We start from the raw sequence: 72,089 nt of genomic DNA on the forward strand, positions 1-72,089 counted from the left end.
TGGATCTTTACACACTGAAGTACCCGAAGATCCGCATATCGATTGAATATTGAAGTTGAGGTCGGACTTTTGGCCACTAAATCCGCAACAAGTTTTATGGGTTTCTTGAAATTGGTATTTTGTTGGGTTGGATACGATTGTGAAGTATGCTTTCCATGAATCGGCGTATATGATTGTGACATCTGGGAATAGTTTCCTTAAGATTTCCAATTTGGTTTGTAGGATTCCGTTGTGGATCATTATGGCTCCGTTTACGATTGAGGAACACCCGGATTTGTCACGTTGGTTGATGGGACATGATGTCACGTCTACTGGGAGACAACCGACAGGTGGCAACCCTTGGACTACTATGTTCTTTGCTCCGGTTTTTATAAGTGTCTGGGTTGCAATATATATGTTAGTAATAATAACACTGATGAAGCCAAAAAGAAGTTCAATTATGATTTCATGGTTACCAATGTGTAGTGGCAATAGGTAAAATGAGTCTCTTTGTTTAATAGTTTTTCCCCAATTGAATAAACAGCTAAATTGATTGGACCGGACTAGACTTGATAAGTTTTGTTTTTGCTGACGAGTTTTATCATGTCTTTTGCATAGATAAAAGATTCATCCTCACATGTTTTTAGTTTTAGGTCAACAAGATAAAAAATTGCTACTTTTATCATATTGACCTTGACCAAAGGTGTCAAGACACCTTTTGCATTGATGAAATATCAAGTGCGAGTCCCGATCTTATTTTGTTTAATGTGTTTGGGTGGGACAAACTTTGCATTCAATGTCTATCAAAATGTAAGACATTATTTTCTGTCATGTTCAGTCTAGCATAACAAATAGATATATTTTGTCATTCATAACATATCTGTAATACGTACCCGCACAAGTTCAATCACGTATAGAGTTGACGACCGAGCTATCGAACGAAGTGAAATCGGAGATCCAACCGCACGTGAATAGTCATTGAGTCCAATATCCCCAACCCAAAACAAAGCCGTGTTCAATTTAACCTTACATGCTTTTTGATCCAATCCTTTACAAGCATGATCTACTTGAAACTTCTTGAACCAATCAAGTTGAGTCCAAATACCTAACGGTGTGCCTTTCCATAGAAACGCAGTTCGAACAATCTTAGCCAAAAGGTCAACCGCAAGAGTGGTGGCTCCAGCAACCGCAAAGTTAGCCCCGGAGGTGAAGTTAGCTGTGGTTGATTGGTAAGGAGGTACGACAGGTAAACCGAGGGAATCGGTGATAAAATCAAGAACTAATCGCCCATCACATAAGCGGTTTGAGGACTTGCCAAATGTGGTGATGCCATAGGGTGAGCTCAGGGACCCTGAGAATGATGCTTTGAGACCACCCAAGAATTGGGCATTTCCGGTGTCTGTGTAGGAGTCTCCAAAAGCATAAACGGCGGTGAAATGACCCTTGAAGATACCATGGAAAGGAGTTGGTTTTGGAGGTTCGTTTGGTTCTTGTGGTGGTGGTGGTGGTTCTTGTTTCTCCGGTTCTTGTGGAGGGGGTTCGATCGGCTCTTGTGGTGGTGGCGTTGGGTTTTGGATGGGCTCTTGCGGTGGTGGTTTTGGGTTTGGGGCCTTTGGTGGAGGTTTTTGTTTCTTTGGGATGGATGGAGGTGGAGGACAATTCGGGTTGGATGGAGGTGGGATGGATGGAGGTGGAGGACAATTCGGGTTGGATGGAGGTGGAGGACAATTCAGGTTGGATGGAGGTGGAGGACAATTCAGGTTGGATGGAGGCGGGTTGGATGGAGGTGGAGGACAGTTCGGTTCGTGTGGTGGTGGTGGAGGTTTATGTTTCTTTGGGTGAGATGGAGGTGTACAATTCGGGTTGTCAGGTTTTTCATGTGCAAATGTGGGACAAAGAAGTAAGGCTACAAGGAGAGCGAGAAGAGGGAGATATATAGATTTGATATTTGTCATTTTTGAGTTTTCAAGAATCAAATCTTGATTCCTTCAATTTGTTTTTAGATCATGAAATCTTAGTCGTTTTTATAGAATATGGTTCCTGACTTTTAGGAACAAGAAAGGTGAAAACTTGTTTGATGGTTATCGGCTGGACTTTTCATAAATAGGTGGTGGTTTGTATAAAATCTATTCGAATGCAATTATCCTATTTCTAAAACTTGTGTGATTCTCTTATTCTCAAAAAATATAGGGACATGCATTTTCCTTATTAAAACTCTTAACGGCACAAACATTTTGGGTTGTTAATAGGTGATCTCTTTTTAGACTTTATATACAACTTGTGTATGGGTATAGGGTTTTTCAAAATAAGTAATAAACGAAAGTTGAATCGTTCAATGATTATTATTTTTTTTCGAAATAGACAACCCATAATCAAATAATGTTGTGCATAGGCGGCTCCATGTCGTGTCACGACCTAGTATGAAATCCTATGTTTCGTATCACTTATGATTTATAAAAAACTAAAAAGGTTTATGTCTCTTTAAATAAATTACAAATAAACAACCTCAAGGTGTACAGAGTTGGTGGTTTTTCATTGGATGGGCAGGTATCGGTGATACTACCATTCATGTTTTTTTGGAAACGGAAAACAATTCAGCAGAAGTCTCACCACAATATTTCAATGGTGACTCTGATTTCGAGCTCATTTACAGCGTAAACTCAGCATTTTCAGGAAAAACTTCTTACACATTGGTCATAACTACAGAATACAAATTTAGCATGTTCTACAATCTGAACTTTTGACCTCAAACCCGGTGTAACAATCCAGCTAGGTTGGACAAACTTGCAACCCAATATTTTCATGTGTATATATTGCATCGATGTTCGACGGCTTGATGGTCTCTCCCAACCCAATATTTTCAAAATATATTTTTCCCCCACATTTATTACCTATATAACCTGCTAGCTCTCAATCAATTCAAAAACCACGCTAACCTTCTAAACACTCTACTTATATTCAAACTTTCTTCAAGGGAGATGATTTGTACACTAACAAATTTTCTCCATACACAACAATTGATGCTTCAAAATGTTGTACCGTACAACTCTATAAAGCATGAATTATTGTGTATAGCAAAAAACTGTTGTGTACAAATCACTTCCCTTTCTTCAATTCCACTCCAATTTTTTTTTCTTCAATTTCAAATGGATCCTGACCGTAGCAAATATATATATATATATATATATATATATATATATATATATATATATATATATATATATATATATATATATATATATATATATATATATATATATATATATATATATATATATATAACAAACCGAATACATACATTATAACTAAAGGGACTAAAAACAAAAATATAAAATAAAATGATATAAAGAATTTTAATTACACCGGATTAAATTTGGGTGCCTCCAGCTAGTCTTTTCAACAGCAATATATCAAAAAGTCAGCATTAAAAAACCTTTTTTTAGAACGAACAAATTGCAAAAAAGGATGTGTTTTATCATTTATGGACTCAAAACTTTGTTCACTATTATTATTATTATTATTATTATTATTATTATTATTATTATTATTATTATTATTATTATTATTATTATTATTGGTACTTGGATGCTGTAAGCCGACTTTTATCTAAAACTTGGATGTAATTTTTTTAATTACACGTATAGTTATATACAAGTTTTGAACTATACATTTTATTTCTTAAAATTATATTTTGTGCTTTTACTATGTTAATTAACTGAAATCTTTTTAGCTACTTTTAACATTCCGTGAATAGGTCTAGGGCTGTTTATTATTTGTTTAAAACCGAATTATTCAATTGGATTATTTGGTTAGATTATTCGGATTTTTGGATTAATTTTAAGTTAAACCGAATTATTATTTTTGGATTTCAGATTGGTTTTGGTTTATAAAATAAGAACCGAATAGTCCAAAAAAACTGAATAACAACTTATTATTTATTTTTAATATATATCTTTAATCATTTATAAATTTACTAAATTATTTTTTTAATTATTAGAAACTTTCAATCAAGATAGTACTTTAATATGTACTTTTTATCAAAAAAAAATTTGTCAATAAAATATTAAACTATAACTAATTTTTCTTAATAATTGTTTATAAATTATAATTCATAACTAAAAAGTTTTATTTAGTTACTTTTAAAATGTTAGCTAATATTTAAGTTATACATTATTTAAAATATCTTGCTTCTTAGAAACCGAATTGTAAAAACCGATCCAACTCTAATTTGGTTGGATCGGGCCGGATTTGAATTTAGTTTGGGTTATTTAGATTCATGTTTTGAAAACAAAATCTATTTGAATTCACTTGATTGAATCAGATTAAACCGATCCATCCAAACGAACACCCCTACGTATTACATGCTAAAAAATATAATAATAATAATAATAATAATAATAATAATAATAATAATAATAATAATAACAATAATAAATTTTAACTTGTTCCAACAATTTTCTTGATGTATAAGATAACATCGTCTTTAGTAACTTTTTACATTTTAATTATATAATTTGTTAAATTAATATATTTTCTATAATTAAAGGGAAATTGAGTATTTTAAACCCCTTTATAATGCTATTCTATCAAAAAATAACTATAAAACTTTTATTATGTAAAATAACCACTATGTCCGGAATGACCCATTCCATACCCGAATTTTGTATTCGGTAAATGGGTATAGGATCTGACCCGATAATGTGATTCTTCCTATAAATAGCATTTTTAACCTATTTCAGACTTCATTTCGAATATCATTATGGGCAACATTTTAGACACCAATCAATTGAGACAATGTCTTTTTCTAGCAATAAGAGTACCATTTTTGTAGGTGAATTGAGTAATCTAACCACTTTATAATGTTGCTTTATAAAAAATAAACAAAAACTTTTTATTTATGTAAAACAACCACTATGACCAGAATGATCAGTTATGGAGCCAAATTTCGTATTCAGTAATTGGGTGTAGGACCCGACCACGTAATATAGTCCCCCATATAAATAACATTTTCAGCCTATTTCGGACTTCATTTCGAACTCACTCATTTCGGACACCAATCACTTGAAACAATGTCTTCTTCAAACATTGAAGAGTACCATTTTTTATATGCAATTTCGATTTCTTTATAATTTTATGTCTTTAATTTAGGTTATATGTTAAAAACTAGATAACATATGTAATAATATAGATATTTTTGTTTTCCTTCGTTTTTTAGTGGTTTTAGGTTATTGTAGGATTACATGTGGTTATTTGTGTACACTAGATCAATAAAACTCAAAAAGTATTCTAATTCTGACTTGTCCAGAACACATCCAGAATGCGTAGAGCATGTCTGGAATGCGTAGAACACGTCCGAAATGTTGATCCGAATTTTGGTTCAGGAATCTGCTGATACAAAATGGTGTTCTGAAAAGTCCTATGGAACATATATTTAGTCTGGAACATACAACAAATGCCTAATTAATGATTATTTTGATTGTAGCATGCAGAACATAATAGCGGTTGTGACTACAACATGCAATCCAGAACTCGGTGGTGACCAAAGATCGGGTATTATCAGGCTTAGGACCTTTGAGGAAATGAGATTTGGACCTATTTGGATGAGGGTGATGTCAATTTAGATTATCCGGGGGTTCGATTTGTGTTTTGGAGCCAATGGGTATTTTGGTAAAGTGTCACCTCGGACTTTTATGGAAACTAGATTTTATTTGGGAAATTTTAAGGCGATTATGAGATAATAAAAGCATAGAGCTTCTCGCTACCTTTTCATGGATATAAGGATTGTCGAAATCGGATTTATTATGAAGAAATTATGGCCTTCGGAGGAGTTTAGGGTTTAGGGAAAACCCTAGTACGCAGGGCGTACACAGGGAGTACATAGGGTGTACTTGTACTAGGGGTGAGCATAATAACCGAAAAACCAAACCATAACCAAATTAATCGATATAACCGAACCATAATAACCGAACCGTTTTAAAAACCGTTGGTTCGGTTTTTAATTTTTGTTAACCGATAACAAATGGTTCGGTTATGGTTTTATAGGTTAACCGAACCATTATTAACCGAACCGTTAACTTTATATTTTAATGCATAAAAATTATAAATTATATATAAAATAATATAGTCAAACTTAATTAAGATCCATTAAATTTTCAAAATATAATTCATTAATCCTCACTTATCAGGAGATGAACATGCAATCAAACCATAAAAGGATGATCACGTAGATTATGCAGACACACACAATTTTCCAATCATGCATTGAATTATATTATTGATTAATGTTGTAATTCATAATCGGCTAATTCTATAATTTGTAAATATTATTCACAATAATTTAATCTTCACACTCATAATCCTAATCGGAGGCTTCTCACACCGTTAATCCCAATCAGATTGTTTTAACTTTATAGTTCTATTCGAATGATTTTTTTTTTTTTTTTAATTTATAATCAAAACTTGTAGGTAAGTTAAGTTTTTAGTTCTTCTTCACTTTATGATATATTAAGAATGTATTTTTTCTAAAAAATTGCTTTTTATTTATTGTTTTTAGTTAATCACATTGAATGTATATGAATGATTATTTTTTTTATACAGATAACACGTAATATAAATGTTTAACTATTTTAGGGATGAGCAAAAGGACCGAACCGGCCGGAACCGGGAACCGGCTTCGGCCAAAATCAAGAACCGAACCGGCCCGGCGGTTCTACCGGTTCCCGGTTCCTACCGGTTCTTGTCGTGTCTTCAAATGTTGAAACCGGTCTTCGAAAAATAGCATCATACGGTTCCGGTTTTTGCCGGTTCTACCGGTTCCGGTTATATCGGTTCCGGTTCCCGGTTCCAAAAATCCACAAAAACAATGTCCTGGTCCCGGCCCGAACGGTTCCATCGGGTTCCGGTTCCGGTGCCGGTTCCGGTTCCGGTACCGGTTCCGGCCGGTTCCCCGGTCCATATGCTCATCCCTAAACTATTTTATTTTATACTTTTTGATTTAATCGCATTGAAAATGTATGAATGTTTGGCTTTATTTTAATATTAATATCAATTATCAATATACAAAGTTATTAATGTCAAGTTTTTTTAAATTTGTTATACTTTTATTGAATGTGATTATGTGTTATCTCACTCTAAGTATAAAATGTACACATTTTATTCTATTATTATAAGCTATGTTACAAGCATTGGTGCAGAGGACTTTTTATATTCCTTTTTCATTTTTGTGCCACTATACTTTCGCCATTTATATTATTTTGAACATTATGGTTAACCATTATTAAACATTAACCAAAACCGTTAACCGACAAAAACCATTAACCATAACCAATATTAACCATACCCAATGGCTAACAAAAATACATTAACCAGTCATAATGGTTATGGTTCGGTTTTGACCAATAACCGAACCAAACCGCCCCATACACACCCCTAACTTGTACGAGGACCATTACGTGAGGCATACACTGGCGTACGCTGAGTGTAGTCAGCAGATTGATCGCGAAGCATCGACCTCGTACGCTAGGCATACGAGGAGTGCAGGAAACCCTAATTTAAGTGTGTTGTACCTTATTTAAGCACCTTAAGTCCTTAGGGTTGGCCTCTTTACTAGCCCCCAAACCTCCTAAAACCCTAAATTGACCCTTAAGCCTTCTTTGTGGTATTCTTGAGCTCTTAAGAAGATTTTGGTGGTTATTTTGCCCTTTGTGAAGGAAGTAAAAAATATTGAAGGTGCTTTGTTTGGTGAGAAGGTTATAGATCCAAAATCATCACCCTTGTTGCAAGCTTATTGGGGTATCAAGTTCAAACCTTGTCTTCTCCATGCTTAGATATCTTCATATCTTAGTTTTTATGCTTTTGGTCCCTTTTGGGTTGGTTGGAGGAGTTGGGACGTTTTAAGGACTTATTCTTTTACATCTAAGCTTATTATGGATTCTTTAAGCATAGAGATGCAAGCTTTATGGGATTTTTGGTCACATGCATGCATTAAGTCACTTATTCAGTCCTTTTGAGCTTTAAGAGCTTCATTTAACCATGCATGAACGTAAAGTTAGCAACTTTACATGATAATCCAGCCAAGAATATCATATCTACGTTTTTGAGCAATGTCTTAAAGGATTAAGGGTTAAATGCGGAAGGTGGCTGAATAGGAGGAATATGTTGGGTGCACAAGCCAATACATGCAACATAAAAGCCATAAAGCATGTAGGATTAGCGTAGAGCTGGGTATGTCCCCCGTACTCAGTCAGCGGATTTCGAACATTTTAGGCTTCGGTGTGGGACATTCTTTTGGGCTTTGATGCTAAGGGATTTGTGGGTCGTCTGAATGCAACTGTTTTGGACTAGGAATGTTGTTAGGCCTTAGGGAAAGGCCCATGTAAGGGTTTGGGCCCAATTTGGAAAATTGGGCCATGTATGGGACTTGATTGTTTATTTGGAATTTGGGCCTTTGGATTATTGGTTTAGGCCTAGGTTTGGGTCATGTTAAGTAAAGGGTACAAATGTATTTTACCCTAGTTTAGGTACTTAGTTTGGACCAGATCCGATTATTGATGGATGATTATTTTGGTGATTTGTAGCGCGGGGATTTTAGCGATCAGCAACCAGAGATTGGGCAGTGTATCACTTTACTTTTGTCGAAGGCACCAAGGCCGGAACTTTGGATTTTTATCCTGCTTTATCATATGATTATATGTTGTAGTGATTTGTTAGATCTGCATCCTGGTATATAGGATGATGCTATGCCTAGTGATCTGTTAGATATGTATGACTGTCTGTATATGCTAGCTAGGGTTTGATATGGTATATGTTGATATGTGATGGTATGTTGGGTGGAGGCTGTCCTGTTATGTGCTTACAGCCAAGAGACCTAGGGCATCCCAAATAGACTGTAGGCCGATGGGGCATACGAGTTAGGCCGAAGGCCCTGAGAAAGTTCCAGATAGGCTAAAGGCTCAGTGAGGCGTACCAATCATGTTGAAGGTTCTGTGAGCGTACCAAATAGACTGCAGACCGGTGGAGCGTTACAGTCAGACTAAAGGCTCCGTGTGCATGTTGCTTGTCGTTCTTATTATGACTATGTGTTGTGTTGGTAGTTTGGGGGAAACTCACTAAGTGTTAGCTTACATTTTTGGGTGATGTTTCATGTACTTATGAGGATCGTGGGAAGGCGAAGGCGTGACCGTACACATCCCCATGTTTTGGACTTATGATCTAGGGAAAACTCTGATTGAACATGTTTTGAAAGCTATGTTGTAAAAAATTTATGATTTTTGGGTCTTTTTAAAAGTTCAAATTTTTCATGATTTTATGGATGTTACAAGTGAAGGGTTTTGAGCATCCTAACAACCTTAAGGTGCACATACAACCCTAAACGCTTTGGATATATGTTTTCTCTAATTATACATATAAAATGATTTTCCAAAGCATTTCTCAAACTAGAATACAAACATGGGTACTTGTATAACAAAAATCTAGTTAGAACACATACATTTTCTTGTTGCTTGATTACTTGGACCTTTAAGAGCCTAGCACCCCAAATGTGATGCCTCAAATGCTTCACACAACACCACCAACAATGGAATGACTTAAGAAGGAATATCTTGCCCCAAATTCGGCTATAGCTCTCCAAGAACACTTAGGTGCCGATTTTGGTAGCGTAGGGGCTTCTTATATAGTGTAGCAAAACTAGGGTTACACCATGTAAACCCTAATGTGCATGACCTTCCATATTCCTTATGCTCTATGGGTTTAAACCTCCATGGATTGTCACATGGGTTTAGCCAAACATAAGGAATCATGGACCATTGGCCCACACCATAAGAATGAATGATTTACCAAATCAACCCCTTAAATTTAATTAGTCTCTTTTGATCACAAAATTAATTTCAAATTAATTCTTGATCGATACTAATTAAATAATATGATTTTATATTAATATATTAGAACTTATAATATATTAATAAATCATGAATATCCTCTTCTCAAAGGTCCATCCTTACAAATTGTTTCGGTGCCATGCAACCCAAATGGACCATGCTACTCTCGGGTCAAGTACATATTAGTTATAGTTATGGGATTATACACTAAATCCAATAGTCTCCCACTTGGATAAGTCTAATAACTATAACTGCAAGCACGACTTAAAACAACGACTAGCAATTGTAGTTCTTAAAAGCCTCTGTCGAACTGAGATGCTCTATTTTAGATAAGTGATCATATAATCCTCTGTTCTCAAGATATCAACCGGACAAATACATGGAACAATGTCATACTTATTGTCCAGTAGTTTGTTTCCCGATTTCCAATTTGTTTGACATAGAGCTTAATCGAACACATCAATTTAGTTCTGACCAGGCCTGACACATAGGTCAAAACAAAACCATCGAGGGGCCCAAGATATCGCTTTTAATCCGCCAATGACTAAAAGGAACAGATAAATTTCGACTCATATACTTGTACTAACTACTCATCAAATTGTACAAAACAACACGTTTTATTACATCAAGTTACTGAAGCGGTTTCGTACTATCAATGCACAACCAACTCATAGTCAACAAATCACATCTCTTGGTTTGAAGATTTATATGATATTACCATCTCACGATCACTCGAGATAAATTCCATGAAGTGATACAAGTGAGTGTCGGTTTAATCCAATACTCAGACCTTATGAGCACTCATGAATGTTGCAGCAAACTTTGCTATGTCTAATACAATTAAGACAAATCTACAAGCCAAATTCATGACAATATTGCTTCAATACCTACTTCCAACGTATGATCGATTGTGGATAGTTTGAATAATATAATTATTCTGGAAGTCAAAACATGCAAAGTGACACAATAGTAAATGATTGACATAAGACAGTACCATACTAGTAACTAAAAAAACACCTTTTATTTAAGCATCAAATGTCAATTACATTTCAACTATTACAAGTTTCGAAAGCTATCTAATCATTAAAACTAATATCATCCTTTAGTCTAGTGCGCCTCGCATGCAGTAAATGCTTAACCCTACTCAGTCCCTTCGTGAGGGGATCTGCTGGGTTCTCATCCGATGATACCCTCTTTTCCACGAGGAGTCCTTCTTCTATTCAATGTCTTGTGAAGTGATATTTTCTATCGATGTGTATGGATCTACCATGATCCCTTGATTCCTTGGCTAAGGCAACCGCACTTTCACTATCATAGAAAATCTCCATAGGTACCTTTATAGCTGGCACAACTCCAAGGTCTCTGATGAAGTTCTTCAGCCATATCGCCTCCTTCGCTGCCTCGCTAGCCGCTATGTACTCTGATTCTCAAGTTGAATAAGCTACTATCTCCTGTTTGGAACTTTTCCAAGGTATTGCTCCTCCATTAAGGGTAATGACCTAGCCCGACTAAGAGCGGAAAGTATCCGTGTCGGTCTGGAAGTTAGCGTCACTATACCCCACCACCCTCAAGTCATCACTCCCACCGAGGGTAAGGACCCATTCCTTAGTCCTCCGCAAGTAATTAAGAATGTTCTTTACTTCAGTCCAGTGAGCCTTGCCCGGATTCCCTTGATATCTTTTGACCATGCTCAAAGCAAAGGCCACATCAAGGCGAGTACAAGTCATAGCATACATGATCAATCCAGCCGCAGAAGCATATGGTATTCGACTCATCTCAACTATCTCAGCCTCTGTACTCATACTCTGAGTTTACTCAGTTTGGCATTGCTCTGGATCGGTACGTCCCCTTTCTTGGAATTCTGCAAGCTGAATCTTTTCAACACCTTATCCCAGTAGGTACTTTGACTGAGTCCAATTAGTCTCTTACTCCTGTCTCTTAATATCCTTATACCCAGAACATAGGCAGCCTCTCCCAGGTCCTTCATAGCGAAACACTTCCCGAGCCAGGACTTAACCTCCTACAGGGTCGGGATGTCATTTCCTATGAGAAGTATGTCATCCATTGTAACGCCCCGTTCCTGGTACGTATTTAATCCATTTTATATCATTTTTATAAGAGTGACTCGACGAATAGCAACCCTAACTCGTCGAGTAGATGCCAGGATTGGTCACGGGTTTTAAGTGATCTACTCGTCGAGTCCGCGCTTGACTCGACGAGTAAGCTAATCTGGGGGAAACCTAAATATTTAGTGTTTGCACCCTATTTAAGCAACATTATGGGTCTCAAGTCCAAACTCCATCACCTCCAGAGCATTAATCCTGAAACCCTATTCCTCCATAAGTGAACTTGATCTTTCTTGGTGATTTTGAGAGTTATTGGTGTATTTTGAAGATAGTGAAAGAGTTGGAAGGAAGGAGGTTCAAGGGAGGAAGAGTAGATCCAAGAACAACATCAGCTTCTCTTCACTTTCTTGTAATCAAGCTCCATACTTGACTTGTAGTTTTATAGATCTTCTTATTGTCATTTTTATGGAGTTTTGGGTCCAACAAGCATGATCCTTGAGACTTGGACATCCCAAGTCGATTCATCCTCAGATCTGGAACCTTGGAGGGTCCTCATGGCATAAAGGTGCCATCTTTATGTCCATGAGAACCCCAAGTATGAAATAAACCTCATTTGTGGCCTTTTGAGCATAAAAGTCCCATGCATGAATGCAAAGTTCATGACTTTACGTATCATAATGATCTTTGGAGCCTAGATCTACCTTCTGGATGAGTTTTGCACATCAGAAATCGAGTTATAAGACTTGGACATGCATAGACTCGACGAGTCATCCTTGGGACTCAGCGAGTCATGGGTCAGTTTTTAAAACAATTGTGACTCAGAGGAACACAGTTGAGTTCAGAAGGGATTTTGACGAGTCCAGGGAAGGGACTCAACAAAATGAACATAGCCATGGATCTGGGAACCATGGGGCTCGGCGAGTGCAGGAACGCACACGACGAGTCCAAGGCCATCTCCCAACTTTTGAAGATGGACTCGACAATTTTTTCATACAACTTGGCGAGTCACAGACTAGACACGTCATAAGACGAAGATAAACTCGATGAGTTCAAGAGGAACTCAGCGAGTCAAATGAAGATTGTCCCGATGTTATGGTTGAAGGTAAACTCATCGACTTCTTGCTAAACTCGACGAGTAGAGTCAGGTTGGGGACAGATGGAAAAATAGGAACTCGGCGAGTTGGCGGGCCAACTCGGTGAGTCAGGTCAACTGGAACGTTGAATTTGACCAGAATATTGACCAAGGGTGAGATGGTCATTTCACCCTGAGATTTCATATCAGTTTTTGACTAAGTGTCATTGTGGGAATTATAGTCGGGGAGTCGCCGGAGCAGCAGCCAGATATTTCTCACTCAGGGTTTCAGCAGTTAGACACACGAGGTGAGTGTCCCTTCAGTAGGAACTGGTCTAAGGCACCAAGGCCGACCCGCAATATGAGTTATCAATAGCTGAGTTTACGCGGGGCCCATATGTTTTAGTTAGTTGAGTGTGGGCGGGCCCCGTATCTCCTAGTAGTTTAGTTGCAATATGATACATGATTGAATGATAGATTTAGTATACTTGTTTCTGTGTGATACTTGTATGTCGGTATAGTAGTTGAGTGTGGGCGGGTCCCGTATCTCAAGTAGCTGAGTGTGGGTGGGGCCCGTATCTCAAAGATAGCAGAGTGTGGGCGAGGCCCGTATCTCCTAGTTAGTAGAGTGTGGGCGGGGCCCTATCTCCTAGCTGTATGTTATATGTGTTTTGTATGTGGTAGTTTGGGGGAGATCATTAAGCTTCGTGCTTACGGTTTTCAGTTTTGGTTTCAGGTACTTCGACTAGCAAATGGAATGGCTCGGGATGATCGCATGGCACACTTTCCCAACTAAGGTTGATTAACCCTATCAAGTCAACACCGGTCAACTCTGGTCAAGGTTCAACGGTCAACCCCAACTCGCCAAGTCTCTATGGGGACCCGATTCCTCTGAGTCCCTTCCGACTCACCGAGTCACTCCCCCCAACTCGGTTACTCAACCCCTGGTTCGAAATCCCTGAACAACCCGCACCAACTCGTCGAGTCTGCCAATGGACTCGACGATTGCATCCTATGCACAACCCCAAACGACCTTCTGAGGTCAGATCTGTTCCACTAATTCATAGATCCAGTCCTTCCAAGCTTAATTATCACGTAAAGTTCATGTCTTGGCGCTCATATCACACCTAATGACTCATAAATGGTGTTTTGACCTCAAGCACAAAGATCCCAAACCAAAACCTCCATGGATTCATAAAAAGCTTGGACAAAGGGACACTCTGGACCTCCAAGGGTCCAGATCCAGAACCTAACTCACTTAAGGGACCATGGGAGCACTAGATCTAGCCACAAAAGGGCTCAATAAACCCTAAATCAACATGAACATCATCTCAACAGAAAATGATTCGAAAATAGTACCTCAAATGTGATGTTCTGGACCTCAGATCTTCAGGAAGTTAACCTTCTTGCTTCCTCTTGGCTAAAGCTTCCTTTACCTTGCTAGACAACACCTCCAAGGTTGATAATGGCTCGTTCTCTCACTCCAAACGCTTAAGTGCACTAAGGTTTTGCTCTGGGGCTGGTGAGCACAAATGATGGCCATAAGGCCCTTTAAATAGGCCCCAAACCCAAGAAATTAGGGTTTCATTAAACAGCGCGGACTCGCCGAGTCCACCAATGCGACTCGTCGAGTCCAGTCATTAATCCGGATGAGAAATCGCGTCTCTACTCGGCGAGTCTACGCACCAACTCGCCGAGTTCTTCCACAAAACTCAAAATAAAACGAATAAATATAATACCTGAAATTCCGAATGTTACAAGCAGAGGAGGCATGAGCAACTCCCGATGTGGTTACTAGTATGTATCTTCTTCATATTCTTATTGCCTTTTTATTTGATTATTACTTATGTTATGTATATGTGTATAGGGTCGTTCCTGGTGAATGATATTTCAATTATGGTACTTTTTGATTCGGGGGCTACCCGATCATTTGTGTCGCTTGCCCTTAGAAAGCGATGTAGTAGAGCTCCGGGGGAGTTGGATTATCCACTAGACGTAGAGATAGCAGATGACAGGACCATCAGGGTCGCGAGAGTTCATAGAGGATGTACACTGCGGTTATTCGATGAGCGATTCTTAGTCAATTTGGTTCCTATTCCCGTACTAGGGAATAAGGTTATAGTGGGTATGGATTGGCTGAGTTCCAATGGAGCAGTGATCGATTGTGAGCTACAGTTGGTGGGAGTTCGCACTCATAGTGGGGGAGAGTTAGTGATTCAGGGCGAGAGGCCACAACGCAGACCGACACCCTGTTCAGCAGCGAGAGCGAGGCGCTACTTTTAGTAAGGTTGCACGGGGTACGTCGCCTATGTTATGGGTCTCGGGATAAGGGTAAGGTGACGGCTGATGATGTACCGGTGGTACGAGAGTACCCGAATGTATTCCTGGAGGATTTTCCTGGGATACCTCCGGAGAGGCAGGTTGAGTTTCGGATTGACCTGGTTCCTAGTGCGGCTCTGAAAGCTAAGGCCCCGTATCGGTTCGCTCCTCCCGAGATGCAAGAGTTATCTATGCAGCTACAGGAGCTACTACACAAGGGATTTATTAGACCGAGCAGCTCACCTTGGGGAGACCCGATCCTGTTTGTGAAGAAGAAGGACAGGTTGCACCATATGGGTATAGATTACCGGGAGCTGAACAAAGTAACGGTAAAGAACCGTTACCCACTTCCGAGGACAGATGATTTGTTTGATCAACTGCAGGTAGCATCTTGGTTTTCCAAGATCGATCTACGGTCCGGATACCACCAGATGTGGTTCAGGGATGATGATGTGCAGAAGACCACTTTTAGGACCCGCTATGGTCATTATGAGTTTGTGGTGATGTCGTTTGGGCTCACCAATGCTTTAGCCATGTTCATGGACCTCATGAACCCCGTGTGTAGGCTGATGCTGGAGCGGTCTGTGATAGTATTCATTAATGACATCGTGGTCTATTCCAAGACAGAGGAGTAACACGAGGAACACCTTAGGGAGGTGTTAGAGACCTTGAGGAGGGAGAGACTTTTCGCTAGGTTCTCCAAAGTGTGAGTTTTGGTTGCGTGAGGTGCAGTTTCTGGGGCACCTCATCAACCAGAGGGGTATATTAGTTGATCCGGCCAAGATAGAGGTCGTGATGCAGTGGGAGGTCCCGAGGTCTCCATCCGAGATTCGGAGCTTCCTGGGCCTGGAAGGGTACTACAGGAGATTCATCCAAGACTTCCCCAAGATAGCAGTTCTGTTGAACTGACTGATCAAGAAGTCGGTAGTGTTTCGCTGGGGTCCTGAGCAGCAGACCGCCTTTGAGACGCTCAAGCATCGATTGTGCGAGGCGTCGATTCTTACCCTGCCAGAGGGAGTAGACGAATTCGTAGTTTACTGTGACGCTTCGATCATAGGTATGGGAGCAGTTTTGATGCATCAAGGGCATGTGATAGCATATGCCTCAAGACAGTTGAAGCCTCATGAGGCTAACTACCCGACGCATGATTTAGAGTTGGGGCAGTAGTGTTCACCCTTAGGATTTGGCGGCATTACCTTTATGGGTTCTAGTGTACGATCTACATGGACCACAAGACTTTAAGGTACCTTATGGATCAAATGAATCTAAACATGAGGCAGCGTCGGTGGTTAGATGTGGTAAAGGATTATAACTGTGAGATTCTTTATCACCCGGGCAAGGCCAACGTGGTGGCCGACGCCCTGAGTCGCAAGGCGGTAGCGGCTCCGATTCAAGATATCTGTCTGCGGATGACAGTGGTTACTCCATTGTTGGAGTGGATCCATGAGGCACAGGTTGAGGGCCTTAAGGAAGAGCGTCAGAAGTGCGAGCGGATTGCAGGCCGAGTGGCCTCGTTTGATTACGATAGCCGAGGGTTGTTGACCCTACCTGGGATGGTCTGGGTTTCATACTGGGGTGGAGTGAGGCAGATACTGATGGATGAGGCCCACAAGTCTAGGTTCTCCATCCATCGAGGGGTGATGAATATGTACCGGGATCTTCGCCCAAATTAATGGTGGCCCTGCATGAAGCGGGACATCGCCTGGTACGTGGAGAGGTGTCTGACCTGCAAAAAGGTCAAGGCGAAGCATTAGAGGCCGCATGGAAAGATGCAGCCATTGGATATTGCCATGTAGAAGTGGGAGGATATCACTATGGATTTTATTACTAAGCTTCCCAGGACCGCACGTGGGGTTGATTCGATATGGGTCATCGTGGATCAATTTAACAAGAGCGCTCATTTTATACTGATTCAGGAGAGCATCTCGGCCGAGAAGCGAGCCGAGATTTATGTGTGTGAGGTAGTGGCACGGCATGGAGTGCCTGTCTCAGTGGTGTCAGACCTAGATGTCCGATTTACTTACAGGTTTTGGAAGCGGTTTCATGACGAGTTGGGTACTCGTCTCCACTTCAGCACCGCTTTCCACCCTCAGACGGACGGGCAGAGCGAGAGGATGATTCAGACTCTCGAGGACATACTTCGGGCATGTGTGCTAGATTTTGGTGGTTGTTGGGATACATATCTTCCATTAGCGCAATTTTCGTATAACAACAGCTACCACTCCATTATAGATCGACCTCCCTTCGAGATGCTCTACCGGAGGAAGTGTAGGACCTAATTTGTTGGGGTGAAGTCGGTCAGCGAGTCATGGGGAAGTCCGGAGTAGGCTCCAGACTGCTTAGAGTTGGCAGAAGAGTTACGTTGACAAGTAGCGTTTGGACTTGGAGTTTCAGGTGGGAGATATGGTCCTCTTGAAAGTGACACCTTGGAAGGGTGTTATCAGATTTCGAAAGTGGGGCAAGTTGGGCCGTAGGTTCATTGGTTCGTTTAGGGTTTTGGCCCGGGTGGGTCGGGTTGCTTATCGGCTTGATCTTCCAACAGAGCTCAGCCCAATCCACAGCACATTCCATGTTTCGTAGTTACGAAAGTGCTTAGTGGATAAGTCAGAAGTGGTACCCCTTGTGGACATTCAGGTTGACGATACCCTGAACTATATTGAGAGACCAGTAATGATTTCGGATCGCAAGACGATGAAGGTGAGGAATAATAGGGTAGAGTTATTTAAGTCGCAGTGGCAGCACTGCAAGGGCTCGGAGTGGACGTGGGAGCCCGATGAGGAGATGAGAGAGCACCACCTAGAGTTGTTTTCAGAGACATAGACTTCGAGGACGAAGTCTAATTGAGTGGGGTAGAATTGTAACGCCCCATTCCTGATACATATTTAAGCCATTTTATGTCATTTTTATAATAGTGAATCGACGAGTAGCAACCCTAACTCGTCGAGTAGATGCCAGGATTGGTCATGGGTTTTAAGTGATCTACTCACCGAGTCCGCGCTTGACTCGACGAGTAGGCCAGTCTGGGGGAAACCCAAATATTTAGGGTTTGCACCCTATTTAAGCAACATTATGGGTCTCAAGTCCAGCCTCCATCACCCCCAGAGCATTAATCTTGAAACCCTAATCCTCCATAAGTGAACTTGATCTTTCATGGTGATTTTGAGAGTTATTGGTGTATTTTGAAGCTAGTGAAAGAGTTGAAAGCAAGGAGGTTCAAGGGAGAAAGTGTAGATCCAAGAACAACATCAGCTTCTCTTCACTTTCTTGTAATCAAGCTCCATACTTGACTTGTAGTTTTATAGATCTTCTTATTGTCATTTTTATGGAGTTTTGGGTCCAACAAGCTTGATCCTTGAGACTTGGAAGTCCCAAGTCGATTCATCCTCAGATCTGGAACCTTGGAGGGTCCTCATGGCATAAAGGTGCAATCTTTATGTCCATGAGAACCCAAAGTATGAAATAAACCTCATTTGTGGCCTTTTGAGCATAAAAGTCCCATGCATGAACGCAAAGTTCATAACTTTACGTATCATAATGATCTTTGGAACCTAGATCTACCTCCTGGATGAGTTTTTCACATCAAAAATCGAGTTATAATACTTGAACATGCATAGACTCGACGAGTCATCCTTGGGACTCGGCGAGTCATGGGTCAGTTTCTAAAACAGTTGCGACTCAGAGGAACACAATTGAGTTCAGAAGGGATTTAGACGAGTCCAGGGAAGGGACTCAACAAAATGGGCATAGCCATGGATCTGGGAACCATGGGGCTCGGCGAGTGCAGGAACTCACACGATGAGTCCAAGGTCATCTCCCAACTTTTGAAGATGGACTCGACGAGTTTTTCATACAACTTGGCGAGTCACAGACTAGACACGTCATAAGACGAAGATAAACTCGATGAGTTCAAGAGGAACTCAACGAGTCAGATGAAAATTGTCCCGATGTTATGGTTGAAGGTAAACTGGTCGACTTCTTGCTAAACTTGACGAGTAGAGTCGGGTTGGGGACAGATGGAAAAATAGGGACTCGGCGAGTTGGCGGGCCAACTCGGCGAGTCAGGTCAACTGGAACGTTGAATTTGACCAGAATATTGACCAAGGGTGAAATGGTCATTTCACCCTGAGATTTCTTATCAGTTTTTGACTAAGTAACATTGTGGGAATTATAGTCGGGGAGTCGTCGGAGCAGCAGCCAAATATTTCTTACTCAGGGTTTCAGCAGTCAGACACACGAGGTGAGTGTCCCTTCAGTAGGAACTGGTCTAAGGCGCCAAGGCCGACCCGCAGTATGAGTTATCAATTGCTGAGTTTGGGTGGGGCCCATATCTTTTAGTCAGTTGAGTGTGGGCGGGGCCCGTCTCTCCTAGTAGTTTGGTTGCAATATGATACATGATTGAATGATAGATTTAGTATACTTGTTTATGTGTGATACTTGTATGTCGGTATAGTAGTTGAGTGTGGGCGGGGCCCGTATCTCATAATAGTCGAGTGTTGGCGGGGCCTGTATCTCGAGTAGCTGAGTGTGTTGGGGCCCATATCTCAAAGATAGGAGAGTGTGGGTGAGGCCCGTATCTCCTAGTTAGCAGAGTGTGGGGGGGGGGGCATATCTCCTAGCTGTATGTTATATGTGTTTGGTATGTGGTAGTTTGGGGGAGATCATTAAGCTTCGTGCTTACGCTTTTCAGTTTTGGTTTCAGGTACTTCTACTAGAAAAGGGAAGGGCTCGGGATGATCGCATGGCACACACCACAGTCTTCATCCTGGGAGTATCACTATGATATTTTGTTAGGAGATTTATATATGAGACATATTTTATGATATGTTATGATTCACGACTCACGATTTTACCTATAATTTTCATATGATGAATACATTTATGGTTTTACTAATGTTTACTCGTTTCTCGAAAATCCAAATTCTTTGACTTTCTCATCGAAACAATGATTCCATCTGCGAGATGCTTGTTTCAGCCCATAAGTGGATTTCTCAAGCTTACATACTCTATTAGGGTACTTTTCATTCACAAAACCCTCTGGCTGACTCATGTTAACATCCTCAACCAACTTTCCATTAAGGAAAGAAGTTTTGACATCCATTTTCTATATTTCATAATCATGAAATGTAGTTATGGCTAGTATAACCCTAATAGACTTAATCTTCGCCACTGGTGAGAAGGTCTCATCATAGTCAACTCCCAGAGTTTGAGTAAAGCCCTTTGCAACTAGTCGCGCCTCATATGTGTGTACTTTCCCATCCATGTCGGTCTTCTTCTTAAAGATCCATTTGCACCTGACTATCTTACAACCTGATACATTGTCAACCAAGTTCCAAACTTGATTGTCATACATGGATTGAATCTCGTTGTCCATAGCCTCCTTCCATTTAGCAAACTCGGGACCTGTCATGGCTTCCTTATAGCTGTTAGGTTCATCCAAATTTATCAGTGTGCTATCATTGATAAATGCATCACCTTCTACAGTAATCTGGAAACCATAAAATTCAGGTGGAACTTTAACTCTACTGGAACGCCTTAGAGGTACAAACTCGTCAATCGGCTCAACATGAGTTTCCTCCTCAGGTTGATCGCTAGTGTTTGAGGTTCCTTCACCACTTGACTCTTGAAGTTATTCAAGGTCAATTTGCCTCCCACTAACTCCTTAGATTATGAGCTTTATCTCATGAAATACTCCTCTCCTCACAACGAAGACAACATTGTCACTCAGTCTGTAGAAGAGATAACCAAAGGATTTATGTGGGTAGCCGATGAAAATACACCTCTCACTTCAAGGTTCGAGCTTGTCGTGAGTCTCATGTCTCACGAAAGCCTCGCAACCCCAAACCTTGATGTGGTCTAATGTGGGAACCTTCCCAGTCCACATCTTTTGAGGCGTTTTGGAAACCTTCTTGGTTGGAACTAGATTAAGGATGTGGGCAATAGTCTTAAAGGCATACCCCCAGAATGAGATTAGTAACGAAGCTCGATTCATCATGGAACGAACCATGTCCAAAAAGGTTCGGTTGTGCCTCTCAACCACACCATTAAGCTGCGGTATCATAGGTGGCGTCAACTGTGAAACAATTCCACACTCCTTAAGATAGTCTAGGAACTCGATATGAAGATACTCACCACCCCGATCGAATCGGAGCATCTTTGTCTTCCTGCCCAGCTGATTCTCCATTTCTTGCTTAAACTCTTTGAATATCTCAAATGTTTTTGACTTATGCTTGATTAAGTAGACATAGCCATATCTACTGTAATCATCAGTAAAAGTCACATAGAAGCGGTTAGCATCCATTGTGGCGGTTCTGAAGGTCCCACACACATCGGTGTGTATAAGATCCAACAAACCCTCACTTCTTTAACAAGTACCATTGAACGGTGTTTTGGTCATCTTTCCAAGTAAGCAAGATCCGCAAGTGTCATCCGACTTAAAGTCAAATGACTCCAAGACTCCATCCTTTTGGAGTTGGCCTATGCGCTTCTTACTGACATGTCCAAGACGAGAATGCCACAGGCATGCTTTATCCAATTCATTGGAAAAATCAATATGCAACACATTATTTCCTAAGTTGTCTACAACATTCACAGTTTCATATACACCATTACAAGGTAATGCTTTAAAATTAAAAACACCATTATAATAAGCATTTATAACTCCAATTTCATTGTCAAATGAAAAAATATAGCCTTGTTTGTACAAATCATGAAAGGAAATAATATTTCTTGCCATATCATATGAGTAGCAAAAATTATTCAAATCCATTTCTAACCCACTACTAAGCAATAAAGAGTAAACTCCAATCTTGGTGATAGGTGAAACCTTCCTATTCCCCATGATCAAGTTAATCTTCCCGTGCTCCACATCCTTACTTCCTTTTAGGCCATACACATTAGAAAAAATGTGAAATCCACAACCTGTGTCAAGAACCAAGAGTTAGAATGTGATGAGTTTTTAGATAGAATAATATAAATACCTGCATGGGTTGGTTTAACCTTCCCATCCTTGACATATTGCAAGTATTTGGGGCAGCTTCACTTCCAGAGCCCTTTTTCGTGATAGTAGAAACACTCTGCTTCCTTAGGAATGGAAGAGGGAGCAGAAAAACCAGCCTTGGTCCCACTTGAAGAGGATACATCAAGAGACTTTCCCTTGAGGCTCTTTGAGGGAGCCTTCCTCTTCTTCCTTTTCCCTTGTCCAATTTCCAGAACAGGGGCAGTTGCGGTAGGAGTAGAAACAACCATTTTACCTTTGAGACCACTTTCAGCATTCCTCAAAATCCCTTGAAGTTTGCTAAGTGTGACCTCCTCCTTGTTCATATGATAGGTCATGCGGAACTGATCATAACATGGAAGTAAGGAGTGCAGAATGATATCTATAGCCAGATCCTTAGGGAAGTTCACATTTAACTTTAGCAACCGGTCTACAAACCTTTGCATTATCTGTAAGTAGGCCATGATGGGTTCACCATCCTTCATCTTGGTCGTTATCAAGGAAGAGATGATTTCATACCGCTCTTGACGAGCACTCTAATGGTATCTTTTCATCAGGTCCTAGTGCATCTCAAAAGGGTAGTAGCCCTCATAGGACTTTTGGAGTTTTAGTTGTCATGGTGGCCAACATGATACAATACACCTTGGTGGCATCCTTCTCATGTGCCCTAAACTCAACGATCTCTTATGGAGTAGCAGAAGACTCATCGATTTCCTTAACCTCCTTGTCAAGGACATATTCCTTGTCCTCATAGCGAGTGACCATACTGATGTTCCTAATCCAATCATTGAAGTTGGACCCATCAAAGATGACTCTCCCACAAAGGTTCATGAGAGAGAAGTAGCCAGTAGGGTTTGAGCCAGAAGCAGTGTTGGAAGACATCTGAATAAGAAGAAAGACAAAGTTTAGATTAGATAAAGAGTCTTTAATATAACACCCAAAATGAGATATTAGGGCTAGGACCCAACACAATTTCCTACAAATTATAAGAGGGATGCCGTAATCTAACTGGCAAAATATTTGAAGGTAGGTAAATGACGATTTACCAATTTCCACCATAAAAAACGAGATTGATTATTAAGTTTTAATTGAATTAAAACTCCTAGATCCTTTGAGATTCATTGAACAATTCAATAGCATGTTTAAATCTCAATTATGCCCTTCAGGTTTGTGACTGCGATACCGAGATAACAAACAAGGTGCGAATAACCATGCAAAACGTGCTTGGTACTCCCGATGTCATTTATCACTCAATCAATGTTCCGGTTAACCACACACGCTCCATTGGCCTTATGATAAACATCGAGCCGCCCTTTGCCACCCTTACTAGTCCAAGTTAATGTGTCGGTTAACCACACACGCTCCATTAACAACTTGGCAAGGTGCAAAGTGCAATTTTCATGGATTAGCATCAATTTCACATTTTCCTAAAGTAACTAAGATTGGGAATTCATAAAAGGTTTAGTTACTTTATAATTATCATTATACTTAATGAGAATTAATGTCATATCCTACCCATTCAACTAACGACCCTCCATCAGTCAAGGAAGCGGTGGGTGAGCGTGGACACCCATTAAACCACCATTTTATAGGCAGTGACCGTATACCCCCTTATAGACCGGCTTCGTGAATGAGGCCTACTAATGGTACGACTAACTTGTTCTTATATATATATATATATATATATATATATATATATATATATATATATATATATATATATATATATATATATATATATATATATATATATATATATAAGGGTTGAATTTTAAACTTTTAAAATTCTAGGGTTTGGAATTAAAAGTATCTTAAGTGTGACTTTACAAATTCCAAAACTTGAGGACAAGTTTTGACACTATTCAAAACTTTTCATATTCTTAACTTATGAGTTTAATGACTTTTATGAAAAAGACTTTTGGTTTTCCATAACCTGAGGACACGTTATGGAGCCCACTAAAACCATTTAGATCATGCAATTAAACTAACAAGAAATGTCAAATAATATCTATGATCTAGTTAAACTCATAAGCATACATAATTCACATCAACAATTTTCAAGCAATCATATAAACTAATATAAATCTTGAAACTTTGAAAATTATCTTTTAATTGGACAAGCATGATCATTACCTTATGAAAAAACATGTTTCATGGTTCAAAAACAGTTTCGGGTAACGATCTTAATCCAATTTCAGGCCAAAAGTCGAAAATCCGCCCACTGGAGCACCAACTCGGCGAGTACATGAACTAGACTCGTCAAGATGGTCATTTAACAAAGGGAATCGGCAAGTCACCCAGTGGACTCGGCGAGTTCACTGGGCAGAAGGCAGAAATTCGATTTTTTACACTTTGAAAATCAATATAACATCAAGTATAATAGAAAACAACCTTAGGATCTGATACCACTAAAGGGTTTTGAGCATCCTAACAACCTTAAGGTGCACATACAACTCTAAATGCTTTGGATCTATGTTTTCTCTAATTATACATGTAAAATGAGTTTCCAAAGCATTTCCCTAACTAGCATACAAACATGGGTACTTGTATAACAAAAATCTAGTTAGAACACATACCTTTTTTGTTGGTTGATTCCTTGGACCTTTAAGAGCCTAGCACCCCAAATGTGATGCCTCAAATGCTTCACACAACACCACCAACAATGGAAGGGCTTGAGAAGGATTGTCTTGCACCAAATTCGGCTATAGCTCTCCAAGAACACTTAGGTGCTGATTTTGGTAGCCTAGGGGCTTCTTATATAGTGTGGCAAAACTAGGGTTACACCATGTAAACCCTAATGTGCATAACCTTCCATATTCCTTATGCTCCATGGGTTTAAACCTCCATGGATCATCCATGGATTGTCAGATAGGTTTAGCCCAACATAAGGAATCATGGATCATTGACCCACACCATAAGAATGAATGATTTACCAAATCAACCTGTTATATTTAATTAGTCTCTTTTGATCAGATAATTATTTCCAAATTAATTCTTGATCAATACTAATTAAATAATATGATTTCATATTAATATATTAGAACTTACAATATATTGATAAATCATGAATATCCTCTTCTCAAAAGTCCATCCTTACAAATTGTTCCGGTGTCATGCAACCCAAATGGACCATGCTACTCTCAGGCCAAGTACATACCAATTATAGTTATGGGCTTAGACACTAAATCCAACAACAAGTTGATATCAAAGCCTTGGTTTGAGTGAATGGGGGGAATACTCTGTTGAATTAGTCTCAAACCAAGGAAACGGATTTATAAAAACAATTTCCAATGGTTTTCAAAATAATCAAGGAGGATGTGATGTGTACGATCAGCCGAAGCCAGTAAGTAGACCCCAAATTACCACACAATTTTTTGAGATTACGTTATGATATATTAGAACAACATGCTAGTAACAAGATAGGGATCTTCAGGAACTATATGATAGAATTGTCTAATATATGATGCATTATCTCTTATAGAATACTTGATTGATTGTTGTATGACTCTTTCGCTTGTGAACTGACTATTGAGTGAATACTCTAAGTCACATCATTCATGGGTTAAACGATCTTAGGGTAAAGGATTTGGTGCTGTTGCGTAGCTCTTGTCTAAGTCCAACCATTGTAGGATTGAATATTTTAGTCTAAGATTGTTTAAGTTATGTGGCATGTGATTTTATTCATGCGATAGTTATCTGGAACCAATGGAGGATCGTGTGGCAGTTAGTGGTGTTGTATTACGTGTCTAAGCCAGCCTGGTATATACTTGAATTGATAGTAGCACAGTCTTTTTGGGTTGCCCTCAAAACTAGCAACTAGACATGATGACTTTTAGAGAGAGAGGTTGAATTTATTATTTAATTAATACATTGAAATAAATGTGAAACGACCCAAAAATACGACCCAAAAAAAATTTCGTTTTTCGATATAATCAAAACCATAATCAGAGTGTCATATAATAAAACCATACGTGACGTAATCCAACATAATAGAAAACACTGTGTGGAAACTGTATCATACTACGGCAAATCAAACAAACTAAATCAATCCCAGGCTAAAAGCTAAAGCTGTGGTGTGTGCGATGTCGTCACCCCGAGCTCTTCCCTTTGCTTGCGGAAGTACCTGAAACCAAAACTGAAACTGTAAGCACGAAGCTTAGTGAGCTCCCCCAAACTACCACATACCATACAATAACATATAAACACATATTGGGCCTTGCCCACTGCATCGGGCCGAAGCCCGGGAACTGCATCGGACCGAAGTCCGGAACTGACCGGGACCTTGTCCCCTGCATCGGACCGAAGTACGGAACTAACTGCATCGGACCAAAGTCCGGAACTGACTGGGACCTTGTCCCCTGCATCGGACCGAAGTCCGGAACTAACTGCATCGGACCGTAGTCCGGAACTGACTGGGACCTTGTCCCCTACATCAGACCGAAGTTCGGAACTAACTGCATCGGACCGAAGTCCGGAACTAACTGCATCGGACCAATGTCCGGAACTAACTGCATCGGACCGAAGTCCGGAACTGACTGACTGAACATGGCATAGCATAACACATCAACTAGCATAACACATATACGACATGCTACATCGGGCCGTAGCCCGGAACACATAATACTTAACGCATAAAACATAGCACACAAATCCTGTTCGAGCCACGAAGGCATCGAACATACTAACTACTGCATCGGACCTAAATCCGGAAACTACTGCTAACTGAACGGGCCGGCATTGTGGCCTTAGACCCGTTCCTACTGGAAGGAAACTCACCTCGTAAGCTGGCTGCTGAGTGTGTGGCTCGGGAAGCTAACGGCTGCTGCTCCTGAATCTCCTCGGCTACAAGTCCATAAACACACTCAATCAAATACTAAACACTGCTCTTGGGGTAAAATGACTCTTTTACCCTTGGTCAAAGTCAACTCTCTTTTGGGCTGACTCGCCGAGTTGGGCCACCCAACTCGCTGAGTCCTACTCTCACTTTTCACTCTTACTTGCTGCTACTCGTCGAGTCTGGCATCGACTCGACGAGTACCCTCTTGATCCAAGAACTCAGACAATCTTCATCCGACTCGCCGAGCCGGATGAACAAACTCGACGAGTTGTTCTTGATCTTTAAGAAGATTGCCTTGGACTCGCCGAGTTGATGAACAACTCGCCGAGTCCCTCCATCACTGAGTTCACCCTCAACTCGCTGAGTCCACTCTCTAGCTCACTGGGTTCACTCGACACTGGTAAAAATGAAGGAATCGGGAACTCGCGACCCAACTCGCCGAGTCGTTCTTCCCGACTCGCCGAGTTGCCACCATGCAACTGATTTTTACTCGATTTTGTTTGAATCCAACACATACAATTGATAGATCTGGGTCCAATAAGCTGATTTACTACGTAAAGTTTCCAACTTTACGTGTACAACCTCATGAATAAGGGAAATAAGGCTAAAAGATGCACAAAATGGATAGATCTATGGTTAATATGCAAAGTAACTCCAAAAAGACAGTAGATATGGGCTCTACAACACCCCACCATTCAGATCCAAAGATATTTCGACTTATTAAGACATTCATGCAAACATAAGGCTTGGAACAAGCATCAACTAGCTCTTAGGAGAGCTCTAATGGAAGTTTAAAGCATATAACAAGAAGGGAACTCCGAAAATACCTCAATTAACTCAGATTTGCCCTTGGATCCTTGCACTACAACTCTTCTCCTTGCTTCTTTCTTCTTCTCCTTCTTCACACCTTCACAAAATGGCACCAAAACACTTATAAGCTATGAAGGGAGGATTAGGGTTCTTTCTCACAGTGTTCTTAGGGTGAGGGAGGCGAGAAAGGGGCTATAAGGTGGTTTAAATAGTGGGCAACCCGGGGATTTAGGGTTTCACCCAGACGGATGGACTCGCCGAGTCAGGGATACGGACTCGCCGAGTCCCCGGCTCACGCGTGCTCGAAGACGCGACCCTACTCGGCGAGTCAGGCTAGAACTCGCGGAGTCCCTCTTGAAAACTTACAACAATTACTAATGAATTAACGTACCGGGAACGGGTCGTTACGATTCTCCCCCACTTGTCTCAGACTTCGTCCTCGAAGTCTGCTACGGCTGGATCTGCAAAAATCTCCGGGTAGTGCGCTCTCATCTCCTCCTCAGCCTCCCACGTCCATTCAGACCCCTTCTGGTGCTGCCACTGCACCTTTACTAGCTGAATTACCTTGTTCCTCAAGGTCTTGATCTTCCGTTCCAGAATCGCGACCGGTCTCTCGATATAATTCAGGCCGCTATCAACCTGGATATCCTCTAAGGGAACGACTGCCGTCTCATCCACCAAACACTTCCTTAACTGCGACACGTGGAAGGTGTTGTGTATCTAACTAATCTCCTCAGGGAGATCTAACCGATAAGCAACCCGACCCACCCGGGCCAAAACTCTGAAAGGACCAATAAATCTGGGGCCCAATTTGCCCCTCTTCCGGAACCTAATGACACCTTTCCAAGGTGAGACTTTCAGAAGAACCATGTCGCCCACCTGGAACTCCAAGTCCGAACGCCTCCTGTCGGCGTAGCTCTTCTGCCGACTCTGCGCAGTCTGCAGCCTACTACGGACCTGCTGGATCAACTCAGTCATCTTGAGCACCACTTCGGTGCTCCCGATGACTCGCTGACCGACCTCGCCCCAACAAATCGGGGTCCTGCACTTCCTGCCATATAACATCTCAAAAGGAGGTCGATCAATGCTCGCATGATAACTGTTGTTCTACGAGAATTCCGCTAACAGAAGATACGTATCCCAACTGCCCCCAAAATCTAGAACACATGCCCTAAGCATGTCCTCAAGAGTCTGAATCGTCCTCTCACTCTGCCCGTCAGTCTGAGGGTGGAAAGCGGTGCTGAAATGGAGACGAGTACCCATCTCGTCGTGGAACCGCTTCCAGAATCTGGACGTGAAACGAACATCTCGGTCCGACACCACCGATACCGGCACTCCATGACGTGCCACAATCTCCCGCACATAGATATCGGCTAACTTTTCCGCCGATATACTCTCCTGAATTGGAATAAAATGGGCACTCTTCGTCAACCGATCCACTACTACCCATATCGAGTCCACTCCACGTGCGGTCCTGGGGAGCTTGGTGACAAAATCCATGGTGATATCCTCCCATTTCCACACGGGAATGTCTAACGGCTGCATCTTGCCGTGAGGTCTCTGATGCTCCGCTTTGACCTTCCGACAGGTCAAACATCTTTCAACATACCAAGCGACTCTCGCTTCATGCAGGGCCACCAATAATCAGGTCGAAGATCTCGATACATCTTCGTGGCTCCTGGGTGGATAGAAAATCGAGACTTATGAGCCTCGTCCATCAATACTTGCCGTACCCCACCCCAGTACGGTACCCATATCCTACCATGAAGCGTCAACAAACCCCGACTGTCGTAATCAAATGAAGCTACTCGGCCCACTATCCTCTCACACTTCTGCCTCTCCTCCTTGAGGTCCTCCATCTGAGCCTCCTTGATTCGCTCCAACAACGGAGTGATCACTGTCATCCTCATACACAGATCTCTGATAGGGGCCGTCGACACCTTGTGGCTCAGGGCGTCAGCCACCACATTGGCCTTCCCTGGATGATAAAGGATCTCATAGTCATAGTCCTTCAACACGTCTAACCATCTCCTCTGCCTCATGTTCAAACTCGGCTGATCCATAAGATATCGCAAACTCTTGTGATCCGTGTATAAAGTACAGCGGACCCCATAAAGGTAATGTCTCTAAATCTTGAGGGCAAACACAACTGCCCCCAGCTCCAAATCGTGGGTAGGATAATTAGCCTCGTGAGGCTTCAACTGTCTCGAGGCATAAGCTACCACATGGCCTCGCTGCATCAATACTGCTCCCATACCTGTGATCGATGCATCACAATAGACCACGAAATCCTCTACTCCTTCTGGCAAGGTAAGGATCGGAGCCTCGCACAATCTCTGCCTGAGAGTCTCGAACGCCGCCTGCTGCTCAGGCCCCCAACGAAAAACCACCGACTTCTTGGTTAGCCGGGTGAGCGGCACTGCTATCTTGGAGAAGTCCTGAATAAATCTCCGATAATACCCTGCCAACCCCAGGAAGCTTCGAATCTTAGATGGAGACCTCGGGACCTCCCACTGCATCACGGCCTCAATCTTGGCCGGATCTACCAAAATACCCTTCTGGTTGACGAGATGACCAAGAAACTGCACCTCGCGCAACCAGAACTCACACTTGGAGAACTTTGCGAAAAGTCTCTCCCTCCTCAAAGTCTCCAACACCTCCCGCAGGTGCTCCTCGTGCTGCCCCTGCGTCTTGGAATACACCAAGATGTCATCTATAAACACTATCACCGACCGATCCAGCATCGGTCTGCACATGCGGTTCATGAGATCCATGAACGCGGCTGGGGCATTGGTGAGCCCAAATGGCATCACCACGAACTCATAATGACCATACCGGGTCCTGAAAGCAGTCTTCTGTACATCCTCATCTCTAACCCTCATCTGATGATAACCGGAGCGTAGATCGATCTTGGAGAACCAAGACGCTCCCTGAAGCTGATCAAACAAGTCATCTATCCTCGGAAGTGGGTAACGGTTCTTCACCGTTACTTTGTTCAACTCCCGATAATCAATGCACATACGATGCAACCCATCCTTCTTCCTCACAAATAAGATCGGCGCTCCCCAAGGCGAACTGCTCGGCCGAATGAAACCCTTGTCTAACAGCTCCTGAAGCTGTGTAGACAACTCCTGCATCTCAGGGGGAGCAAGTCGATACGGTGCTTTGGCTATCGGAGCCGCACCAGGAACTAGGTCGATCCTGAACTCAACCTGCCTCTCTGGAGGTATCCCCGGCAAATCCTCGGGAAACACATCTGGGTAGTCACGAACAATAGGAACATCATCAATCGTCGTCTTGCCCTTCTCCCGGGCATCCAAGACGTAAGCTACAAAACCGGCGCAACCCTGCTGAACATAGCGCCTCGCCCTTGCGGCGGAACAAAAGATCGGTCCTCGCTGGGGCCTCTCGCCCTGAATCACTATCTCTCCCCCACTGGGAGTGCGAACCCTCACTAGCTGAAGCTCACAATCAATCACTGCTCCGTTGGGGCTGAGCCAATCCATGCCCACAATAACTTTATTCCCACGCAGGGGAATAGGAACCAGGTCCACTGAAAACTGCTCATCAAATATCTGAAGGGAACACCCTCTATGTACTCTGCTGACCCTCACGGTCCTATCATCTGCTATCTCAACCTCTAATGGACAATCCAGCTCCCCTGGAGCTCTGCTAAATCTCTTGCTAAGCGCAAGCGATACAAATGATCGGGTAGCCCCCGAATCAAACAATACCAAAGCAGGGATGCCGTTCACCGAGAACGACCCTAAATAAAACATATCATCAAGTAATATTCAAACGATATTATAACAATTAAGAGATGGAGGAAAGATACATACCCGTCACCACATCAGGAGTCGCTCGCGCCTCCTCTGCTGTCATCTGAAATGCCCTGCTCTTCGCCACTGGCACATCAGATTGGCCCTGCTGGCCATCCGTAATCCTCAAGGTGGCAGGGGCAGGTGCAACCACCTTCCCTGCTGCAGCTAAACTGGGGCACTGGGACCTTTTATGTCCCCTCTGATTGCACTGAAAGCAAATCAGATCTGATGCTGTAACCGTAGTAGCAGGGGCCGTACAATCCCTACTCAAATGCCCAGTCCGACCGCACTTGTAGCAGCCGGAACTCCCTGCCTTGCACGCCCCCTCGTGCAATCTCCCACACTTGCCACACCGATCGTGGCTCTGCTGACTCCTAGACCTGTGATCTGAAAACTTGGGCTTTTTGCCCACACTGCCTGAACCCGAAACCGCCTCCGGTTTCCTCTTCTTCTCCATCTCGAGATCAATCTCCCTCTCTCTAGCTCTGGCAATCATGTCGTCCAGCGTTTTACAACTGGACCGGCTCACAAACATGCGGATGTCACTCCGCAACATCTCATGATAACGGGCCTTCTTCATCTCCTCATCGGCTGCATACTGAGGAACAAGAAGGGCCCTCTCCCTGAACTTGGCGGTGATCTCCGCCACTGTCTCTGTAGTCTGGGTAAGGTCCTGAAACTCCCTAGCTAACTGCTGCACCTCAATGACCGGTGCAAACTCCGCCTTGAACCTGGTAGAGAAATCAGCCCAGGTCATGGCATCCAATGCCGCATCATCCCCGATGGCATGTCCGACCTCCTCCCACCAATCCCGTGCCCTGTCCTTCAGAAGACAGGACGCCAATCTGACCTTGTCCCCCTCGGGACACCTGCTAGTGCGGAAAGCGTTGGCCACATCCGCCAACCATCTAGTACTCGCTATGGGGTCCCGCGCCCCATGATAGTCTGGAGCTCCGCATGCCCTAAACTCCCTGAACGTAAGTGTGCGCGACCCCATCACGGCCGCCATCTCAGCACGGAAAGTACTCAATCTCTCATCCATCAGCTCTAAAATACCCTCCTTGATCGAACCGAAGATCAGGAGTCTGCTCCAGTATGATGCGGGTAACCTCAGAAGAAAGGAACTCTCTGGTCTGCTCATCCATCTGCCCGACCTCCGGGCCTGATCCCGATCCGGATCCCCCTTCGGCATCTGAGCTGCCGACTACTGGTCTCGGATGCAAAACTACCATTCTGAAACATATCATAACAACATCATAACACTAAAATATCTCAAGGGATCATGTTACTACTACTAGCTTCCTGGTCTTGCCTTGGCCTTCCTTGATTCGAGTACGGATCCTCTGCTTTCAGTAGTACGGGCCCATACTACCTTCCACATCTATCCGTACTTTCCTCAAGAACTGCCTTGACTCCACCAAGTCACTTCTACTACTGCTATTCTCCGTTACTCTCATCCTAGGCTTGCCCTAGGGAAACCTCAAGCTTAACACGACTGGTCCTCAGCTGCTGTAGGTCTCCTCATAATGCCAGTTAGCCACCACCTAAACACCATCACATGTGATGAGGATCAGATAATCCTTCAAGTAAAAGATCCATCCCTACAACGGTTGGACTCAAACAAGAGCTGCGCAATAGGGCCAGTTCCAGCACTCTGGGATTATTCAAACCTGATCACATGTGGTGTGACGTGTTCACCTAATGGCTAACTCCCACTACTCAGAACCCCACAAAGCACGAAGCAAGCAACATTCGGACAAGGGAAACAGACTCAGGCAAAACTATTCTTATAACAAGAAACTGCACTAGCATAGGATGCTAAGCTCACACTATCAGGCATAACCTAAACAGGCTATCCTACTGCTGTCTACTCAATTCTAGCATGCAATACTCATAAAGCTGTAACACATAAGCAGGCACATAAGGCATTCTCCTAGATCCTTAGCCCTATACTAGCATGATGTTCTACTGAAACTGAAACTGAACAAATAACTTGTATGGGTAATTTGGGAGTACTTACTTGAGCTCGGCTGACCGCATGCACACACCCCTATCTTGTTAAAACAATTCTTTCTTTCTAAGTGCTTTCAAAATTCTTTTTTTTTTTTTGTAAAACATTTTTATTTTACTAAAATCTTTTATTTCCCTTAGTTTGAGTTCAGATACACCCGGAAGTGTATCCGAATCCCTCAAACCAGGGCTCTGATACCAACTTGAAACAACCCAAAAATACGACCCAAAAAAAATTTCGTTTTTCGATATAATCAAAACCATAATCAGAGTGTCATATAATAAAACCATACGTGACGTAATCCAACATAATAGAAAACACTGTGCGGAAACTGTATCATACTACGGCAAATCAAACAAACTAAATCAATCCCAGGCTAAAAGCTAAAGCTATGGTGTGTGCGATGCCGTCACCCCGAGCTCTTCCCTTTGCTTGCGGAAGTACCTGAAACTAAAACTGAAACTGTAAGCACGAAGCTTAGTGAGCTCCCCCAAACTACCACATATCATACAATAACATATAAACACATATTGGGCCTTGCCCACTGCATCGGGCCGAAGCCCGGGAACTGCATCGGATCGAAGTCCGGAACTGACCGGGACCTTGTCCCCTGTATCGGACCGAAGTCCGGAACTAACTGCATCGGACCGAAGTCCGGAACTGACTGGGACCTTGTCCCCTGCATCGGACCAAAGTCCGGAACTAACTGCATCGGACCGTAGTCCGGAACTGACTGGGACCTTGTCCCCTGCATCGGACTGAAGTCCGGAACTAACTGCATCGGACCGAAGTCCGGAACTAACTGCATCGGACCAATGTCCGGAACTAACTGCATCGGACCGAAGTCCGGAACTGACTGACTGAACATGGCATAGCATAACACATCAACTAGCATAACACATATATGACATGCTACATCGGGCCGTAGCCCGGAACACATAATACTTAACGCATAAAACATAGCACACAAATCCTGTTTGAGCCACGAAGGCATCGAACATACTAACTACTGCATCGGACCTAAATCCGGAAACTACTGCTAACTGAACGGGCCGGCATTGTGGCCTTAGACCCGTTCCTACTGGAAGGAAACTCACCTCGTAAGCTGGCTGCTGAGTGTGTGGCTCGGGAAGCTAACGGCTGCTGCTCCTGAATCTCCTCGGCTACAAGTCCATAAACACACTCAATCAAATACTAAACACTGCTCTTGGGGTAAAATGACTCTTTTACCCTTGGTCAAAGTCAACTCTCTTTTGGGCTGACTCGCCGAGTTGGGCCACCCAACTCGCTGAGTCCTACTCTCACTTTTCACTCTTACTTGCTGCTACTCGTCGAGTCTGGCATCGACTCGACGAGTACCCTCTTGATCCAAGAACTCAGACAATCTTCATCCGACTCGCCGAGCCGGATGAACAAACTCGACGAGTTGTTCTTGATCTTTAAGAAGATTGCCTTGGACTCGCCGAGTTGATGAACAACTCGCCGAGTCCCTCCATCACTGAGTTCACCCTCAACTCGCTGAGTCCACTCTCTAGCTCACTGGGTTCACTCGACACTGGTAAAAATGAAGGAATCGGGAACTCGCGACCCAACTCGCCGAGTCGTTCTTCCCGACTCGCCGAGTTGCCACCATGCAACTGATTTTTACTCGATTTTGTTTGAATCCAACACATACAATTGATAGATCTGGGTCCAATAAGCTGATTTACTACGTAAAGTTTCCAACTTTACGTGTACAACCTCATGAATAAGGGAAATAAGGCTAAAAGATGCACAAAATGGGTAGATCTATGGTTAATATGCAAAGTAACTCCAAAAAGACAGTAGATCTGGGCTCTACAACACCCCACCATTCAGATCCAAAGATATTTCGACTTATTAAGACATTCATGCAAACATAAGGCTTGGAACAAGCATCAACTAGCTCTTAGGAGAGCTCTAATGGAAGTTTAAAGCATATAACAAGAAGGGAACTCCGAAAATACCTCAATTAACTCAGATTTGCCCTTGGATCCTTGCACTACAACTCTTCTCCTTGCTTCTTTCTTCTTCTCCTTCTTCACACCTTCACAAAATGGCACCAAAACACTTATAAGCTCTCAAGGGAGGATTAGGGTTCTTTCTCACAGTGTTCTCAGGGTGAGGGAGGCGAGAATGGGGCTATAAGGTGGTTTAAATAGTGGGCAACCCGGGGATTTAGGGTTTCACCCAGACGGATGGACTCGCTGAGTCAGGGATATGGACTCGCCGAGTCCCCGGCTCACGCGTGCTCGAAGACGCGACCCTACTCGGCGAGTCAGGCTAGAACTCGCCGAGTCCCTCTTGAAAACTTACAACAATTACTAATGAATTAACGTACCGGGAACGGGTCGTTACAAAATGATTTGTTAATATATTATAATAATAATATATTAATTTGAAATAGTATATTTAATACGAAATTAGTTGGAATTAATTTTAGGATTAAAGGAGTTAATTAAAAGTGTAAGGGCTAAAGTACAATTGTTTAATAGTTGAGCAAGAGGTTCCAGAACCTTCCTAAGGAAGGCTTGGACGAAATCTATATGGGTAATCTAGGATTTCTAGATTATCCCATGTGGATAAATAAGGAGTTGGATAATTACTATAATAACCTGATATTTCAAGTCAACATAATGTAACACCAGTCAAATTTAGGTCACAATAGATTGTTCAATCACCCTATTTGGGATGTATAAAATGATAGATACCGTGTCAAGGTTTTCAAAAATATAAAGAACACTAAATCCGAGTTATAACAAAGAAGTTATGACCAATCAAAGATATGCGACAAATACTATAAGACACTGTTAAGCGTAAAAACGCAAAATTTCAATAAAATATTTTTTAGCCTTAGGTATCTAAATGAAATTCGTAGATATCATTAACCCGTAAACACATATAAAAAGAACGCCCAAATCTGACTTCGTATGAGAAAGTTAGGATTTTTCTAAGTTTCGGATATAGCAGTAGACAACTAAAAACTCGAAATAGAGATCGAGTGATTTTTAGCCAACTCAACCTAAACGAGAATTGAAGGTCTCGTTAATAGTTGTACAAGGATAAAAAGACAGACGAAAATGGACGTCGGATGAAGAAGTTATGAATACTTAACATACCTTTCCTGTCTCAGCCTACTAAAAATATAATATTAAAAGTAAAGTCAAAATTAGCCGACGGAGTCTAAAAGAAAGTTGTAGAGCATAATCCCATCTACGCGTACTGTTAGGAATAAAACACTAATTGAGATTTGATGAACAAGATGCGGAAAATAAGAACAAACACAAATATGAAGATTATGTCGAATGATCGCTCGATTTATTGAATTATGAGGAACAAATTACACTTTAGAATAAGAATCTAACTCTACAAGAAACCTCGCAACGTGGCGGCTACATTTTGCCTCACTCTTAACCCTAATTATGAATAATACATGAGTATTTACAGGGAAAAGACAAGTCTTGGGCTTTTAACCTACGCTTCATCAAGAGGTCTCATTGCCATCATCCATGGAGTACTTTGAAACCTTACAATGTCTCCCTCAAATTATGGAATGGATGACAATGCTTCAACTTCCAAAACAAGCATCTAGCAAAGAAAAAGATCTTGCAACGAGGAATATTTGAAGCAATCCACGAATCTTGATTCTTCAATAGTCTTCAAAAACGGACTCTAGGATATACAAACCAAGCACTGAAGTAATGTATTTAAACTTCTTTTTCACATGTAATCCCAAAAATCTTCAAGAAAGCCAAACCCGCCATAAAAACCAATTTCAAAACAAAGAAACCGAATCAGTTCTTGTCTTTGAAGAGCTCCCCCTCCAAGTCACAATGATCTTCAAATAAGCTAATGATATAAGCCACCAAAAATTATCATGGAACAACCCAAAACTTAATATTCGTAACGCCCGCCACTTGATCGAGAAAATACTAGAAGTCGGAGATATAACAAGTCCTTAGAAGAGCTCGATGAAGAACTACAACTGTAAAGGATACTTCTCTTCAAAAGCTTTAGAAGAGCTCGATGAAGAACGCTATTGTAAAAGCTACCTTCATAATTCTACCACAGGTTTTATCAAAAATCTTCAAATTTGAAAAGTCACAAATCCAATTTCGAATGACCATATCAAATTCACCTCCGATTTATAATAAAAAAAAATGTGATTATAAAGCCTTCAAATGGTCATGAGAATGATCTTGAATGGATAAACAAAATTATTGTGCTCTCCCGCGACAAAATGACATACACAATGAAGTATAAAATCTGAAAAAGTCGTGAAAAATTGTCGTTATCACGAAAAATGACTTTCCGAAATGCCAAGACTTGATGGAATCCATAATTTTCTGTTCACAAAAAAATATGTGCATTAAAGAATTCAAAACTGTTCACCAGCCCTTAAATTTGTAAACTTTTCTGAATATTTGGCAGAAACAGTCACTTGCTAAAAGACAGGGGCTGGAATGGTAATTCTGCATCAATAAAACCCTTTATTTGTAACAAAATCCGGAAATGGTCCAAAACTACCAAGGCATGAAAGGTATAGGGACCAAAAGAGTCATATCGTTGAAGTTTTAGGAACTAATAATGTAACATGTTTATCGTCTTCGCCAATTCATTAACTACATAAACGAACATGACTGGAATCGTGAAGTCATCACAACGAACACCGATAACAAAGCGAAGGTGCAATCTGAGCTCAAGCAACCGAATCCTAAGTTCGTTCCAAGATCATCAATATTCCACTTGAAGCAAACCCAACCGAAGGTTAGGTTCCTTTCGTTTCTATTTCCATTTCAAGCTTCATCAGGCGAAACTCCTTTCACTTTCGGTCCTTCATCTGTTTGCTCCAACCATTAACAAGCGAACCCAAGTTCGTTGTTCCAAGTTCGGTCCTAATTCATCAGCATTAACCCAAGGCGAATCCACTCACGTGTTCGCTTATTGTTCTCACTCTACATTCGCTTCACGCCCTTTCGTTCCAAGTGCAACACATGAACCCAATCACACTTCCGATTGCGAGTCAACAACAACTCTGATTCCGAATCAAGCCATTTCACTTCACAATTCCGAATCAAGCTAGTTCTGAAAAGATTGTCCAATTGATTTAAGTTACAATCGAGATACTCGCTTGACAATAAGGTTCCAAATACAAAACCATTTACGATCAGAAAATTGAGTTCCGATTCCTAACAGTCCATATGATAATATTGAATTATGTTCTAGTTCTGAACCCATCCAAAAGAAATACCGATACCGATTTCACAGATTCTAACTCGACATAAATTCCGAATATTGTTCAAGTATCGAACACATCCATATCGATTCCATCCTCCATATTTCAAATGGTTTTGATTTTGACTTTTTTCTGGTTTGACTATCCAAATCGAAATACAATCTAGTTCAACCGATCGGCATTTATTCATCATAAAACTTCAAAGATTGCATTCAACAAAAACCCGATTGATTCTCCAAATATCGATTTCTTTTACAAGTCATCAGTAATTTTCAAAGATCAATACAGACTGTAAAATCAAATTGACTGTAAGAATAGGAATGAGAAAACCGATAAAAATGTGATCTTGGATTAAAACAAACCAAAAATCTATTCATGAGAAATAATATTAATACAAGCACCGATTGTTAATCTTTGATAGACCAAAAGAGAACAAACAGATGGATGAACTGAGTAGTAATACGCAAAAAAAGTAACGCACACAGGAACATGAATATAATATTAGGGCTAAAAGAATGGACCACGAACAGTAAAGATAACACCTTTGGGCCAGATCAAAAGTGGTATAATAAAACGATTTTGGATCAAACAATTGACCAGATCCAATCAAAACATACAAACAGAACACGTGCCAGATTATAAAAAAATACCCAGATGAACAGTATAAATCTCCATGAACAATAACTTGAACAAAAATCTTGATTTCATACCACCAAAACACCAAAATCTTCAATAACTTGTGCAGAAAATCATCAAACCAAGAACCGATACTTCAAAAATCAATAGATCTTCAAAGACCCGCTCTGATACCACTTGTTAGGAATAAAACCCTAATTGAGATTTGATGAACAAGATGCGAAAAATAAGAACAAACACAAATATGAAGATTATGTCAAATGACCACTCAATTTATTGAATTATGAGGAACAAATTACACTTTAGAATAAGAATCTAACTCTACAAGAAACCTCGCAACGTGGCGGCTGCATTTTGCCTCACTCTTAACCCTAATTATGAATAATACATGACTATTTATAGGGAAAAGACAAGTCTTGGGCTTTTAACCTACACTTCTTCAAGGGGGCCCATTGCCATCATCCATGGAGTACTTTGAAACCTTACACGTACATATAAAGAACATCAAAAATGGAGTTCGTATGCGGAAGATATGAATTTCTGAAGTTCAGGGCACGAATTTCGACACTGTGTCTGAGCTCACGTCATGAACATAGGGTTCACGACGTGAACTTAGAGATTTGACACCCTCCAAAGCAAGTGGCTGATGAAGAACGCCATGACCTGAGCAGGACCAAGGTCATGACGTGAACATGAGGTTCACGATGTGAACCTTGAAATTCCACCATATAAATAGAAAATGAAGGTCTCGAGTTTAGGCTGCTCAATTCTACTCTCCTTGCTACTTTTACTATGTGTCAAGCATCCCGAGACTACCCCGAAGCCCCAATAACACCTCTAACACATGGCGCAAGTCCCGATGCCCCAAAGTTCCCGAGAAAACCTACTTTCCAGTCGAAGTGCTACACGGGTGAAGCTCGTTCCTTCACCAGAAACCCGCGGTTACGTCAAGAAAGATCATTCCTAGAAACGAAACGCTGTCCAAATCACCATTTATCAAGTGAGTTCATACCCCCTACAACCACACTTTAAATGCTTTTTAAAATGCTATTTAAACACTTTTAGGGGAAATACAAGTAATCACACGACTAAATTGGGTGAAAACATCAATCTTTGACTATACTTTTCATTATATAATCAATCACATGTGATTTATAACTATCATACGAAAACGTTAGTATGCAAAACATCTTACGACACCATTTTTCCCTCTCGGTATAAAATATGTTTATATATATATATATATCAAAATATGTTTGATTTATAGGTTTGTATAACATATTATAAACAAGGGTAACCATTTCATCATAACTTTATTCATTTCAAAATACGTGACTTAGTTGAGAATATGTGAGTCATCGTCTTCCCCGTACCTATCAAGGTATACAGCAAGCCCTGTTTTATAACCAAAATCTCCACCTGGAGAACGTGATAAGCGTGTATAGATCTATATAGGACTGATGATCCCGCACCCTGCTTGTTAGCTACAGTCCACGAGGTGACAATTATCGTAACATTTCGACGCCTGAAGAACGTCGCAACAGGAAAATTCATCCTAGTATGGTTATGAAAACTCACAGGATAGACAACTATTATGGTATTCATTTTTACGGGAAAAGTAATATTACAGTTACTTTTACGTATGATTTTCAAGCTTCTTATAGTTTCATTTACGGATAAAACTATACATTTTCAGTTTAAGTATGACACATTTACTTACATTTTTGGTCTTGGTTCATATAAGACTACTTCTCACTATTAGAAAAATATAGGATTTTCTTGGTTCAAATACATTCATTTTGTACAACAACGATTCATGACACTATTTTTAAGAAAGATATCGGATTTTCTGAAAACAAACGCGGACTTTTCAAATGGCATGCATTTACTCAAATAACTACTTATGAACTCACCAACTTAAATATTGACACTTTTTCTTGGAAATAACTTGTATTCTCAGGGAATCACTAAACCAGGTTAGCAACTGCTTTTGAAGATTGACGCTCAGGCGTTAATAAAATCTTTTGGACATCATATTGTAATTGACTTTTGCAAACATGTAATACTACAATCATGTAAACTTTTCAATTATGTATATGATGGGTGTGTACTTTCTTTACTATTCAATTGTTATGATGTTGTACATGACGTCCTACGCCCCCGAATGTTTCCGCCGTTCTGGTTTGGGGTGTGACAATTACCAATTTGAATTAATAATATTATATTTAAATTAGGGTTATCCATGGCATCTTATTTTCACTAGAAATAGACCTCTACACCCTATGAATTCCAGCTATCTGAAACCCTAAAGGAATAGCTGAAATTCCTAGCAATCCCCTCCTCTCTCCTCTCTCCTCTCTTATCCTCTTACTTGCATTGGGTGTGAACCACTAAAGGCATGACACTTGTGACGGTTGCTCTCAAAGCTTCAACAACACTAAGGATTTGCATTGTTATTGCTATATAACAATTAAGGTATGTTTCCTAAACCCTAGTAATGATTTCAAAAATATACTAGTAGATTTAGGGTTTCCCAATTGATGTTTAAATGTTGTATGTTCAATTAGAGAAAACATAGATCTTCAATTAAGGTTGCATGCACACATAGGTTTTTGTTTGTTATGCTCAAAATCCATCAGTGGTATCAAAGACTTGTCTTCTTTTCTATTTAATTGATTACAAATGTTGAATTTGATCAATTAGGGTTTGTGACAATTAAACCCTTGTGGACTTAAGGCTTTTTGAAATTAGGGTTTTTTTTAGCCCTAAATTTTAAAAATTAGGAAAGGGTTTTAACCCTTTCACATGCCCTACAAGTTTCAAAATTTAGGGTTTCCTTAACCCTCATAATTTCGAAAATGTCAATGATTGAAATCCTTGCCTTCCTCCCCAAGATGAGAATTTTTTGAAAATTAGGGTTTTGGTAGCATTATCTTATTTTTGGTAGTAATCTGTTTATTTGATTATTTGGATTATTATAAAATTTGTTTTATCCCTCCCATAATTTTTGAAATTTTGGTAATTATCATTAGTTTTTTATTTTTTAAATTTAAATTTAAATTCTTTTTAATTTGAAATTTAAATTTAAAAAATTTAAAAACCTTAGCATTTTGAAAAAGTTTAAAATATATAATTATGGATCTTATTATTAGTTTAATTAAATTATTAATTAAAAAAATCAATAAATCCATAAGATGGTTTACATTTAATTAAATTAAAATTTTAACTTATTAAAAGATTAAACCCTTGGAATTTTTTAAATATTTTAAAATACACCTTATACTATATGTAAAATTAAATGTTTAACATTTATATATGTATAAGACTAAGCCATTCGAACCGCTAGTAGGCCTCATTCACGAAGCCAATCTATAAGGGGAGTTTAAGGAAGTGGCTTATAAAATGACCGTCATTGGGTATCCACTCTTACCCACCTCTCCCTTGATTGGTGGAGGATCATTATCCGAACGGGTTAAGAGGACATAACCTCATTAAAAGTATAATGATAAAAAATAACTAAACTACCCTCTAAAATCCTACTCTTAGTTACTTTAGGAAAAATATGAGTTTGATGCTAATCCATGAAATTGCACGTTACACTTTATGAGTCGTTAGTGGAGCGTGTGTGGCTAACCGACACACTAATATGAGACTAATAAAGGGTGCTAATGGGTGTCTCGAAAATTATCATTGATTAATGGAGCGTGTGTGGTTAACCAGTACATTAAAAGGAGATAATAAATGACATCGAGAGTACCAAGCCAATTTGCATGGTTATTCATATCTCGTTTGTGATCCTCGGCATCCCAATCGCAGAAGTGAGAGCACAATCAAGATTAAACATACCACTGAATAGTTCAATGAATCTCAAATGATCTAGAAGTTTCATGAGATTGAGATTGGTAAATTTTCTACCTACCTAAAATAGATTCGAATTTGATTACGACATCCCTCTTCAAAGTTCGAATCGAAAATATGGATCCTAGCCTTAATTTAAATTTATGGGTTAATAATTAAGGATTAAAATTAAATAGATTGAATTCTCTTTTCTCCTACTATAGATGTCAATTCAAGACAACAATGGTCTTCCTCGTTCATTGGGAAGTGGTTTTCCACTTCCTTCTGAAGATGATCTTCCACATTCTGGTCAAGGTGAAAGTATATTCCCTTCTTTGAACAATGGTTGAAATAGAGGTCATGCATCTTCAAATATTCCTCCTCCTCCTCCAGTGACTCTCCCTAAGTCATGCTTTCTTCAAGATGAAAAATATGAAATTACTCAAGCCCTGTTGGCATGTAAACATCAAGATGGAAAGTCTGTGTGTAGGCATCTTCTGGAAATGAAATTGTACATTGATAGATTGGATATGTTGGGTGCCGTTTTCCCAAGGGAGCTAGCCATTGACTTGGTTCAACTTTTTGCTTCATGAATCATATAGTCGGTTCATTAAAGACTACTATATGAGTGACCATGACGTGATCCTAATTGATCTGACACATATGTTGAAATGATCAAGAGCACAAGTCAAGAAAAAATATTTGAAGGATATGTCTCTAATATTTCCTTGGATATGGATAATGACAACAATGGTAGTCCATAAAAGGTTTCTCTTCCCAATGGAAATGGATCGGCCAAGGTCAAACCGTTTGACCATATGGTAAAGAGAAAGCCTAGTTTTGAGATAGTTTCTTGTGCTAATCCTAAAAGTTCCATATGTTTCTATTTCCAATTGGAGGGGAATTGGTTGCAAAGCTACCCTGACTACCTAAAAGATCTCAGAGATGGTAAAGTCAAATAGTATGACTCCACTTCAGGTATATCCATTACCTAACTCCATCAATTTAATAAGTTCCTAATTGTATATTCTTAATACATGATGTGATGATCACATTTTGATGTTTTTTACGATCTAAGAGAAAGAAGGAAGCTTAAGAAGAGTAAGTTGGATCTGATCGTGAGATATGGATTTCGGTCGCATGGCTCGATGATCAGATTTTGGAAGCTACTACTTGGGAGTTATGATAATTTAATGGATTGCTTAGGAAATGTCTAGAAACATTGTTTTCATATTTTTTGCATTGTAAGGATAAGTTCCAAATTTTCATTTATTATCAATAAAAGTGAAAATTCGGTTTATATAGTTAGTTTACTTTATATTCCTTGCAATGACATTTATGAAAATGTTGGTTACATTTCTATTATTAGCAATATTAATTATGGATTTGATTCTTATTATTTCACTTGTGATAAATGTCATAATTAACTAAGTGATAAAGAATTCTCATCGCCCAAGTTTCAATTGGATAGAAACTTGGAGTCAAGCAATTTGATGTATGAGAATCTTGATCGTTGGAAGATTATGAATGGTTCATTGATCACATGTTTATGTGAGTCAAAGTGAAGTACTATGGATTTTGTACATATCAATATGGACTATTCAGATCTAACACAAAGGATGAAAAACTCTATTCGTCATGATTTACTGGTATTTCAGTAAACATGGTTGTGTTTATAAGATTAAGCATAATTCTGATTTACTGACAGAGAGAATGATTATAATCCATGTCTCATGTCTATACGATATCTGGAACGGAGGAATATATGATCCCATATCTAAGGACACGTCACCGACTAGGTCAGAGTTTGACAATGACTTTTGGTAGCTAAAATTTGCTAGTCAATTTTTGAAGTTATACTTGCAACTATAGTTATTAGGCTTATCCAAGTGGGAGACTGTTGGATTAGGTGTCTAAGCCCATAACTATGATTAATATGTGCTTGAATTGATACTAGCAATGTCCATTTGGGTTGCCTTCAAACCTGGCAATTGAATAGGATAATTGTTGGAGAGAGAATAATGATTTATTAATTTATTACTTGGCTAATAAATTAATTTGAAATCAAGATAAATGATTTATTAATGTATTATGGATATAATATATTAATTAGAAATCATATTGTTTAATTAATATTTAATCAGAAATTAATTTGTAGTTAATTTTAGGATTAGAGGAATTAATTCAAACTGTAGGGACTAATGGTGACGATGTTCAAAAGTTGAGCATTGGGCATTCTAGAACCTCCCTTAGAGGTGGGAAAAGAAATATAGAGTGTCCTAGGGTTTCCTTGGGCTCTAAGGGTGTCTTGGAAGCCTTAGGGAGGAAGTTAAGGGATTAGGGTTATCTAAGATACACCTACCTTATCGTAAACCTTTCTTATCACCTATATAAACCCCTATAGGGTTGGATTTCGTCCAAAGGACTCCAAGAAAGGCTAAGAGCTAAAATTTTCACTTCCCTTCTCTCACTCTCCATAGTAATCCTTGGTTTCTAGGTTTGCTTGTGAGTCATAAGAGGCGCGACACTTGTGGTGCTTGCTACCAAAGTTCAAGATCTTCAAGGATTTGATTGTTATAACAATATAACAATAAAGGTATGTATCTAAACCTAACTATATGTTGATTTCGAAAATTACATGTGCCTGCTAGGGTTTCTAGTTTTTTGTGTTCAATGCTTGTATGTCTAATAGTGAAAACATAGATCCTTATATTATGGTTGCATGCATACATATGATTGTTTGCTATGTATAAAATCCAACAGTTTTATGATCATCTTAAATGATTGTGGAACTATATTTCAATTGATCCTTGAAGAACATCTTATGGAAATTGTATGACTAAGAAGAGGATTCATATACTTTTGAAATAGTTCAATCAAGAGATGAGTCATACTTCATATCTAATTTAAAGTTTTAGAGTCATATGCTAGTAACTACGAATCGTATCTTGAAGCTTGTTTCGTACACCACATGAAATGTGGAGTAATAATGTTTTCTTACTCTAGCACATTGGAATTGGAAAGTTGTGATGTTTTTGGTTAAAACAAAAGGATGAACTAATATCAATTCATGAAGTGTTTCCTGTCGAGAATCCACACTACTTTTAAATATTTGTTTTTGCTCGTCAAAGAATGCTCCTTGAGAGAGAATCTTATATGTCATGAACTCAGTGGGAGTCTTAATGATCTTGAAGAGTTTCAAGAGTCAAACAAGAATAAACCTTTTAGTTATCACTAGCACACGACCTGAGGTTTGATGACCTATCGTGTTAAGTTGACACATTCTTGTTTTTATGAACCTTCTAGTTGAGCTGGAATGCTTATGAGTTCTATGGTTCTCATTTGACTACAAAAGGCAAAGCACGTTGGTCAGTGATAGTACATTGGTTAATAGAAGTGAGTTACTTAAACAACATGGAACCTGTAACACCGTAAATTTCCAAGACAATTTTTTGCATTTATAAAAACATAATTCACTTATAAATCATAAAAACATCAGTGTTTGATACTCAATTTGTAACATATAAAAATATCCCAAGATATCATATCATAAAAATCCCGTGTGTGTACTGATCAAGCCGGCGCCTTCCCTCGATCCTCACTAGTACCTGAAACACATAACACAAAACACTGTAAGCACAAAGCTTAGTGAGTTCCCCAAAATACCACATATAACACATATTAGCCACTCGAGGCTATAACTCTCTAGGTCCGTGCACCCAAACTTTGTGAACCCTCAGGTTCTAACTCTGTAAGCATGCACAACATAAATCACATAGAAGAATGCAATGCAACAACAATATATATAAAACACTGTATCACATAACTCTATTTACCTACTCAAGGTAAAGTATAGTGAGAAGACTCACCTCGCGTATCTCGGTAACTCGTAAATCCCTGAAATCACTAGTGCTCGATCTCCCAAGCTATAGTCCTCCTATAACACAATACATCTCTAATTAACACTTTCTCAACTAAGGTTGACTAACCCAATCAAGTCAACACCGTTCAACTCTGGTCAATGGCCAATGGTCAACCCCAACGCGCCGAGTCTGGCGTGGACTCGCCGAGTCTCTATGGGGACCCGATTCCTCTGAGTCCCTTCCGACTCACCGAGTCACTCACCCAACTCGGTTACTCAACCCCTGGTTCGAAATCCCTGAACAACCCGTACCAACTCGTCGAGTCTGCCAATGGACTCGGCGAGTGCATTCCATGCACAACCCCAAACGACCTTCTGTGGTCAGATCTGTTCCACTAACTCATAGATCCAGTCCTTCCATGCTTATTTATCATGTAAAGTTCATGTCTTAGTGCTCATATCACACCTAATGACTCATAAATGGTGTTTTGACCTCAAATACAAAGATCCCAAACCAAAACCTCCATGGATTCATAAAAAGCTTGGACAAAGGGACACTCTGGACCTCCAAGGGTCCAGATCCAGAACCTAACTCACTTAAGGGACCATGGGAGCACTAGATCTAGCCACAGAAGGGCTCAATAAACCCTAAATCAATATGAACATCACCTCAACACAAAATGGTTCGAAAATAGTACCTCAAATGTGATGTTCTGGACCTTAGATCTTCAGGAAGTTAACCTTCTTGCTTCCTCTTGGCTAAAGCTTCCTTTCCCTTGCTAGAAAACACCTCCAAGGTTGATAATGGCTCCTTCTCTCACTCTAAACGCTCAAGTGCACTAGGGTTTCGCTATGGGGCTGGTGAGCACAAATGACGGCCATCAGGCCCTTTAAATAGGCCCTAAACCCGAGAAATTAGGGTTTCATTAAACAGCGCGGACTCGCCGAGTCCACCAATGCGACTCGTCGAGTCCAGTCATTAATCCGGATGAGAAATCGTGTCTCTACTCGGCGAGTCTACGCACCAACTCGCCGAGTTCTTCAACAAAACTCAAAATAAAATGAATAAATATAATACCTGAAATTCCGAATGTTACAATTCTCCCCCACTTGAATCTGACTTCGCCCTCGAAGTCTCATCCCTGAAATGGCTCTGGATGCTGCACACACATCTCACGCTCCATTTCCCAAGTAAGCTCCGACCCTTTCCGATGCTGCCACTGGACCTGCACCAGAGGCACCTCCTTGTTCCTCAGAACCTTGATCTTCCGATCCACAATCGCAACTGGTCTCTCCGCGTAGTTCATGCTCGCATCCACCTGAATGTCCTCTAACGGCACTACCACTGACTCTTCGGCTATACACTTCCTCAACTGAGACACATGGAAGGTATTATGAATCCACTCCAATTCAGCAGGTAGCTCCAAGCAATACGCTACCTTGCCCACCCTCGCGATTACTTTGAACGACCCGATATACCGGGGCCCTAGCTTGCCCCTCTTCGTGAATCGAATAACTCCTTTCCAAGGAGATACCTTCAAGAGAACATAGTCACTGACCTGGAACTCAAGCTCGGATCGTCGTCTATCCGCATAACTCTTCTGGCGGCTCTGAGCAGTCAACAATCTCTATCTGACCCGCTGTATCTGCTCTGTCGTTTGCAGCACAATCTCTGTACTTCCCATCACACGCTGCCCTACTTCTCCCCAGCAAATGGGGGTCCGACACCTCCTCCCATACAACAGCTCAAAGGGCGGCATACCAATGCTCGAATGATGGCTGCTATTGTAGGAAAACTCCGCTAAGGGCAAATACGTGTCCCAACTTCTGCCGAAATCGAGCACACATGCTCGAAGCATGTCCTCAAGCATCTGAATCATCCGCTCACTCTGTCCGTCAATCTGCGGGTGGTATGCGGTACTAAAATGCAACCTCGTACCCAACTCCTCATGGAATTTTTTCCAAAATCTAGAAGTGAAACGCACATCTTGATTGAGACAATCGAAATTAGCACCCCCATGTCGCGATACCACCTCTCTCACGTACAATTCTACCAACCTCTCAGCAGAAGAGCTCTCACTGATGGCAAGGAAGTGATCGCTCTTCGTCAACCTGTCCACAACCACCCAAATTGCATTGACACCCCTAGCAGTCCTCAGCAACTTGGTGATAAAATCCATGGTGATCTGTTCCCACTTCCATTCGGGAACCTCCAACGGCTGCAACTTACCATGCGGTCTCTGGTGTTCGGCCTTAACCCTATGGCAGGTTAAGCACCTCTCAACGAACCACACAACATCCCTCTTCATAAAGGGCCACCGATACTCTCACCTCAGGTCTAAATACATCTTATTAACCCCAGGATGGATCAAGAATTTCAACCGATGAGCCTCTTCCATCAAAATGGTACGCATCCCTCCCACAAATGGAACCCATATACGCCCCCGAAATGTCATAAGCCCCCGACCATCGGTAACGAACTCCGATACCACCCCAACAACTCGCTCTCTCTTCTGGTTCTATGACCTCACGGCCCCAGCCTGTGCTCCACGAATGGTGTTCAACACCGGAGCCATCACGGTCAATCGAAAACATACATCTCGCAATGGGGCGCTCTCCGCCCTGCGACTCAGTGCATCGGCTACGACATTATCCTTGCCCGGATGGTACATGATCTCACAATCATAATCCTTGACCACATCCAACCACCTCCTCTTCCGCATATTTAGGTTAGGCTGATCCATAAAATACTTCAGGCTCTTATGGTCCGTGTATATCGTACACCGAACCCCGTACAGATAGTGACGCCAAATTTTGAGGGCGTACCCCACTGCCCCCAATTCTAGATCATGGGTGGGATACCTCGTCTCATGAGGCTTCAGCTGCCTCGATGTGTATGCTATCACATGCCCTCTCTGCATCAGCACCGCTCCCAACCCCAAGATCGACGCATCACAGTATACCACAAAGTCCTCCATTCCCTCCGGGAGGGCCAACACCGGGGCTTTGCATAACTTTTAGCGAAGCATCTCAAAGGAGGCCTGTTGCTCGGGGCCGCACGAAAAAGCGACGCCCTTCCGGGTCAACTTGAAGAGTGGCACTGCAATCTTAGAGAAATCCCTGATAAATCTTCGATAATAACCTGCCAATCCTAAGAAACTCCTGATCTCGGAGTGTGACCTCGGCACCTCCCAACCCATCACTGCCTCAACTTTGGCCGGGTCGACCAATATCCCTTTCTGGTTAACGAGATGCCCTAGGAACTGGACCTCTTGCAACCAAAAATCACACTTGGAGAATTTGGCATAAAGCCTCTCCGATCTCAAAACTCCGAAGATATCCCTCAAATGCTCCTCATGCTGCTATCTAGATCTCGAATATACGAAAATGTCATCGATGAATACGATCACTGACCGATCCAACATCGACCTGCACACTCGATTCATGAGATCCATGAACACTGCCGGGGCGTTGGTGAGCCCGAAAGGCATCACCACAAACTCGTAATGCCCATAACGCGTCCTGAACGCTGTCTTCTGGATGTCCTCATCTCGCACCCTTACCTGATGATATCCAGACCTCAAATTGATCTTGGAGAACCAAGATGCTCCCTGTAACTTATCGAACAAATCATCGATCCTCGGCAACGGGTAACGGTTCTTGACCGTCAGCTTGTTCAACTCCCGGTAATCAATGCACATCCCATCCTTCTTCTTGACAAAAAGGATAGGCGCTCCCCACGGCGAGTTGCTTGGCCGAATAAATCCCTTTCCCAGTAGCTCCTGAAACTGCGAGGATAACTCTTGCATCTCTGGAGGTGCAAGGCGATAAGGCACCTTGGCGATAGGCGCGGCCCCGGGAACCAAATCGATACTAAACTCTACTTGCCTCACGGGAGGCATACCCGACAACTCCTCTGGAAATACATCCAGGAACTCAAGCACTATCGGAACCTCCTCAACTAACCTCGGCCTCTCTGAATCAACCCGCGTATCCATTACGTACGCCACAAAGCCCTTGCAGCCTTGCTGTAGACACTGCCTCGCTCTAGCGGCCGAACAAAAAGCTGACCCAGAACGTGTACCCTCGCCGTATACCGTAAGAACTCCCCCGCTAGGGTCTCGTATGGTCACCAGCTGCAGCTCGCAGTCGATAACCGCTCCAAATCTTCTCAACCAATCCATGCCTATGATGACACAGACGTCCCCCATCGCAATCGGGACCAAATCAATAGGAAACTCTACACCGAAAATCTCAAGTACACATCCTCGAATCACCTCCGTGGCATATACTGCTCTCTCGTCGACGATGGAAACTCTCAGAGGTCGACTCAACGCCTCTCGACTAATGCTGATGTGCCGACTGAAAGCCAACGATACAAAAGATCGACTCGCACCCGAGTCAAATAACTCCAAAGCAGGTACAGAATTCACAAGAAAAGTACCTACGCATATCAGAATATAAGCATAAAATTTTAAACATTAAATAATTACATGAAAGAGTACATACCAGCCACGATATCGGGCGCTGCGCGGACCTCCTCTGCGGTCAACTGGAAGGCTCTCCCTCGTGCCTTCGGTACCTCGGCCTTCACTGGCCGACTCTCAGTAGCTCTAATAGCAGCAAGGGTAGATCCCTGTGGTGTTCCCTGGGTAGTCCATCGCAATAGCGGACACTCTGCCTTCCGGTGTCCGGTCTGGTTGCAGTGAAAGCATACTGCAAACCCCTTTGGGCAGTCCTTGTCCATATGCCCCTCCTTGCCACACTTATAGCAGGATCCCGCTCTACAAACCCCATCATGACCCTTTTCTCACTTCCCACAAGTGCGTCCCTTCTGACTCCCTGCTCTCAGATCAGCGGGCTTGGCCCGCTTGGCTGCCGGCTAAGACTATGCCGATCGCCGATCCCTCCCCTGAGACTCCGCCTCCTCCCTCACCTGAGTCTCTAGCTTGATCTCCCTCTTCCGAGCATTTTCCTGAAGCTCGGCAAATGTCCGGTACGAGGAGTTCGCCACGAACTCCCGAATATCTCTCTGCAAAATACTCAAATAATGACTCATACGTTCCTGCTCAGAAGACACATGCTCAGGACAGAACATCGCCCTCTCATGAAACATCCTGGTCATAACCGTAACGGACTTTGTACCCTGCTTGAGGGTCAAAAACTCCTGTGCCAACCGATCCCGTTCCACCGGAGGAACGTACTCATCACGGAACATGGTGGTGAACCTCTCCCAAGTCACCGCAGCAAGCTCTGCTGGAGAATAGTGTGCTGTCGTGAACTTCCACCAGTCCTTCGCCCCCAAGCGAAGCTGGTTCAGTGCAAACCGAACCCTCAAGAGCTCCGGGAACGAGCATGTGTAGAAACAACCCTCAATGTCGGACACCCATCTCATCGTTGCGATCGAATCCTGCGTCCCATCAAACTTTGGTGGCTTCGTGTTGCTGAACTCTCGGAACAGCAACGTATCACCACCCTGCGGCCTCGCAGCAGCAACAGTTGCGGTGGCCGCTGCAACAGCAGCCTCAGAAAGAGAAGTATAACGCTCGTTAAAAGTCTCAATCAGCGTGGTCTTAATAGACCTGAACATCTCTGGTATCTCTGCCCTGATGGCCGCAGCCACCTCCTCATGGATGATCCGGAGGATCTCCTCATCACTAGTCCCACTGCTCTCTAGCATAAGACGTGCCCTCACCATGATCTACCTCTAAAATACAACATACGATATATATTAGAAATTCACTCGAGTATACTCGCACTCGATAACTCATCCTTCCTTGATCCCTGGCATCCCAAAGATTCTTACTTGGACTGTACACCGCCCCGGTGTTAGGTCTGATTCCGGATCTAAAATTGATAATCAAACAAACATGAAACAAGAGTAACATAGTAAGATGAATGAATTTGTAACACCCCGTAAATTTATTCCATCGCTTTTAACCAGATTCTGTTAGTTAAGCCGTGTCGTCCCAAATTTTTCCATTAACTTTGATTTAATTTAATTTATTTTATTTTGACTTATATTAAATTAAATGCGGCAACTTTGTTGGGTGCGACCGAAAGCACCGTCTAACGGTAGTATCGGGTACAATTCCACCATGTCCCCAACTTTCAGCATATATAAAGTTGAGAGAGACTCATTTGAAGCTTTTTCCACTCTCTCTCTCTCCACTTTCTCTCTCTACTCTCTCTCTCAAAAATCCGATTTTGAGTCAAAAACACCCAAATCAAGCTTCAAAACATCAAGGTAATTATCCTAGCTTCTAGTTTAACATCTTTAGCCTTCAAATTCGATATTTTTATGAGGAATGAGACCATAAACAAGTGTTTACAGTCTAGGAACCTCCTTAGGCCGTGAACACCTCATATGAGGGTTTTGAAGCCTCAAAACCCCTCCAAAACACTTCTAGGGCTTAGATTCGACTTAGAAACTTGCATGCATGGACTAAGGACCCCAAAATCATGACATATGTGGTATGGACATGATTTTACGGCCCAAGCATGTTCTTGGATCGTAAACCTCATTCATGGACCATAAACTCATGTTAATGAGTCAAAATGCCCTTAAACACCTTCAAAATGCTTCCATGGGAGTGTAGAACCTCATAAACCTTCATGTGATGCACCAAGACATCCTCAAATGCATCAAACTTGAGTTTACAGCCCAAGAACATTCTTGGACCGTAAACCCACCTCCTTAGACTGTAAACACCCAACAAAGGGTGTTAAGGTGCCTTTAATCCCTTAAAAAGCTTGGTTTTGGACCTAGAATCACATGTGGTTGAATTACTACCATCAAAGCCCTTAATTCATGGACAAACATGAGTTTACGGTTGTAAATTCATGATTTTAAGGTAGTAAACTCCCTAAGAACATCTCCTTAGACCTTAAACTCATTTCCAAGACCATTTCAAGTCCCGATTACATCCTAAGCCATGAAATCGACCCTAGAACCCTCCCGTGTGCATTGTAAGACTTTGTGGCATCCAAGAACACACCACCCATGAGTTTACGGTCGTAAACTCATGGGGAATGAGTCATTAGAACCGTAAACCCTCTTATGAGTTTACTCTTGAGGAGTAAACTCCATATCCAAGCTTCACATGTCCTTAAATGCCACCCGGGTCCTTCCAAACACTTGTAATGGAGTGTTTCCGCAACTAGAAATGTTTGTCCCTAACTAATAGATAATTCAAGTCCTAACTAGATACAAATGTGTATCTTTTCATTATACATAGGAACCTCGTGCGTTTGCAAGCCCCAAACCAACGTTTAACATCTTAAATCGTCACGTTTCTCGACCGGTGAGTTCATACCCCTACGCTTTTTCCGTGTTTTTCAATGTTTTCAGGGGGGAATACAAGCAAACTATAACTGTTTTCAAAACATAACATTGATGTGTTTCAAATAATATCTGGAAAATTTATAAATACCTTTATCCCTTTATGTATTATGCTGAGCATAATGGATGATTTATCAACTACAACTAAATGGATTTTAGTTAAGAAAATAACCAAACTAATCAAATTATTATGGGAATAATTTGGGGTTCTTTAGTGTTCGTTTTATCATGTACTAATATGTATATAAAGTTATTAGATAAACTATGTCTGATTCAGTTCATCTCCGTATCATTTGAATGTATTGCCAGATAGTTTCATTGTATGTATCTATATTCACTGTATTATGTTTCATAATCTTTTGTATGTTTGATATTGTATGAGAACCCTGTGAATAGTTTAGTACTAGTTTGTAAGTTAGTCACTACCCTTTATGGATGATCAGTAAATCCTCCCCGGAAGTGTAACCAGAGTCTCCTGGAGGGAGAGCGAAGAATTTGTGAATAGATCTATTCGGGACTGACAATCCCACACCTTAACTGCTAGCTACAGTTAGGCGGGCACGCCTGGGGTGACAAATTTTGGATATCATTCGACGTCTGAAAAGCGTCAAGGAGGTCTCTTTGTTGTATCAGCATGGTTACCCGACTCACAATACGTATTAATATAAGTTTATTCACGGTATCGCTTTGGGTTTGATTTGACTTTGTTTCGATTCCATATCTACTTTCTATCTATAGTTTCCATGTCCGGTACGGGATGATAGTCCCATGGTTTCCAGTCTATCGATTATATATATATTCTGTGGGATGGTAGTCCCATGGTCTTTAACTTGTATCTAGTACGGGATAGTAATCCTATGATTTCAACCTATATCTTGTACGGGATGTTAGTCCCATGGTTTTGAAACTATATCTAATACGGGGTGATAATCCCATGGTTTTGAGCCTATATCTAGTACGGGACGGTAGTCCCATGGTTTCCAAATCTATATTTCCATGAATATTAGACTATACTGTATCTAATACGGGACGGTAGTCCCATGGTTTTCAATCCATGTTTCCATGAATATCAAACTATATCGTATCTAGTACGGGACGGTAGTCCCATGGTTTTCAAATTATATTTTTATGTATATCAAACTGTCTTGTACTTAGTATGGGATGTGAGTCCCATGGTTTTCAAACTATTCTCTATCTATAGATCGTACATCTCAAACTAATTCATATCTAGTTCGGGATAGAAATCCCATGATCCTCAATATATATAGTTTTATGTATTAAACTATACTCTGTAATATTCAACCGGTCTTACATTTAGGAAAATATGGGATTTTCCTGGGGTAAAATACAACACATAAACGAATTGGTAACAGGTGATAACTAAACCAACTTTACATAAGAAAATATGGGATTTTCTTGGATAACAACCTCTTTGGTAAACCAACTTTACATAAGAAAATATGGGATTTTCTTGGATAACAACCTCTTTGGTAAACCAACTTTACATAAGAAAATATGGGATTTTCTTGGATAACAACCTCTTTGGTAAACCAACTTTACATAAGAAAATATGGGATTTTCTTGGATAACAACCTCTTTGGTAAACTAAAGGAAACTGGTACATTTTCAGAAAACAAACATCTTATGAACTCACCAACTTTATGCTGATTTTAAACCGCTTGTATTCTCAGGTCAGCGATAGACAGGTACCCAGCAATCCTTTTGGAGAAGACGGAGCGTACTGAAGACCTCGTCTTTACTTTTGTTAATATGATGCATATGTATAACATTACTTTTGAAACAAATGTAAATTCTATATGTAATGTAATGGTTGTTTACTTTACTTACTATGTGCATTGGATTTGATACTTAACGTGGAGTCTGCCCCGGAAATGTTTCCGCCTTCGGTTTTCGGGGTGTGACAGAATTGAGCTTGCACACGATTAAACACAAGAAATCGTCAGGTACAACTCAAGAGTGATAGTAAACTTCTAGAGCAACCAGCCTTCCAAAAGACAAGCTCCTACACTATATATACTTATCTGGACCGCAAACTGAGTTTGCGGCCGTAAAAACGTGTTTACGGTGGTAAACACAACAAAGTTCAAATTAACATAAAAAGAAATTATAGACACAAAACAAAACACATCACATGCTAAGCCTAGCCCAAACCATTTACATGGCCCTTCAATCTCCCCCTTGGTTTGGAGCAAGCTTGGATTTAGTCTTTGTCGACAACCAGCACGTCGGACCTCCCCATAGCTCCATTCCATATTCTCTTGTCAATAATTGTAGCCACAATCCTTGTATATTCCTTTGCAGCAGGCTCAAGTAGATCCCTTTTGTCATATAAGCTGATGAATGTCTCGTTCACCAAACTTAAGTAGATCCCTTTTGTCATACAAGCGAATACAATCTTCCTTGAGCTTGATGACAGCAGCATCTGATGTTTCATCATACACCCAATAAAGCATAGAGTGTAGAGATCCATCAGGACAATTTTGAGGAACAGGGATGTGTTTTATTTGAGCAGTTGCTGGCCACATTACTGCTCAGATAGGCTCACTGGTTTCTTTATCCAATACATGCTTGTGAACTGCAACAAAGGACTCTGCAGTTTTCATTGATGGAAATCCTTTAGCGACTTGATCTTCTAAAAATGATTTGAATTGACTGGCCTTAGGATTCTTTGACAGATTCGAGAAGGGAGCTTTAGATAGTTCAATGAGATCAACCTTAGTAAAGGAGTTGAAATCATGAGCATCCTTGTACAGTTCTTTATTTCCACTCTTCCTTCGAACCATGAACATGTCTAGTGTATCATGAAATCCCCATGAAATAATTCCTGACCTATCACCATACATGTCTCTGAAGGTTTGATTGCTTAGGTCAGTGAAGGTTACTTGAGGTCTGTCCTAAGGAGGTTTATCATCCATACTCCTTTTAAAGAGCCATTTGTTCTTGTCAGTCGTCTTATCAACAACTTTCTTTCATTTAGCTCCCTTTGCCTTTGCAGCTCTGTAAGCCTGTTCTGGATCCACGTCAAAACGATCAACAATGATGGAGGATCGGATTGGTTGAGAGGAAATGGGAGCATCAACATTTGGAGCGTCTGGAGCAGGGGAATTGGCATGAGGTTCATCAACAGTTGTCTTAAAATTACACCAAACCTGTCTTCAAGCTTCTTTTGTAACTCCAGGAGATTTGCAGCCAGACTACCATATTGCATCTGAAGATCATAAATCTGCTTAGTCTTCAGAGCATTTTCTTCTTTAAGTTCAGCCATTTGAATGTTGAGCTCGGTATTCTCGGATTAGAGGTCTGCGATTTTGATTACCAGCTCAATGTTCCTCTGGTCAAGCTCAACATTCTTCTGTTTGATAGCATCAATCTGGCTTTGGAGTGAAGGGGAGTAATCTCTTGTGTTATCACCTCCGATGAGAATTCCCTTGCCCCGAGAAGGCGGCATCGAGAATTGTTCCTCAGCTAACAGATGAGCTAGCTTGACTAAGGCATCATCTTTGTTTGGCCTTAGCGGTGAGAAATCCGCGTGAAATAAGGAACCACCAGCATCGAATACAGTGTTGGGACCTTCACTTATGGGTTTGGTTGAGACAATAGCTGGTGTGATTGTTGGAGGAGCTGTAACAATTTGTGTCATTGAGCTTAGATTTGCAAATCTCAACGAGTCTTCGTCGCTTTGTCGGAGGAGGAGTGGCTTAGATGGTGGTAAGATCTTCTTCCATTGGCGTGGATGTAGGTAACCCAGTGTCAAGAGGAGGAATTCCTGACACTGTCACCATAGGAGTTGCTATTTCTGCCTCTGGATTGGAAGTGGAAGGAGCGGTCACAAAAATTTCTTCTTCTACCCTTGTATCAGCAGTTACATGAGCTACTTCCTCGACATCATTAAGCAAGTTGTCGAGGTTTACATCAGACAAAAATACATCATTGTTATCAAAGTTTTGTGGAATATCATCTTGATCAAATCCCGATAAATCAACATTCTCATCTTCATTGTCATCTTTTCTCGATTCCTCATTGAAGTCACTCTGAACCTGAACAGACTGCAATTCAGGTTCATCATCAACTTGAATCACATGAGCATGAGTTTCAACATCTTCGTGTTTAGAAGCAGTGATAATAAACTCAGAGGACACTTTTTCTGATGAAGTCGATTCTGATAAAGTCTTTTCAGAAGTTCCATGTGACTCAGAAGACTCATTGATCTTTGTAAATTGTCCGAACTTCACCAAGGGATGAAGACCTTGAAATACCACTTTACCCTTTCTGTTTTGTTTGATGAGTCCATCGGTGTGAGGACCCAAAGACTTTGTGTCCATCCTATCGCCAGGTTTAACCATGTTAGGAAACTGATTATCAATTAAGGTCTGAATGAATTGGGGATACATCAGAAAAGCATCTCTGTACCCCCGAGTTAGTGCACCAATGTTCACAAGAAATTCATCAAAGATGTACTTTGAAAAATTAAACTTGTTGCCAGCTGCCAAGGAAACGATAGCCCCTGTGTTTTTGATTGAGATCTCATCCGCTCTCGATCTCCTTCCTGACACACAGCTAATGAACACGTGAGCCAAAAATCGCCAGTAAGGAGGCAGAAGCTTTTTCACGGTTGGAGGAAAAGAGCCCTCATATCCCATTCTTTCAAGAATCTTTTGAATTTCTGCAGCATCAACTTCGGTTGGATAGTCAAAATTATCAAGAATCATCAAAGTTTCTCTGATATATTGCTCCGAAATCTGGATCGTGCAATTTTGAACCACAGCTTCAACGATCATTTCCTTATTCTTCCCGGATACTTTGGCCGTTTTCCAGAACTCTTGAATACGACTTTCATAAATGATAGGATTCACCGTAATCGCATAAGCCAAGCAGCACTCCCGAAGACGGTACATCATAGACATGAAGTCTCTGTGAGCTGCTGGTGGATCATCCAACACAATTGCAATGTTGTGCATCTTGGCTGTTTTAAGATATGCCATTATCTGCACTAAACAAGCCAAGTAAGAAAAATAGAGTATTTAAAATTTACACACTTAAGATATTTCTGTAACAACGTGAATTTTCAAAACAATTTTTCATTTTTGCAAACATCAAAAACCCACATTTAATATTCTGAAATCATATGTGTAACAAATGTCATTGTAACAAAATACATCCCATGATCATAAAACAGTTCCTTCGTCAGTGTGTACAATCACGTCGGTGCCTTCCCACAATCCTCGCTAGTACCTGAAACACATAACACAACAACTGTAAGCATAAATGCTTAGTGAGTTCCCCAAAATACTATTTACGCACATACGCCTTTCCAGGCCCTGACCTTCCGGTCCATGTGTCTCAGGGGACTTCCATCCCGACTCGGTAAACCTTCCGGTCCTACCTGCGTCAACCTTACAGTCCCCATCACAACGCCTTCCGGCCCATAACATATACGCCTTCCGGACCATGACATAATGCCTTCCGGCCCATGACATAATGCCTTCCGGCCCATATCAAGCATATCATACATAGCACATATAAACGATTAACTTATCATATACAATGCATATAACTCATAACATATCCGACCTTCCGGTCACACAATAAAAACCCTTTCGGGTACAGTATAGTGAGAAAACTCACCTTGTGGAAAGTCTAGAATCTCGCGTACTCGCTATCTCCAAATCCCAACGAAGACTCAACCTCACTTAATCATAACGAATATTATTTTAATTAATATAGACTTCCACAACTAGACTTTACCCCTTATCATCATTCCTTAGAGGGTAAAAGACCATTTTACCCTTCCTTGACTCAAAGTCCACATGTTGACCAAAACCCTAAAAGTCAACAAAAGTCAACATTCCAGTACACGGGGCGTACAGCTTGATGTACGCGGGGCGTACATCGCCAACCGAGAAATCAGGGTCTCCACCCAGTACACTGCGCGTATTGGGAGTTACGCCTAGCGTAACCTTCAGTTCTAAACACTCTTTATTTTTGGTCTTAATCGGTTAAGCCATTACTTCAACTTCTAGATCCAGCTTTATTTAAGCATCTTTACCCATAAAGTCGAAACCTTTAAGCCTTGGCATGGCTGTAAAGGCTCCTACACTCCTTAACATCTTTCTATTCCAACTCAAGGATCTAGATCTCATGCATGGTTAAAAATTCACGTCCAAGATTACATTTTTATGGGTCTACAACTCAAATAGACCAGAAATATGATGGATCTAAGCTAATGGAGACCATTTGCTCATAAAGTCTCCACCTTTGGGACCAAAACCCTAGAAAATGGTCCATAAAGCATACCACAATAACTACAAGTCAAGATCCGAACTTTTTACCTTAGAATGAAGCTCCAACCTTTGCTAAGCCCGGATCTCCACTTGAACACCAATTTCTAGCCTTCCCAAAGGATTCATCTTCTCCTTTGCTACCTTGAAATGACACTACCAAGCTTAGAACACACACAAAAGGGCTAGGAATGAAGGAACACTTTCTTAGGGTTTTTTTCTGAGGGATGGTGGCTGGGGAATCAAGCCATCACATTTCTTTTATAGCCAACCACCACAATTAGGGTTTTTGTGTCTGGACTGGTTACGCCCAGCGTAACCTTGGGTACGCCCAGCATACCTGAGGGTGAACGTGTTTAAATGAAGCGCGTGAGTACGCGCAGCGTACTCCTTGTACGCCCATCGTACTCGCCCAACATGCAAAACCCTAAATGGCAACAATTTAAAGATGAAAGGCTAAATAGAAGGGTACCTGGATTTCGGGTTGTTACAATTCTCCCCCACTAGAGCCAGACTTCGTCCCCGAAGTCTTACACTGAAAACAATTCTGAAAACAATTCTGGATACGACAACAATTTATATATATTTTTATGCACTTTATCTTAATATTTTGGCCTTATTTATTCTATTTTAGAACTAAAAAGTACTCATAATACTTTGAATTATGTTTTGCAGCTATTCGTCGTCAATAAAGCACGAACGAAAAGACTGAAGCGGAAACCGGACTTAGGAGCTAAAAGGAATTAAATATGCTGAAGAAGTGGGTTACGCCCCGCGTAAAGTCTCAGTACGCCCAGCGTAGAGCCTAAACTAGACGTACGCCCCGCGTAATTAAAGGGTACGCGTCGCGTACTGGGTGGCCTCAGATAACTTCAAATCGCGTAGTAATCTTGTGTACGCCCCGCGTAATCCTATGTACGCCCAGCGTACTTAAGTCGGCTACAAAGACTATAAATGTCGATTTTCAGCTAAGCAGGAAGGAGGATTCGACTTCTAACCTAATTTAGTTGACAATTAACTTCTGTTAAGCCGTTTTGAGGGTCTAGAAGGCGGCCGGAAGGCCGTTAAGCTAACGAGAGCGGAGATCGGAAGGGTTGGAGAGCGGATACGTGTCGGTAATCCTATGGGCTGTTAACGTGACCATGTTTAGCATTCCATTGTGTTACTATCCTGTATTTAGTTTCTGACTTGGGTGTAAAAACCTTTTACTTTGTGTTTATGATTGAATGAAGCTTTGATTATTAGACTAATTGCTATATTAAATAGTTTGTTTGTGTTTAATTTATCTTGCCAAGCTTGTTAAAAGATCCTTATGTATTAACGATGATTATTTTCTGTTAATTGTTAAGTGAATTGAGTTGTATGAACATATGCTTGATTGCTTGTCTCTTATGATTTTGGTGACCATCGAGATTATAAGTCTAGGAATAACGAATGTGAAACTAGAATTAACATGGGAATAAGTTAATGTGTGAGCCTTGTTTGATGACCATCAACAAGAGGTTAATTGAATGTTTAATTTAGTTAACTATATTTACAAGTCTTGCTTGATACGAACTGAACACTAGGAAGCATGTTAGTTTAACCAATTGATCACTGTTTGAATTGACTTGTTTGCTAAAGGATTAGTTATAGTGAACGCGAATCTAATCATTTTAGGAATCGGTGAACATGAATAAATGAATTTGTGTATGCAATTGTCTATGTTTTCAAGGTGGAATTTGTCTAAACCAAAGTACCTGAAGAGATTTGTTGTCCTGTTAGTTTATCGAGAATGGTTAATTAATTATTAGTTTGAGATTTATTAAACTATTTCTTTTATTCTTTTCGTGTGACCTGTAACCTATAATCAAATATATTAAATTAATCCACCGTTCCCTGTGATCGACACCCGAGTTACCTAAGCCATACAGTAATCTGACTAGGTACACTGCCTATAAGTGCATAGTTAGTCTAAGTTTGTTAGGTTATAAATATTAAAATTAATGGGTACTTTCGTGCACATCAGAACTTGACACCAAAAATATCGAGCACACATCCTCGAATCACGTCAGTGGCATATACTGCTTTCTCATCAGCTATGGAAACCCGCAGGGGTCGACTCATCACCTCCCGATCAATACCAATGTGCTGTAAAAAAGTCAAAGATACAAAAGACCGACTCGCACCCGAGTCAAATAATACCAAGGAAGGTACAAAATTCACAAGAAAAGTACCTACGCATATCATAATATAAGCACAATATCTCAGCAAAAAGTAAATACACGAAATAATACATACCAGCCACGACATCGGGCACCGCACGGACCTCCTCCGCAGTCAACTGAAAAGCTCTCCCACGAGCCTTCGGAGCCTCTGCTTTCACCGGACGAGTCTCGGTAACCCTTGTAGTAGGCGCAGATCCCTGGTGAAGCTGAGGACACTCGGCCTTCCGATGGCCGGTCTGGTTGCAATGAAAGCAAACCATAAATCCCTTGGAGCAATCCCTAGCGATGTGCCCCTCCTTGCCACACTTGTAGCAAGCACCTGATCGACATGCCCCCTCATGACCCTTGCTGCACTTTCCGCAAGTGCGGTCCTTCTGACCTCCCGTCCTCGAATCGGCGGACTTGGTCCACTTGGCTGCCGGCTGGGACTGAGCCGGCCGCCGATCCACCCACTGAGACTCGGCCTCCGCCCTGACCTGAGTCTCCAACTCGATCTCTCTCTTCCTGGAATTTTCCTGGAGCTCAGCAAAGGTCTGGTATGACGAGTTCGATACAAACTCCTGAATATCCCTCCTCAGTACACCCAAATATCGGCTCATCCGAGCCTGCTCAGGGCAGAACATCATCCTCTCATGAAACTTCCGAGTGATCACAGTAACCGAATCATTACCCTGCTTGAGGGTCAAGAACTCCTGAACCAACCGTTCCCTCTCCACCGGGGGAACATAACCGTCTCTAAACATAGAAGTAAATCTCCCCCAAGTCACGACTGAAATCTCCGCAAGAGTGAAGTTCACCGTCATGAACTTCCACCAATCCTTTCCTCCCAGGCGGAGCTGGTTCAAAGCGAACCGTACCCTCAGATGCTATGGACATGAACATGTGTAGAAGCATCCCTCAATATCAGCAATCCATCTCATCGCAACGATCGGATCCTACGTCCCGTCAAACTCGGGTGGCTTCGTGTTGCTGAACTCCCGGAATAGCAACGAGTCACCTCCTTGTGGTCTGGTAGCGACCACAGCTGCGGTAGCTGCAGTGGCTGCAGCCTCAGTCACCGCAGCGTACTGCTCATCAAAAGTCTTCATCAGTTTGGTCTTGATAAACCCAAACATCTCCGGAATCTCGGCCCGGATCGCCGCAGCCACCTCCTCGTGAATCATCTGACGAAGCTCCTAGTCACTCACACCGCTCGTACCAGGTCTGTGGCGTGGCCCAACCATAATGCCTCTAAAATACAACATAAAAACATCAGAGACTCCATCGAACATAATCGCACTCGATAACGCAACCCTACTCGGCCTCCGATACCCAAAGGATTCTTACTTGGGTTGCCCACTCACCCGGTGTCTTCAGTATTACAGGCCCAATACTACCGACTACACCGCATCAGCATTCACCCCAAGTCCTCCTCCCCGGACCCCGGATCATGAGTACTCTATTCTTGCTATGCACTGGATACCTACTCGCTCTCAAAGCATCTCATAGCAGCAGGTTCCCCTAGACTAAGGCATCACAAATCAAGCCACTCTAGTCCTAATATGAATACCTAGTCTACTAGCATGCGTATCATATCATAACATATCTCATAACACATATCTTGGGTTTTGAGCAATCTAACACTTCCTAAGTGTGCATGCAACCCTAATAAACCTTGGATCTATGTTTGTCTAAATACATGCAAAATAATGATTTTCCAAGGTTCATAACCTATCTAACATGGCATGGGGTACTTTTAAACATAAAAGAATTAGATGAGATTACATACCTTATGATGAGTTTGATTCCTATGGAGTTTGAGAGCCAAGCACCAATAGTGTGAATGCCTCAAATGGAAATCACAGATCACCACAAACACTTGGAAAACTTTGAGAGAGTAGTATACTTTCTTATGAAATCGGCCACCACTAAGTCACAACTAGAGAGTCATTTCTTGCATCATATGCTTCTTTATATAGTGTGCATGGTTAGGGTGAAACCCTAATAAGCCATGTCTTTTCCTTTCCAAGGATCCATGGATTAAAAGCTCCTTGGATCATCCATGGACTTCCATATTAGCTTAGCCCATTAACAAATGAGTATTACCCCACACTATATAAAATATAATAGCCCATAATTTAATCAGTCTTCTTTTTAATCTCTAAATTAATTCATAATTAATTTAAAACTAAAACTAATTAAATAACATGACTTCATATTAATATATTATAACTTATAATATATTAATAAATCGTAAGTATACAATTCTCATAAAATTATCCATAAATCGTTTGGATGAAATTCAACCCAAATGGACCATGCCGGGTCGGGTCAAGTATGTACCAAATAAGTTATGGACTTAGATACCTTATCCAACAGACTCCCACTTGGATAAGTCTAATAACTATATTTGCGTATGTTACTTCAGGAACCAACCAGCAATCGTATCTCTCGAAAACTCTGTTGAACTATGAAGCGCCATTTTAGATAAGTGATCATATAATCCTCTGTTCTCATGATATCAGCCGGACAAATACATGGAACAACGTCGTACTTATTGTCCAGCAGTTTGTTTCCCGATTTTCGATTTGTTTGACAAAGAACTTAATCGAACACATCAATTTAGTTCTGACCGGCCGGTATATAGGTCACAAAAAAATCATCGAGGGGCCCAGATATCGCTTCTATTTCTAGAAGGAACAGATAAACTTCAACTCATATGATTGTTCTACTACTTGTTGAATTGTAGACAAAGGCATGTTTTATAACATCAAGTTACTTATGCGTTTACGTGCAATCAATGCACAATCAACTCATAGGTAACAACTCATATCTCTACGTTTGAAGATTTATATGATATTACCATCTCATGATCACTCGAGATAAATTCCATGAAGTGATACAAGTGAGCGTGGGTTTATTCCAATACTCATAACTTATGAGCACTCATGAATGTTGTAGCAACCATTGCTATTGTTGGGTTCTTGGTGTTGCGTCTTGGGCTCGCTTCCTAGCCCATCTTTTATGTGGTATAGGCATGTCCATCCGTATCTTATGTTCTAGGGTTTGTGTATTTATAGATGTTTGCATGCATCTTTTACGTAACTGATAGATCAGGGTTTTACGGTGTAATTGTACAAGATATCTTTTTGTAACCCTAGAATCCTCTACAGCGGAAGTTCTTCATCGAGCTCTGCTGAGGATTGAAAGTTCTAATCATTCGACACATTCAAATCCATTCTTGAGTATTGCTTTACATTCTTTATATACCTGTTTCAAAGATCTAATCGATCTTAGAGATTTTTATCTTAACAATGGGTATCAGAGCAGGAGGCTGTGTAATTCATACACATCTCTTCTATGAAAGAAGCTATTAGGGTTTGTTCCGCATTAACTAATATTTATTGAGCCGTCACCCCATAATTGACGTATCTCATTACTTGTTCGTTTTGCCCTAATATTATATATTACAAGTCTGATCTTTCAAACAGGTTTTTCGATCAAGCATTGACGAGTCGCCATCTAATCCCATTAATATTTCGAACAGCATTGGATCAACAACGAAGATTCCCATCCTTTACACCCAAGATTATGAAGTCTGGGTTCCTTGGCCCTACTATCCTTTACACCCAAGATTCCCATCCTTTACACCCAAGATTCCCATCCTTTGAAGACTATGTTATAGGATCTGAGGACAATGGATACCTCATCTAGGAAGCAATCGTATCGGGACCCTTTGCTCATTCTGCAACTTCAAGGATTATTAAAACTCAAAAGGAGTATAATGATCTTTTGAAAGATGTTAAAGATGTTGCCTAAGACGAAAAAGATAAATTTCAGTGCAATATTAAAGCATTGAGATTAATTAGATTCGCTCTTCAATCTGACACTTTCAGGCTGGTGAGTTCGTGCACTACTGCCAAAGAAATATGGGACAGGCTTCGCGAATTGTATTCTACGGACGAAGATCTTGAACACTCCATTCAAACCTTACTCTTATCCGAGTTTGGTGAATTCAAGCAGGGAGTCGAAGAAACTGTGACTCAAACATTCGATCGCTTCAATCATCTTCTTAGCAAGATGATTAAACATGATATTGAAAGGAAGTTAATTGAGCAGAAAGTCACGTTTCTGAATGGCCTCATATCTGAGTAGAGAGCTGTAGTGTCCACAGTTAAAGCGCATAAGCAATTCAAATCTTATTCTCTAGCGAAACTGGTGGGCATTCTGAAATCTCAAGAGAAGATCGTACTACAGGAGAAAAATGTAGTTTCAAGCCTGGGTTCCTTGGCCCTACTATCCAAAAGTAAAGCGGCGATGGAAGATGAAGACCTCAACTTAGAAGATTATGATCTTACTTCTGAAGACTATGCTATGATGGTATCAAATCCCAAGAGGTTCATCAAGAAAAGATTTCCCACCAATAAGAACCGTAATTGGCAGGGAAGTTATAGCTCTGAAAAGGTCAAAGAAGAACCGAAAGCAGAAGAATCAAAGAAGGAACCGAAAGCTGAAGGAGATTCGGGAGTCAGCTGCTATTACTGTGGAGGAAAGAATCGCTATGCTAAAGATTGTGTCCTCAAGAAAATGGCTGAAAAGGAGGAGGAAAAAGATGAAGAAGCGTTGTTGCTGAAAAAGCTGGATGAGATCAGGAAGAAGAAATCTACTGCTAACCCGTCTATGAATGCTTTAATTGTGCAGGGTTCAATAGCAAACGATGAATTCGGAGGAGTGGAGGTCTGGTCAACCGACTCCGAGGATGATGAAGTAAGGAGGCCTTCTCATGGAAAAGCTTATGTGGCGAAAGAGAAGGACAGCAGTGGAAGATGCTTGATGGTGTCCGACGTATCTCAAATGAAGGGATACAACACAGATGGTGGGAACAAAGACTCGAAGGAGCAACAGGATATGTGCTTTACAGCAAAACCGCTCAGCGTGCAATTCAACGAGCTTGATGAACTGATCAAGAAGGTACAATCCGTGTTTGTTTCATTTAAAGTCCCACAATGCTCATATGAAAAAGAATTAAAAAATGTTAATTCAAGAATTTCTCATCTAGACAGCAGCTTAACTCAAACTCGAGTCACCAATTCTAACCTAACTGACCAAATAAACAGGGTGGCGTCGAAGAGTGAGGCAAAATGTAGCCGCCATGTGAGGTTTCTTAAGTAGTGTTAGATTCTTTAGTCTATGCTTTAAGTGTAATTTATTCCTCTTGTTTGAATAAATCGAGTGATCATTCGACATAATCTTCATATTTGTGTTTGTTCTTATTTTCCGCATCTTGTTCATCAAATCTCAATTAGGGTTCTAATCCCAACAAGTGGTATCGAAGAGTGAGGAACGGAGGATGTGGATCGAACTGAAAGAGTCGGAGTTAATCAAAACCAAGGACGAAAACATTTATTTGCAAAGAGACAATTTAAAACTTTTGAAACAGCGAAATGTTTTTTGTTTGATTGCTAAGCGTCTTTACAATAATATCACTCAACTTCATTTGAACTGTGAAATAGGGCAGAAAATTCATCGTATGATCTTGCCTTTTCTTGAGTTTAAGGAGGATGAAATCGACGCTGAAGCATACAATTGTGAAAGTGTGGTTTCGTCTGAGGATGTTAATCCAACGTATATGTATGGTCTAGACAAAATTGAATCTTTCATTAAGTCCAAAGACCATAAGGACATGCTGAAAAACCTTTTGGATGAAAATGACAAACTGAATCTAAGGACCGAAACCATACAAAAATTTGACTCATTGAATGCCAATTTGAGCTCAGAGAATAAAATTGATGTTGAAAATGCTTCTGAGCTTAATGAGGATAATGACATGAGTGAAATCTCTGTAGAGGATGAAGTTGACTGTTCTGAGTTTGTCAAGAGTGAACCTGAAATCCACAAAAATCTCATCTCAGAAAATTCTGTGGAGTTCGCTCGCTTGTCCCAACAAAAGTCCCCGAAACTTGAAGAAAAAGCTGTTGTTTACCAAAAGGTAAGGACAACACCAAATCAGGTGTATAAGGTCACAGGTGTAACCGAACATCAGACAGCCGAACTCACAACCATTGTAAACGAAGACAATGCTGATGGTTGTGATGAGTTCTTCTGGTCGGCTCCTATCGACAATGCTGATGAAACTGTTGGTCTATCAGAGCAAACATCCTGGAAGAAAAAAGGAAGATATATTCCTGAGCTACTGTACAAGCCTGATAACTTTGACGTGCCGAGTTCTAGTGGTACAAAAGATGTTCCTAAAGAAAAGGCAGATTCAAGTGAATCATCATCGGTTCAAAGTGGACCTGTTGACACCAGTCAAAAACAAAAGGCGAACATCCATCATCAGCCGAAACAGGTGAGAAATCAAAAACGACAAAGGAATCAGAGATACAAGAAGAATCTTTCTGAAAGAAAATAGTTTTGGCAATCTCAAAATACCTATTTCTCATATCGTGACAAAAATTTAAAGTCAGAGATAAATACTGTTGGATCTCAAGAGAGAAATAACAACCGAAAGCAGAAGTTCGGTTCAGAGGACAGTATCAACCGAAAGCAAAAGTTCAGTTCATAGAACAATATCAACCGAAAGCAAGAGTTCGGTTCAGAGAGCAAAAGAGACCAAAATTCTAGGTTCGGTCCCACTGATAATCAAAACTGAAAGAGTCACCTAGAATATCAAGTCAAGAAATCATCTCAGTCTAAATTCTCTCATTCTAACTCTTCTAATTCTTCCAATAATTCTTCTTCTCAATCTCATTCTAAATCTCCAACTGACCTGAAAGAGAAATCAAAGGTTTCGTCAGTTAAATCCGAGACCAAACCAAAAGCATCAAATCCCACTAAGATTAAGGTTTTCACCATCAAAAAGAAAGATGAGACAACTTTAATAAAAAGAACATATTCTGTTGACATCTCTCTTACTATTCCTGTTCCTGTGAAAGGCTCACGTGGACCCAAGAAACTTTGGGTTCCTAAATTTGTTTAATTTGTGCAGCTTATCAGTGACGAGCAGTTCGAAGAAGAATGGTATATTGACAGTGGCTGCTCACGTCACATGACAGGGAGGAAGGAAGAGCTAAGGGAATTCAGATCTCTTTCAAACGGTGGAAATGTCAAGTTCGGGAACAACTCCTTCAGAACCATAAAAGGCTATGGAATGATTACAAACGGTGATTTCACAATCAGGAAGGTTGCATATGTAGAAGGACTACAACATAATCTCATCAGTGTATCTCAGCTTGTTGGAGGTACCGGTCTCAAGGTCTCGTTCGATGATGAGGGTTCGGAAATTATTGAGAAGCAAACGAACAAAGTTATTCTCAAATCAGAGCGCAAAGGTGAAATGTTTCCCCTAAATCTCAAACCAATCAAAGGGAATCTAGCAATCTGCTTGTTATCAAAAGCACAATCTGACGAAAGCTGGTTGTGGCACTGAAGGCTTTCTCATCTCAACTTCAAGGATATCAACAAACTTGTCACCGGAGGTCATGTTCGTGGTCTTCCATTGCTCAAGTACGATAGAGAACATTTGTGTGCGGCATGTGAAATGGGGAAGCAGAGTCGTCAAAGTCATCCATCAATCATAAACACAAAAGTTGTTGAACCACTAGAGTTACTTCACATTGACTTGTGTGGTCCATCATCAATTGAAAGTATCGGCGGTAGCAAGTACATTCTTGTTATTGTTGATGACTTTTCGCGTTTTACATGGGTGTTCTTTCTAAATCTTAAATCTGAAGCGACTCACAAGCTAAAGATGTTCATCAAGCAGGTGGAAGTACAACTGAAGAAAGTCGTTCGGAACATCAGGAGTGACAATGGCCTGGAGTTCAAAAATAAAGAATTCGAAGAATTCCTGGCGGAAAGAGGAACTAGTCACAACTTCTCAGCTCTCTACACACCTCAACAAAACGGTATAGTTAAAAGGCAGAACCGATCCTTGTGTGAAGCAGCTCGAACCATGCTAAGTTTTTCTTCTTTACCTTTGTATTTTTCGGCTGATGCTATATCTGCAGCTTGTTTTACACAGAACAGGTCATATCTCAATAAGCGATTCACGCTCACTCCTTATGAGATCATAAACAACAGGAAGCCGAATGTTAAATTCTTCCATGTGTTCGGTTCCCGGTGCTTCATCTTCAATTCTAAAGAGCATCGCAACAAATTAGATGTCAAAGCCGATGAAGGGATCTTTCTGGGCTATTCTCTCACTTCTAAAGCGTACAGAGTATTAAACAAACGTTCAATGAAAATAGAAGAGACGTATTACGTGACCTTTGATGATAGCTATGTTAAAAAGTCTGCAAACATAAACTCAGCTGGTGAAATCTTTCCTCAAACAGGTCAAGTCACAGCATCAGTTGTAAATCTCTTTGAAAAGTTTGTCGAGTTATTTGATGAACCAGAGAAGGCTATTAATTCGGAAGCCAACGCAGCAGACAACAAGGTGGATCATCTGAAGCAACTAGTAGAAGATGCTACAAGGCGAATGAATGAAGGAGTGCCCAGTTTCGGCACATCAGTCGAGGGGGAGCATACCGATACTACAGCACCCGAAGGTACTGTAGCACCCGAACGCTCCACAACACCAGAAGGCACAACAGCACCTGAAGGTACTGTAGCACCCGAACGCTCCGCAACACCAGAAGGCACAACAGCACCTGAAGGTATTGTATCACCCAAAGGTACTGTAGCATCTGATCACTCCATAGCATCTGAAGGCACAGGAGCACCCAAACTCTTCACTATACCCGACAGTCCGACTGTTCCAGAAAGCTCTTCATTCGAGGGGGAGAATGCCAATATGCTCTATGACGATGAAAGTCAATCCGAACCAGAAGAGATGGTAAACGCTGAATTGGATCCTTCCTATGATCCAAATTACCCTCCTCTCAT

The 72,089-nt window shown here is 41.1% G+C and overlaps 1 protein-coding gene across 1 annotated transcript in view; it reads right to left on the reverse strand.

Moving 5' to 3' along the window:
• LOC145011182 (GDSL esterase/lipase At3g48460-like) overlaps window positions 1-1,987 on the reverse strand; it is a 2,387-nt gene extending 400 nt beyond the window's left edge. Inside the window, exons 1-2 of the mRNA XM_078969842.1 lie at window positions 873-1,987; window positions 1-378 (exon numbers count right to left, since the gene is read on the reverse strand). The exon at window positions 1-378 is cut by the window's left edge and continues 400 nt beyond it. Of these exons, the coding sequence (XP_078825968.1) occupies window positions 1-378; window positions 873-1,934 (1,440 nt within the window). The 5' untranslated portion in view covers window positions 1,935-1,987. The remainder of the gene's footprint in view (window positions 379-872) is intronic.
• Between the last annotated feature and the right edge of the window lie 70,102 nt (window positions 1,988-72,089).

The sequence above is a fragment of the Lactuca saligna genome, chromosome 8, assembly GCF_052625555.1.
Source record: "Lactuca saligna cultivar CGN05327 chromosome 8, ASM5262555v1, whole genome shotgun sequence".
Lineage (NCBI taxonomy): Eukaryota > Viridiplantae > Streptophyta > Magnoliopsida > Asterales > Asteraceae > Lactuca > Lactuca saligna.